The sequence below is a fragment of the Suncus etruscus genome, chromosome 1 (assembly GCF_024139225.1).
Source record: "Suncus etruscus isolate mSunEtr1 chromosome 1, mSunEtr1.pri.cur, whole genome shotgun sequence".
NCBI lineage: Eukaryota > Metazoa > Chordata > Mammalia > Eulipotyphla > Soricidae > Suncus > Suncus etruscus.
In genome coordinates, this window is record NC_064848.1 from 91,607,223 (window position 1) to 91,679,311 (window position 72,089).

At 37.5% G+C, this 72,089-nt stretch overlaps 3 protein-coding genes and 1 pseudogene across 3 annotated transcripts in view; 3 read left to right on the forward strand and 1 right to left on the reverse strand.

The window, feature by feature from the left end:
• The first annotated feature begins 2,771 nt into the window (after positions 1-2,771).
• Positions 2,772-29,691, forward strand: MIOS (meiosis regulator for oocyte development). Its single transcript, XM_049768893.1, has 11 exons — positions 2,772-2,900; positions 10,882-12,223; positions 12,545-12,643; positions 16,620-16,874; positions 17,573-17,742; positions 19,347-19,412; positions 20,950-21,108; positions 22,270-22,422; positions 24,065-24,269; positions 27,441-27,570; positions 29,192-29,691. Exons 2-11 carry the CDS (start codon positions 10,930-10,932, stop codon positions 29,286-29,288), a joined length of 2,628 nt encoding a protein of 875 aa, XP_049624850.1. The 5' UTR covers positions 2,772-2,900; positions 10,882-10,929; the 3' UTR covers positions 29,289-29,691.
• Positions 29,692-52,058: 22,367 nt separating this feature from the next.
• On the reverse strand, positions 52,059-59,126 carry RPA3 (replication protein A3). Its single transcript, XM_049769211.1, has 4 exons — positions 58,917-59,126; positions 56,953-57,027; positions 53,083-53,191; positions 52,059-52,390 (listed from the first exon to the last, which is right to left on the reverse strand). Exons 1-4 carry the CDS (start codon positions 59,010-59,012, stop codon positions 52,308-52,310), a joined length of 363 nt encoding a protein of 120 aa, XP_049625168.1. The 5' UTR covers positions 59,013-59,126; the 3' UTR covers positions 52,059-52,307.
• Positions 59,127-59,249: 123 nt separating this feature from the next.
• Positions 59,250-72,089, forward strand: part of UMAD1 (UBAP1-MVB12-associated (UMA) domain containing 1) — a 265,322-nt gene continuing 252,482 nt past the window's right edge. Inside the window, exon 1 of the mRNA XM_049769198.1 lies at positions 59,250-59,475. The gene's annotated coding sequence lies outside the window, so the exon portion shown is untranslated. The remainder of the gene's footprint in view (positions 59,476-72,089) is intronic.
• LOC125994886 (uncharacterized) lies at positions 64,805-64,931 on the forward strand (annotated as a pseudogene).

The window sequence follows — 72,089 nt, forward strand, 5'->3', positions numbered from 1 at the left end:
GAGATTCCGATTAGATAGTGGGAGGTGATAGAAATATAAATAAAAATAACAATGAGATATTACCTTATATCAGTAAAAATGGCCTAAACCCCAAAGATGAAAACATCCAGTGCTAGTGATGATGCTGTATATATACAACATGGAATATTATATATCTATAAGGAAAGGTAAAAATTGCCTTTTCCTACAACTTCGAAAAAAACTTTTCTAAATCCTGTTTCAACACCAGTCACTAAATCGTGAGAATCAGACACTTCCCTTTCCCTCATTCAGCCAGTCATCAAGCTTTGTTAATTACTACCTTGTAAATATTACCCAGATCACACATTTCTTTCCATCTACACCCTCCATATCTCAAATATTTTTATCTTAGTTTACATTTCTCTTTTATTGTTGTTTTTGGGATTTTTACAAAGCATACCTCCCTTCTTCTTTGCAGAAAAATTGATCAAGTCCCTGTCTTGACTAAGAATCTTCATACTTCATTGGGGCCTTATACCCTGAACACTTGTCAGAGTGACATGACTTAGGCTTCAGAATATGAGACATTGGCCATTTACCCCTGAAGCTTGGAGCCCATCTATGAAATCCGCATGGTTATTCTTTTATTTTTTTTGGGGGGTGGGGTTTTTGGGGTCACACCCGGCAGCGCTCAGAGGTCACTCCTTGCTCTATGCTCAGAAATTGCTCCTGGCAGGCTAAGGGGACCATATGGGACGGTGGGATTCAAACCACCGACCTTCTGCATGCGAGGCAAATGCCTTACCTCCATGCTATCTCTCCTGCCCCCCTTCAGCACGGTTTTCTACACCAGTATCAGGAATCAGACTTTTACCTAATGCTGCCCTGGCATCAACTCACTCCTGAGTGGGTTCATATGACACCCCCAACGACTTGGTAATAGCAACAACCTGCTTTCAGGCAGGGTTCTCTGTATTGCCACCTATTGGTGAGATGAAACCAGAATACACTCTATGTCTCCTTGCCTTTGGCGTAGGATCTGTACAAAAACCAGGATCACTTACTACAAAAACCTGACTGCAACACACATGATTGTGAAGAACTTTTAATGGGACCGCAGAGAAAGACTTTGGGGTTAGACAACTTAGTATGCCCAGACCCTGTATTTGATCTTATGCCAGTATGCTTCATGAGTAAGTTCTCCCTGCTTTTAGGCCAAAGCTTTTTTCTTTCTATTTTTTCCATATTTTGCAACCTATAAAAAAAAAAAAGAAAAGAAAACCCTGTCACACATACCCCTTATTTATTATTGTATTTTTATCTATTTTTTAATAGGGGGTTCCCATCTTTTTCACTTGATCTTAGCCAAAAGGCCGAGAAGCGATCTGGTTCCCATCTTTTTCAAAGAACCTTAGGACACGATGACTTCATTTTACCACATATTCCCGCATTTTTCTATAAAATTAAGAAGGAAATAAAGAAAGGTTGGGGCCAGGGGCCAAGTGGTCTCAGATGCATTAGCAGGGAATTAAACAAGGGCAGAACTAAATATCAAAGCCAAAGTTCAACGGTAATCAAATAAAAGGACCTAAACTTTAACTATCTAAATTACAGGGGCCTGTTATACTGGCAGGTCAGGGGGCAAAGGATGGTGGTCTAGGATGCACTCTGGGTCCATTGGTGGAGGGAGGTTGACACTGGTGGTGGGAAAGGCCCTGACTCATTGTATATCTGAAATTCAACTATGAAGGACTCTAAAGATCACAATTGTTTCAATAAAATAAAATTTAATAATAAAAAAAAGGATCTTAAGAGAGATGGTATAGCAAAGAAGGAACTAGCCAGATAGTTCCCACCCCACCCTTTTTGCATTGCCAAGAGTCATCCTTGAGCACAGCATAGTGTGACCCCCAAACAAACAAATGAACAAAAGAAAAGTATCTTCGTGGACTTCACCACTGTGTCTCCTATCAAACCCCTTCAGATACATCTACTCTTCCCACATTCTCTCCTGATCCATGAACACTACTCCCGCACTGCATGCCTTGCAGGTTGATCAGAACTTGGGTCTTACCTCTGCTCTGTAAGGCCCAGCCGTTTGCTTTCCAGGCCAATACCATCCTCACCCCCTTTTTTTCTGTCTAGTGGTTAGTATTTAAGGAAGTCTTCCCATTTCCTAACAATGAGAGGATACCTTTCTCATGGAACACTAGACTAGCAAAGCATCGCTGTAATGAAGGCCTTCCTGGGCCACGGCTAACTTTTTAGTTCACTCCAGTTTTCCAGTAGTGGAACAAAAAAATTTCCAGTAGTGGAACAGCAACAACAACAAAAAATGAAACATTGGGTCAGAGCAATAATAGCACAGCGAATAAGGCATTAATGTTTGCCTTGCACGCAGACAAGCTCAGTTTGATCATAGGCATGCCTAATGGTCCCTGAGTCTACCAGGACTAACACCTGAGGGCCTCAGAGTGAGGCTCCTAAACCGAAAACCAAACCCCAAAACGTAAACAAAATCATGCTGGCAGACACCGAGGGTCCTGAATACATTTTCAAGAAAACTTTCAAGTGTGCAACGTGCTAGAAACCCCACCCAGGCCTGGGTGCAGCGGGGTCGCACTGGCGGGTCAGAGATCAGGCCAGGCTCAAGAGCGGGCCCACGATGGGCGTGGTCTCCAGGGCAGTTGGCCACGCCCATGGGGCGGGACCACTCTCGCGGTGGGAGGGAAGGCGGGGCCCACGGGACTCCCAGGGACCAGCCCCGGCCCGAGCCGCGTCGGGGGTGGGGGTCCGCCGACTCGGCGCTGGGGTTGTGGAGTGAGTCCGCGCCGTGGCCCCGCGCTCCTTGGCTCGCACCACGCGGCCGCCATCTTGCCCGCGTCCCGGCGCCCGCCGAGCCCGGAAGCGCCCGTGCGGCTTGCACGCTGCCACTCGAGGTCGGTGAGTGAGGCCGGGGCGGCGTCTCCACTCGTGACCGGGCGGCGCCGGCGCGGGTTCGGGACGCCGGGGACGGCCGGAGCCTCGCGGAGAGGCGGGCCTGCGGGGCTCCGGGCGCGGGGTGCGGGGCGGGGAGGCTCGTTCACCGCGCGGCTGCTCGGGCCTCGGCGCTCGTTCGGGGGCGGCCCCGGGGACTCGCCGATTTGCTCCGGGCCCGGCGGGTCTGTGCAGAACCCGGTCCGACCCCCTCCTCTGCCCTCCCCTGGAACGGGGCGGCGCACCCCGGTGTGCAGAGTGAGTGTGACCGAGTCCTGCCCCTGGGATGAGGAGTGCTACGAGGGGACTGAAGGAAAAGGGAAGCAGAGGGAAACAGCGCCCGGGACTGGCTTTGGCTCTTGCCTAATGCAGCCCCGACTGCTCTTTGCAGCGGTGTCTATCTATAGCGATGCGTTTCTTGGATGGTAAATGTGCAACCATTCGGTCTCTCTCCTGGAAGACGGTGCTGGAGGAGGATGGAAGTTTCTTTTGAAGCTGCTACTGTGCTTTGTCGAGGCACTGAAAGTGGAAGACCACCACTAAAAAAGAAAATCCACTTATCTTTTTTTCAGCCCAAGAGTGGGAATAGGGGTAAAAGTCCAATTGGATTTTCTAGGCTTTCCCCCCAAATCGAGATGCTCACTTATCTTAAATTGCACATTGATGCCTCTTGGAAGTGTTTTTTTTTTTTTCTTCCCACATTGGGCTATAAATAAAGTGTCCTAAAAATGTTTGTCATTGTTTTGTTTCTTCTTTTTTGTTCTTTTCCTTTGTTCTGTAATGTGGCTCTTAACTTTAAATATATTGGCACCCTATAGCTCTTTTGGGACAGTTCTGTTGTTATATTTGGGGCCAGAGTCAAGGCAGAAACCTTTTATGGGAAATGAGCACTTGTTCAACTTCAAGGCGAGGATCTCAATGTAAACTTAATTGGTACTTATTCCATCCTTTTGACTTCCAGTTTTTCAGTCCTTTAGCATTAGAAAACATTTACTTTCATTGTTTGGGGGTGGCGTTTGTGGATGGAATAGTTGTGATTTGAAGTCATGCTAACTTCTAAACAGGATGTGAAGAACTCATGAATGTTTCAGTTCTGTGAGAGGAGATGGGTTTTATTTCCAACTTTATCTTAAGGAATTTAGGGACCTTTCAAGTCTAGCCAGTTTTTTATTTTTTTTACTCTACACTGTATCTAGTGATGCATATATATGAATCAGCATCTTTCTGTGTTGGGTGGAAATACATTTTTAGGGATGGACTGGTTTAATCCCCAACTGTATTTCCCTCAGCTGTAGATCCCTCAGCAATGCCAGAAATCATCCTGAACACAGAACCCAAAGTAAGCCTTGAGCATCGCCAGGTATGACTCAACAACAAACAAAAAACTTTTTTTTTTTTTTTTTTTTTGTGGTTTTTGGGTCACACCCGGCAGTGCTCAGGGGTTATTCCTGGCTCCAGGCTCAGAAATTGCTCCTGGCAGGCACGGGGGACCATATGGGACGCCGGGATTCGAACCGATGACCTCCTGCATGAAAGGCAAACGCTTTACCTCCATGCTATCTCTCCGGACCCCAAAAAACTTTTTAAGGATGTAAATTTTGATGTACTCTTAGTTAAAAACACTGAGGAGGGGGGATTCTGTGAAGTTGCAAGATCACATGGCTCATCTTTTAAATGACACCCACCCCTAACTTTAGTGTGATCACTAGCCAATTTATTCCTCTCCCACACATTCTTACCTCAATTTCTCTTGGATCCAGAATCTGTTATTTTTGTTGTTTTCTGTTAGATTGTTTCCTTTTGTTATTCACATGTCACTTGAATTGAACCAGTTAGTAATTGTCTTTCACTTCCTCAATTATTTCTCTTATAGTCACTTCATGTTTCAGCCATGCTATTACTGATTTATTTTTTATTTTATTTGGGAGGGGGGCTTGGTCATACCCAACTCTCAGCGCTCAGGGATTACTCCTGGCTCTGCACTCAGAATCCCGCCTAGCAGGCTCTGTGGATCATATGGGATATGGGAGATACCCATTGTCCCAGGTCAGTCATATGTAAGGTAAATGCCCTACCACTGTCTATAACTCCGGCCCCTCATTTTATATTTTAAAGTAGAGGAATGGTCTATTAAGTAAATTGCTTTGTCTGTTTATCTGTATTTGGACATTTGGATTAATTCCATGTTTTGACCATTGTGAATAATGCTGCTGTGAACTTACGGGTTTATGTAAGGAATAACCTTATATTTATATATTTCTTAGTACATTTCTTTTGTTTTTTTGTTTGTTTGTTTTGTTTTGGGGCCACACCCAATGACACTTGAGTTTTCCTGGCTATGGTCTCAGAAATCGCTCCTGCCTTGGGGGACCATATAGGACTCAGGGAATCTAACCGAGGTCTGTCCTGGGTCAGCTGCCTGCAAGGCAATGCCTTACCACTGTGCTATCACTCTGGCACCAGTATATTTCTTAATATGATGAATATAGTTACATTTCTATTAGGGTTAAATTTTATGCCATGCAACTTGTTGATTCATACAAGTTGTTCACAAGTCCTTGGGCTTGAGTTAAATGTACTATCAATGTCTTGAAATTTTTAATACATTTTAAATAATACATTTTGTTTTCTATTTACTCACCTTTCCAAATTATATTGTTGATCCTTTCTCTATGCAGTAATCTTGATTCAGTTTGGAAATGTTTGACAAGAACCAAATCATCTGGTCTTCACTTTATTCTCTTTTCTTTTAATTTGTTGGTTTTTGGGTCACACCTGACGCAGCGCTCAGGTGTTACTCCTGGCTCTACGCTCAGAAATTGCTCCTGGCAGGCTCTAGGGACCGACCATATGGGATGCTGGGATTCAAACCAACCTCCTGCATGCAAGGCAAATGCCCTACATCCAAGCTATCTCTCTGGCCCTTTCACTTTATTCTTATGTAAAATGAAAGGGTTTTGCTAACCTCTTAATGCCTATAATTTTGTGACCTAGTGGAATTAAATTTTTGTGGATATTAATGTATTTTAAATGCCTAGCATTTGAAGAAATGTGATGATTTTTATTGATAATGATGTGAATAAAATAGTTTTTTAAATTATACTGATTACTTATCTTTTTCTTTTTTTTTTTTTTTTTTTTGTATTTTGAGCCATACCCAGTGGTGCTCAGGGGTTACACCTGGCTCTGGACTCAGAAATTGCTCCTGGCGGGCTTGGAGGACCATATGAGATGATGGGGATCAAAATCCCAGTTCGGCTCTGATGGGCCGCATGCAAGGCAAATACCCTACTATTGTGCTTTCACTCTGGTCCCTCATTACTTTAATATAGATTTTTCATGTGGCACAATTTTTTTTAACCATAGGTCATGTTGTAAATAAAGATTATAAATATAGGTTTGAAATCTAGATTAAAAGGTGTACTTATATTAGTCTTTAATGAAGTAGGAAGATGGTCTAGATTTTAAGATATCTTCAAAGCAGAAATAGATTCTCTGAGGTCATGAGCATGAATACCTACTTGGCAGTATCTTTTCTTTATGTCTTAGCTATTATATTGTATGTGATTTTTTTCTTTACCTCTTTGTTCTTTGTTTGTGTTTTGTTTTTTGGGCCACACCCATTTGATGCTCAGGGGTTACTCCTGGCTAAGCGCTCAGAAATCACCCCTGGCTTGGGGGACCATATGGGACGCCGGGGGATCGAACCACGGTCCTTCCTTGGCTAGCGCTTTCAAGGCAGACAGACACCTCCAGCGCCACCTCACCGGCCCCAACCTCTTTGTTTTTTGAGTTTGTATATTATTTTATCACAGTAATGTAGATTCTCTATTAAACTAGCATATTAGCTTATGCTGCAATAATAAAATGACATACAGTAGGGACCATACTCCAGTGTTTTTTCAGACTTTCTATGTTTGTAGAACAACACAGGTCTGTGAACTGGCAGCTTAAAACTACTATCGTACATAATATAAATCTCTTTTCACAGTTATGTAGATTAATTGTTGAAATCAGGGTAACAGCAATCGGTACCACCAGTACTAGCAGGGTACCAGAAATTGAAATCAGGGTACTCTTGAGTATTTGCAGACAGCTGCTACCTTCTGGTTTGTAAACATCTGTCACCTTCTGTTCCCTGAATAATGGGTAAAGAGTCCTATTATCTCTCTTTTTTTAATAAGTGACTAGTTCAGATGAGGGCTCCATCTTTATGATTTCATTTATCTTCTAAAAAATGCCCTATCTCCATTCCAGGCATGTGGAGCGGTAGGAACTTGAAGCATATAAATTTGCGGAGTATAAAGTTCAAAACATAGCAAACAGGTCCCTTAACGTTTTTCATTCTGTATTGTGTTCCCTGTATTTTTTTGGAAGATATAGTAATCCTCAGACTTTTTAAACAGGGGGCCAGTTCACTGTCCCTCAGACCGTTGGAGGGCCAGACTATAGTAAAAAACAAAAACTATGAACAAATTCATATGCACACTGCATATATCTTATTTTGAAGTGAAGAAACAAAACGGGAACGAATACAATATGTGGTCTGCGGGCCTTAGTTTGAGGACCACTGAGTCTAGAACCTCGCAGATGCCAAGCATCTGTCTATTTACAGAATAAATGAAAGATTGTAGTAATTAGAGCAGGGCTTCTAAAACTTTCTGCTCTGACCTCTTTTTGATGGAGACCACAAATGTAAAGGTAAATTAAAATTTTTTAAATGATCCCTCTATTTGATGTAGCTCCTTCAAGCTTTCAACCTTTTTTGTTCGGGCCCACACTAAACAGTGCTCAGGGATTACTCCTAAGGGGCTCAGGGGACCAGGAGGATGAGGTGCCAGGCAATGAACCCTAGTCTGCTGCATGCAAGGCAAGTACCCTACCAACTGTATTGTCTGTCCATCTTCCTGGGCTCTTTTCCATTTTGGGGACTTTTAATCTTGGCTTTTTTAGGAAGGGTCGTGGGTTTGGAAACACGAGATTGACAAAACTCATGAGAATTGCAAAAGGAAGAATTTAACGCATTCCTCTATTCTATTAATAGAATTAATTATATTAATTCCTAATTATATTCCTCTATTAATATTCCAAATATTAACTTTCTACTAAGTTCTCAGCTCTGTTCTAGGAACTAGGGGTATAAATAAAAGCAAAAATACTTTACCTGTTTTTTTGTAACTAAGATTTAGTAGGGGCTACAGCCCTCTATTTAAAGGGAAGGAATACTATTCGATAAGAGTTATAAAGGGATTAGGAAATAGGTCATCAGTTAGGGTTCATGTGTTCTACTTGTGTTCAGTTTCTGGCAACATATATGGTCTGGTTACAGCCCTGGAGGCACCTGCTCACTACCAGGTGTGGACTCTGAGGACTCCAGAACAACCAGGTTGCCTGGGTATTCTTAGTGCCATAATGCTCAAGCAACATATCACCCTAAGGCAGTGCTTCTAAAATAGTGGGGTGTGCCCCCGAGGGGGGTGGCGCGAGACTCCATAAAGGGGAGTTCATAAAAGGACCTGGCAAATACTGTCAGAACAAGATAAACCCCATGCTTATGTTTCTGTATATCTGTATATCTGGAGCTATGAGTTGCTGTGTCCTGCTTCAAACCCTGCTTCAAAAAGCTATGCATTGCAAAATTGCTCATTGTAGCCATTAATCCAGACATCACCTCTGATTAAAAAGTCAGCTCAAATTATTTTATATATTTTTGTTTGGCAGGTTCAAGTTTTTTTTAAATAAAGATACTATTTACAGTCGCGGGGTGTAAGAGCAATAAATGTTTTCTTCTTTCTAGGGGGGCATGACAGAAAATAATTGAGAAGCACTGCCCTAAGGTCCTTACACTGAACTAGTGACTTGGGTGATAGAGTATTGTAAGTGGGTTCCTGAATTTCCTGAATACTAGAAATCTTTCCCGCCCTACCTCCTCCCAAATTTTATATTTAAGTGACCTTATCTAAAGTGGGTAATGGATAACGATAATGATGTACAGGTTGAACAGTTGTCAAACTGGCTAAGAGGATGAATGCTTGAAACACTTTGTAAAGACATGATGGGATTAATGGTGTATTCTCGGAATTAAAAAGTGAGATGTAGCTAGGATTTATTTTTTTGGGGGGGGGGTCACACCCAACAGTGCTCAGGGGTTACTCCTGGCTCTACGCTCAGAAATCGCTCCTGGTGGGCTCGGGAGACCATATGGGATGCCAGGATTCAAACCACCGTCCTTCTGCCTCTAAGGCAAACACCTTACCGCTGTGCTGTGTCTCCGGCCCCATAGCTAGGATTTTAATTTGTAAGGACGGGAATGATGTGCCATGGTGTTTGAGCAGTAAAAGGTGGAAGAATTTTCGGATTTTTAAAGTTACATTTAAAAAATTGGAAGATTACTAAGAGCAATCAAAAGCCATTATACGGTTTTAAGTAGGGATTGCATAATCTGGTTAAGATTGGGCTTTAAGAAAACTACAGTAATATATAAAGATGAGTTTTATAAGAATTGAAGTGAGAAGATAAATAAAATAATTGCTGATCCAGCACTATAGAACCTGACTTTGTAGACTTTAATTCATGAGAATCAGTTTGCAGAATTATGAGTCTTAAATGAAAGAAGACAATAGTTTAATTGATCGGGATAAAAGGTAAATTGACTGGAAAGAAAATGAATAAATTGAGGATGCTAGTAAGAATATAATTGAAATAATTGATCTTAGAATTTAGAACTGCTAAAGAAAGTTTATAAAGTCAGTGGAAGAATTCTTAGATTTTTTCCCCCCCTGCCATCTAAATTTTATGCTTCTATGAAATTCTAGAATGATATTTTCTAATTAAACTTGAACGAAAAAGTTAATTAAACAAACATCAAAAAGTGAAGCAAACAGTTTATGGGGAGTGGATCCACATATGGTGGTACTCAGGATTTACTTCTGTCTCTGCACTTGGGGATCAGTCCTAGGGGGATTACTAAGGGGACTGTATAGATGCTGGAGATCAAACCAAAGTTGGCAGTGTACAAGGCAAGAATCCTCCCTGCTATTCTGTCCTCTGGTCCCAAAGCATACATGATTGACTTGATTTTATTTACTTTGCACTAAGAGTCTTTGCCAGGCTCTGTATCTGGTACAGGGGCCAAGAATGAACGAACCATAAATTCACTCAACAGCACTGACAACATGGTTATACAGGTACCATTTCTATAGAAGATTTTATTTTTATTAAACTCCGTGAGATACAGAGTCACAAAGTTGTTGATAGTTGATCATACAGTCCAGCACCCAATCCTTCACCAGTATTCATTTCCCACTACCAATAACCTCAGGCATAAAAGTTTTAAGTATCTTCATTCATTTTGAATCTAGAACATTTTTGTCATTGTGGAAACTTCTATTGGATAATACTTATATAAATTATTGCTTGGGATCATGACTCAATTCTTTCAAGTTATATCCCCTTCCAAGGGATATTTATTTGCTTACCACACTGATATTATTGGGGGGAAGGCACACCAGGTGACACTCAGGAGTTACTCCTGGCTATACACTCAGAAATCGCTCCTGGCTTGGGGGGGACCATAGGGGATGCTGGGGGATCGAACCATGGTTTCCCAGGTTAGCGTGTGCAAGGCAAACACCCTACTGTTTGTGCCACCGCTCCAGTACACTGATATTATTTTATATTTTAACTCTCAGGTTAAATTAAAGCGAACTAGAAGTGCAGTTAGGTTAATTGATCATATAAAACAAAGCAAGCAAGTTCTCAGATTTCTACCAGGTCATCTTACTGGAGGAACTTCTTTTTCCTTTGTTCCTAATGAATATTGTTGAATTCTTGGCAATTAGAAGACATGGATATATTGAAAAACAGTGCCCTTATAACGTCCTGATTAATAGTTTATTCTATATGTATTCTTACTGACATTTTAACATTTTTGTTTGTTTTTAGATTTTCAGTGAATGGATCTGATTGGACTTTTCAAGTATATCCATAAACATGAGTGGTACCAAACCTGACATATTGTGGGCACCACACCAGGTTGATAGATTTGTTGTTTGTGACTCAGAACTGAGCCTTTATCATGTGGAATCTACTGTGAATTCAGAACTCAAAGCTGGATCTTTACGTTTATCTGAAGACTCTGCGGCTACGTTACTGTCTATAAATTCAGATACACCTTATATGAAATGTGTTGCCTGGTATCTCAATTATGATCCTGAATGTCTCTTAGCAGTTGGACAAGCAAATGGTCGAGTTGTACTTACAAGTCTTGGTCAAGATCATAATTCAAAGTTCAAAGACTTAATAGGAAAAGAATTTGTTCCAAAACATGCACGACAATGCAATACTCTTGCATGGAATCCATTAGATAATAACTGGCTTGCTGCTGGTCTTGACAAACATAGAGCTGATTTTTCAGTGCTTATTTGGGATATCTGCAGCAAATATACCCCTGATATAGTTCCTATGGAGAAAGTGAGACTTTCAGTAGGTGAAGCTGAAACAACATTATTAGTAACAAAACCACTTTATGAATTAGGACAAAATGATGCTTGTCTCTCTCTTTGTTGGCTTCCACGAGACCAGAAGCTTCTCCTTGCTGGTATGCACCGTAACCTAGCCATATTTGATCTTCGGAATACAAGCCAAAAGATGTTTGTCAATACAAAAGCTGTTCAAGGGGTGACAGTAGACCCGTACTTCCATGATCGTGTTGCTTCCTTCTATGAAGGTCAGGTTGCAATATGGGATCTTAGAAAATTTGAGAAACCGGTTTTGACTTTGACTGAGCAACCAAAGCCTTTAACAAAAGTAGCCTGGTGTCCAACTAGGACTGGACTGCTTGCTACTTTAACAAGGGATAGTAATATCATTAGATTATATGATATGCAGCACACACCTACTCCCCTTGGCGATGAAACTGAACCTACAATAATTGAAAGAAGTGTGCAACCTTGTGACAATTATATTGCTTCCTTTGCTTGGCACCCGACAAGTCAAAATCGAATGATAGTAGTAACTCCTAACCGAACAATGTCTGATTTCACTGTTTTTGAAAGGATATCTCTTGCTTGGAGTCCAATTACATCTCTAATGTGGGCTTGTGGTCGTCATTTGTATGAATGTGCAGAAGAAGAAAATGACAGTTCTTTAGATAAAGATATAGCAACAAAGATGCGCCTTAGAGCTTTATCAAGGTATGGGCTAGATACAGAACAAGTCTGGAGAAACCATATTTTAGCTGGAAATGAAGATCCACAGCTCAAGTCACTCTGGTATACTCTGCACTATATCCTTTGCTTTGTATATTTTGTGAGGCAAATGAAATAGAAATAATGCTTAAGTTTGTTGAAAAGTCAGTCTTGCAAGTAGCTGAATGTTTTATAGGAAAGTCCAAGTTATATAATACTTAAGCTTACTACAACATAAAATTGTTAAACTTGAAATACTGCTTTTGCAGGTTGTGTAGGAGGAAGAAAAGTCTCTTGCCACAATTAGTAAAACTACCTTTAGTTGCAATGTTACCTGTTATTGGATTCAATCATAATAAATTTAGCTTTGAAATAATTTATTATACTTCATGACTTTTATTTCCTATGCATTTAAATACTTATGAAGCAATATACTGAGGATATGGATCAAAAATCACCAGGCAACAAAGGAACATTGGTCTATGCAGGAATTAAATCAATTGTGAAATCATCCTTGGGTAAGAAAATTCTATTTTAATTTTTGCAGTATGTTTATTTATAATTGTTGTTATCTTTTTTTTTTTTTTTTGGTTTTTGGGCCACACCCTGTGACGCTCAGGGATTACTCCTGGCTAAGCGCTCAGAAATCGCCCCTGGCTTGGGGGGACCATATGGGACGCCGGGGGATCGAACCGCGTTCCTTCCTTGGCTAGCGCTTGCAAGGCAGACACCTTACCTCCAGCGCCACCTACCCGGCCCCAATTGTTGTTATCTTGACACTTCACCTTATCATCTCAGAATAGATTGTATAAATATTTTTTCTTGTTTCGGTAGGTATTGAATTGTTAAAAAGTGTACTTTTTAATTATACAAATCATTTTTGAAGGATAATGACTATGTGCATTCTTCAGAATCATAGGATACTTGTTATTTATATTTTACCACAGTTATTTAGCTTTTAAAAATGAAATAAAAAGGGGCCGGAGAGAAAGCACAGCGGCATTTGCCTTGCAAGCAGCCGATCCAGGACCTAAGGTGGTTGGTTTGAATCCCAGCATCCCATATGGCCCCCCGTGCCTGCCAGGAGCTATTTCTGAGCAGATAACCAGGAGTAACCATGAGCACCGCCGGGTGTGGCCCCCCAAAAAAATAAAATAAAATGAAAAGTTTGCACATTGAAGGAGCTCTTCTTTTTATTTTACTGCCACTTTCATTTTGATTTTTAAAGAATTCTAAATATGGTATGGGGCATGAACTTACCTAAAGGGGCCTTACCTGAGATAGCTTTTAATGAGTGAATATGAACAAAAGTAGGATTATAGTTGATACTTTAAGAATAAAATTATATTACAGATGAGGCAAACTTATTTTTCACGACATTTTTAACCTGTTATTTAATGGAATTGAATTTGGATTCTATCTAGGTTTTGATAGTGATCAGATGTTTCTCTGAAAATGTTAGAACCACCAATTAAGGAATAGGGGAAATAAGTTTAGCTTGCTTTTTAAAAAAAATTATTTTTGGATTGGGGCCCACATCCAGCAGTGTTCTTGGGGGTTACTCCTGATTTTGTACCTAAGAATCACTCCTGGCAATACTCAGAAGGGACCATATGGAATGCAGGAAATCTAAGTCATTGCAGTGTGTGCAAGGCAAATACCTTATTTGCTGTACTATCTCTTTGGCCCCTAATTGCTTTTTAAATAGGATAATTTATAACCATAAGTATATACTCATAAGTAATGGAAAATAAGGGATAAATGCTATTATTTAATGGAAGTAAGTTAAGCATTTCAATTTAATGATTATATTATTATAATTTTTCTTACAAAGATTTCCTACATTGAGGAAAGATGCAGTATACTACTTACCTGATCTGTTTCATTTTAATGGTGTTCTCATATCTCCACCAGAAAGGCAACTTTATTACATAATATTACATATACATAATAAAATTAATTAGTTTGATTTAAAACTACTATTTTTATTAATAAAATAAATTATATGCTGTTTTATTTTTATATATGAGCCTGCCCTTATTAGTGAGCCTAAATATACATGTATGATGTATGATTTTATACTCACTGCTGTTTAGAATTAGTTACTATTTATTTATATGACTTATTTTTTAATATTTTTTGCTTTTGTTTATCTTTTTAATTTTTCTCTCACACAGAATATGACTAAAGACAACATCAGATAGTATGTCACTTTTTTCTGAAATTTTGTTTCATTGTCATGGATCGGGACTTTGAATTTAGCTTAACTCAGTCCTATACTTAGAATTTCACAAAACTAAAATGAATATATTGGTCAGACTTTGTTCTTTTCTGAAGCTTAGAGTGTCCTTTCCAGCTCATGTGGTAGTTGACAAAATAGGTTCATTGAGTTGTAGATCTTAGATAGCCTTGCTGACTATTAAAGGTCACTTTTAGCTCATTCTTTGTTGCAACATAGTCACCTCAAAGCTCATCCTACTCATGGAAACTTTATTTTCAGACCAGTAGGATAATTGCTCTCCAGTTTTTCTTAGTCAGACCTACATTGGATAATTTCCCTTTGATTAACTCAGTCAGTTGAGTAACAACCTTAATTATACCAACAAGTGTTTTCACTTGTGCTATATAATGTTGGTTGAAGTCAGCCACAGATATCACCTGTAGAATAGCAGTCTTTAATTTAAAAAATAAATTTTTTTTTTATTTAAAGAAAATGCATCACTTAGTTGACATAACTGATCATAATACATTTGTTTCAAAATAAGAGAAAGCAAAGTTAAAATACTGGTGCCCATTGAGGAGCTATTTAAAAAAAAGTTATTAATGTCTAATTATTTTTAAAATAATAGAGTTACTATAATTACTGGTACAAGGTTTAAAATATTCAGTATTCTTACTGCCAAATTATTTTGGAAGTCTTTTTGTTAAAGTGACAAGATAAGTAACTATATAATGGTAATATTGATGGTGAAACTTATTTGTGCTTTTTATTTGGGGTGGAGGGTTACACCTAGCTATGCTTAGGGCTTACTCCTAGCTCTCCTCTGAAATCACTCCTGGTGGGACTTGGGACTAGGTATGGTGTCAGTGACCCAACTTTTTTTGGCTGTAGAAGGCAGAAACTGTACTCACAGTATAATCACTTTGGCTCCATTTGATGGTAAACTATTTATAACTTTTCAGATATTGGGGCCAGAGAGCTAGCATGGAGGGTAGGGCTTTTGCCTTGCGTGCAGAAGGACAGTGGTTCGAATCCCAGCATCCCATATGGTCCCCTGAACCTGCCAGGAGCAATTTCTGAGCATAGAGCCAGGAGTAACCCCTGAGCACAGCCGGGTGTGACTCAAAAAACAAAAAACAAAAAGCATTTCAGATGTTGAGTTGTAATTAATAGACCCTTTGAGTTTTGTATTTATTTTGTTTTATATGGACCACACATTCTAAGGGAAATTATTTTGCAATTGGAATCAGCAATTTTGATCATAATGTAATGCAAGAAATACTTATTCATTCATACTTACTTATTTAAGTTTGTGGAGTGGGAACTTAAGGCCAGATCTGTAGTACTAAGACCTACTCCTGACTCTGTGCTTGAGTTCTTCCTCTCAGGGTGCTACAGAACCATTCTAGGATTAAAGCAGGTAAATTACATACAAAGCAAGTACCTTAAAATTTATACTCACTCACTCAAGGATATCTAGAGTGCCATTGAAAAAGGAATAAGAATATAATTTCCAAAGAAGCAAAGAAAATGACTGAGATAGTTCTCACTGTCTTTATAGACTATCAGAGTCTTTGATATTTGGGATCTCAACTTTTCTTTCTTTCTTTTTTTTTTTTTTTTTTGATTTTTGGGTCACACCTGGCAGTGCTCAGGGGTTACTCCTGGCTGTCTGCTCAGAAATAGCTCCTGGCAGGCACGGGGGACCATATGGGACACCGGGATTTGAACCAACCACCTTTGGTCCTGGATCGGCTGCTTGCAAGGCAAACTCCGCTATGCTATCTCTCTGGGCCCGGATCTCAACTTTTCATGTATATAACCATACATGCAGCATGGAAAGAGGCTGAGAAATGGAATGGGAAGAACAACTATCTACTGGCTCAAGCATTGAATATACCATAGGAATAAAACAAAGTTCTAGCACTTTTTGAGCTTATGTTCTAATTGGAAAAGCAGAAGGCCTCTATGGGAGCTTAGGTTAGTGCTAAGAGATGTAGAGGGAATAATAGCAAATTGGATAGTGATACCTTATTTAGATTAGTTACAGAAATTTAGTCAGTTAGTTTAGTCCATCAAGTGTTCACTTTTATTACAATAACAAACTACTAAGCAACACAAGTTTTAATGTGGCATATTTTGTACTTATGCAACATAGTTATAGCTGAAAAGTTGAACATTAAATCTTACAGAAATTCCTTGTAAACTTCTTCCAACTATATTTTGTAAAGTAATAAATAATCAACTAATATAAAAAATGTTTTTCTTTCCAGGAATGGTGGAAAGCAGCAGACATAATTGGAGTGGGCTTGATAAGCAAACTGATATTCAGAATTTAAATGAAGAGAGAATCTTAGCTTTACAGCTTTGTGGGTGGATAAAGAAAGGAACAGATGTAGATGTGGGGCCATTTTTGAATTCCCTTGTACAAGAAGGGGAATGGGAAAGAGCTGCTGCTGTTGCACTATTCAACTTGGATATCCGACGAGCAATCCAGATCCTGAATGAAGGGGCATCTTCTGAAAAAGGTAGGACATAGATCCTGGCAGTTTTGGACAGTTTTAAAGAAAGGATTAATTTTCTAAAATTTAACGAATTTTAAGTAATTAAAAATTAGTCAAGTATATATCTAAAATATATTACCCCACCGTCTCTTTTTAAAGTGCCTTGATATGTATGTAAAAGAAAACATAAAACAAAAAACTAAAACAATTTAGCATTATGGGGAGGCACTGCTGGCAGTGCTTGGTGGACTTTGTAGTGCTGGGGTTTGTTGAACCTCAAAGTGTTTCATTTAAAAACCTGCCTGGAATATGAACTTGAAGGTTCAAATATGTGTTAGTTCTACACAGTGTTTTTAATATGGGCAAAAGTTTTGTGAATGAAAACTTGCTTGTCACTCTTGCTTTCTAGTCTGAATCAAAATGTTTTCTTGTGGACTTATTTTCAGGGTATAAAAGTCACCATTCTGATCTATTTATTTACGATGTAAGAGCCTGTAGATGGGAAATATACTCTTTTGTGTTTGTTTTGTTTTGTTTTGGACCACACCTGGCAGTAACTAAGGGTTACTCCTGGCTCTATGCTCAAAAATTACTCCAGACAGACGGGGCTCAAATGCGGGTCAGCTGCATGCAAGGCAAATGCCCAGCTCGCTGTGCTATTGCTTCAGTCTTGGAAATACACTCTTGGCCACTTTGATTAACTGGCTGTTTTTAATATGCAGGTGACCTGAATCTCAATGTGGTAGCAATGGCTTTGTCAGGTTATACAGATGAAAAGAATTCCCTTTGGAGGGAAATGTGCAGCACTCTACGATTACAGTTAAACAACCCATATCTCTGTGTCATGTTTGCATTCTTGACAAGTGAAGCAGGATCTTATGATGGAGTTTTGGTAAGCCAGTTTATGTTTCACAAGATTCTACTCTTATTTTTATATTTTGGGCCTTAACCCAGTGGTGCTCAAGGCCTACTCCTTGCTCTGTGCTCAGAGATCACTCTTGCCAGGCTTGAGAGACCAAATGGTATGCCAGGGGTTGAACCCATGTCAGCTATGTGCCCTATCTACTATTGATCTGGCTCCAAGACTCTACTCTTAAAATAGGAGTTAATTAGTTTTGTTTTTTTGTTGTTGGGCCACACTAGAGATGCTCTGGCGTTATTCCTTTCTCCACATTTAGGAATTATCCCTGGCAGGAGACCAAATGGAATGCCAGCACCCTACCTGCTCCCTATTTACAATATTTGAAGTATTTAGTTTTAAGTAGCTCTCCGCTGTGATTAGCCTCCCAAACTTTCTTTTTAAAAACGTTTTATTGTTGTTATAGCTTACAGACATGGAAGGGATAGGATTTTATCCTTTGATTTTAAGAACTATTACAAACAAATAAAAAAAAGCTCAGGAAAAAAAAAGCTCAGTAACGAAAGTGCCCATCTTGCAGGCATGAAGTCAAGTTCAGTATCCTCACCGTTACCTAGCAAAATCAAATCCAGTTTGGAAATTAAATTATGAGATCACATGACTGGTAGTAAACTCTTTTACTTTTAATTATTTTTTGGTTGCTATTCTTTCTCTTTGAGCTTTACCACTTAGATTGCAAAAAAATTTCTTCACATGTTAAGGCAAAAAAAGTATAACTTTCTAGCTTGAAATTTATTTTTAGTATTATGACATTATTATTAGTTTACTATTGTAGCATTTCTTTAATAATTTGAACGTTAATCTAGAAATGTATTGAAATATGTATGTACATTTTTATAAATGTTAGTATTATATTATTATATGATTGATATATCAATTATAACATATAATACTATATGTTAGTATTTTATCTATTAGTTTATATATTTTGCCCTTTTTAACCACTTCAAAATAATACCTAAGAGTTTTACTTTGTGGGGGTGGGGGTTAAGCAGATAATTTTAAATATTGCATCTTGATTAAATAAAGTAACTTTTAGAAAGTGATAGAAAATGGTGAAGAATGGAGGTGAATTAATCATATTTTACTTATTTGATGGAAAGAAACAAGAAACTAGAATTTAAAAAAAAAACACAGAAATAAGGTTCTTGGAAGGCACAAGTTTACAACACTGAAAAAAAAGAAAAGAGGTAGTCAATGGTTTTATCATTATATACACAGCTTACTAATGCATTTGAAAATAAAATTATTTGGTATATAAAACGCGGTCTGTAGAAAATGTGAAAGTTATAACATTGCTGCTATTTGTATGGACCTGGAGATTATATACTCAGTAAACATGAGAACAGGTCTATAGAACTAAATATAACACAGTAGTGGCCTGTGGGGATGGGGGACATTGAGATATAATGGAGGGAAACAGAACACAGGTGGAGAGTATGATGTTAGAATGTTGTACTTGTGAACCATCATTTAGTGTTGTATATACTGCTACCTCAAATAAAATGTTAAAATCAAAAAAAGAAAAAAAAGAAAGTTATAACATTTACAAGTAACCCCTTTTATCTCTTTTTCAGTATGAAAATAAAGTTGCAGTACGTGATAGAGTGGCATTTGCTTGTAAATTCCTTAGTGATAGTCAAGTAAGAACTAATTTAATTATTCAAAGTGATTAAATGTTCTATGAATTAATAAACTAATCGATGAATATTTGTGGAATTACAAATTCTTCTATATGTTTAAAGTGGTATTTAGTAAAATCAAGTTGTAAACATGTTTGTGTAGAAAGCAAAGGAAATTTTTCTTTAAGCTTCTTGGGTGTTCTCAAAGTAATTTATTACTGTCAGATTTGTAGGTGAAAAAAAAAACACATTTGTTTTTATACTTTGGGAAGCTCACATTGATTAATTGGTTCCAAGGAATAATGACCAACATAAGATGTTTCGGAATGGAATAGGGACCTGAGTTCCAAGGAAAAAATAGGCTACCTCACATAAAGAAGAAGAATAAATATGACAAAGAACAGATGTTCTGAATTAGATCTTTGCTCTGTTTAGGTAATTTTTTTAGACAGAAAGAGTTATAATATCCCTCTATTCTGTTTATTACCCCAATCTTTATTTTGCTGAATTGTTAAGAGGGTGATAAAAGTTTTTTGTGAGTTTGCCAGGCTTTTATTTATTTATTTTATTTATTAGCTCAAAGTAATACACATGCAGAGGTGGCACATTTTGAAGAGACTTATTTGAAACTACTTTATTTTCGCAATTAGTAGATGCTTATTTAAGAATGCTAGTTTTACATGCCTTATATGACAATGTAGATAGAACTTAAATTGACATCTTACCACATGGTTCCTTTCATAGGTGGAATAGAAACTATGAAGGAACTAGCAAAATACAACAAAAATAATGTAGACTGAAAATACTGTGGTTGCCAGAGGAAAAGGGAGAGAGGGAATAAGAAGAAAAAATGGAAGGGTTCATTTTGATATAAAGATTGGAACTTTGGTTGTGAGTGTTTATGAGTGTATTCAAAAGTGTGAAATTGTACTTCCAAAATTTTGTATTAATATAAGCCAATGCTTAGTCCAAATATTTTGATTTAATATCATTACTTAATATTTTAGTTTATTTCTATTTGTAGGAGTGAAGCTGGTCATTAGATATTTAAACATATCTCTTAGGTATGTTGTAAAAGAATATCCATAGTTTCTGATATGCATATACTGTATAGTGAGAATACTTATATTATTATGCATTTTATATATATGCCTATGCATATATGGTTATACATATGCTATATGTATAGTGAGAAATGCATATAAATAATTAATAAAGTGCTAAGTACTATAATAATGAGAAAGTGCCAGAGGAAATTAAAAACACTTAATGAGAGTTGGGTAACCTGAAATTAGGAGAGAGACTTTATAAGAGAAGAGTATTTTGGTAACCTTGAATTTCCCTTTAGATTCTGTGTTTGTATTGCATCATACTATAATCACGGGAACTTTGTAAAAAAAGAGCATAGTTCTCTTTAAATTGGAAATTTGCAACCATCTATAATTTATGTTTTAAATTTTTTTCTTAGAAAATTAATAAAATAGTTTAAAATACAGAATTTTTGAAGTACAGAATATATAGTGGAACTGATATTTAAAAAAATTATTCAATCTTTCAGTTAAATAGATACATTGAAAAGTTGACCAATGAAATGAAAGAGGCTGGAAATTTGGAAGGAATACTACTTACAGGCCTTACTAAGGATGGAGTAGATTTAATGGAGAGTTACGTCGATAGAACTGGAGATGTTCAAACAGCAAGTTATTGCATGTTACAGGTTAGTATTATGTGGCAATAGTTAATGGGGGCTGAAATGCTTAACTACCATCTCTGTATTTTTTCCCCCCTTCTAATGGATATGCTTTGAAGGTTTTAACCTATTCACTTGATCTACAGAGAAAGTTTGCTCTAACTGTTTCATTTGGTTATCTAGGTTTTCCTTTTTCATAGGGATATATTATTCCCGAATTTATGTATATTTCAAATAAAGCAAAGGAATAGCTTTTCAATTTCTCCAATTGTTTTTATTTTCTTATTAAGCTATCATAGTTTACAGTAGTATTAAAGATAGTATTTTATAGTCGCAGAGCTACTAGAACACTATACTAATATTTTAAACTGAAGTGGCATAATATGGGGAGATCTATTATAAAAACTTGTCATAACTAAGTTTGTACTTGCTTGTGTAAGAATACTGGTTTTCTTTTTTTCTTTTTTTTTATTGAGACCATTATAAATTACAAGTCTTTCACAGTTGTATTTCAGGCATATAGTGACAGTGAATTAGGGTCATTTCCACAACCAGTGTTGAACTCCTTCCACCATAGATCCCAGCATGCATTCCATATCGCCATTCTTAGCCCCCTAGTCTACTAGTATAAATTGTCTATTTTGTGTTTAGCCTGTTATAGTTTGGGTCTCTTGATTCTATTGTCGTTGACTTTGGCTTGGGTATTTAAATCTGGGTCCCATCCACTTTTTATTTTCCTTTTCGCCATTTGTAGAAGGATAGAAATATGAGGCCGAGCAAACTGATTCAAGTTCTAAGGTTCTATGAAAAGGGCAGGAGCCCCTAGCTAGAAGATATAAAACTGAATTGTTTCCATTATATTTAATTAAGATTAAATTTTCATTAATTTTTGTTTTTAATTTGTTGTGGGGATAGGCTTTTAGGTCCTGTGGTTTAAACTTACTAAGAAATAATAGAATAAGACTTGCTGACCTACTTTAATAATTGCATGTTGTACATAGTTATGTCATTAGTAGAGACCAACTTAAATTAATTAAGCTTCCACAAATCATGTTATCTTTATCTTCATTTGGAACTAGCTTTTGGCTAAAAGAAAATCCATTTCTGAGATTTATATTCACATTACTTTGAGTCTTCTTGTTTAACCAGCAAAATTTGAAATTAAAATAATTCATATTTTCTTTCTAGGGCTCTCCTTTAGATGTTCTTAAAGATGAAAGGGTTCAGTACTGGATTGAGAATTACCGAAATTTATTAGATGCCTGGAGGTTTTGGCACAAACGTGCTGAATTTGATATTCATAGGAGTAAGTTGGATCCTAGTTCTAAGCCATTAGCACAGGTAAGTATATTGTAATAGAGAGAATAAAATTGTAACATACACTTACTAGTCCAGCCAAAAGCAAAGTGTTTATAGTATATTATATAGGATGGGTCTAGAACTCAACTTAAATTTTTATTAGTTCATTCTCTTATATGGAGTGTATATCAGTATCTTATCCCAGACTACACTTTATCCATGCTTGTATTTTGGATCTGCTTTCTTACAATCCTCTCAATGGTTTGAGCTTTAGTTTGAGACAGAGAACACTATAGCAGACTTAGAGAACCCTGGGCAACCCTAAGTCAATCCTAGAGCTATTTGTGGTTGGTTTGCACTATATTCGAGCCCTTTTAATATTTGAATAGTATTTTATAATCTTGTGATTAGTCTTTAAATTCCATTTATGAAGTACATGTTTCTGCACTATTTCAATGTAATTAGATAGGGTTTTTTCTTTAATATATTTCTATGTCTTAATTACACATGGAATAGTTTTTTTATCTCACCATAAGCTAAAAGCACGTGAGATCAATTATTACAAGAAGCACATGATATGAGCTCACTGTATCTACCAACATTAATTACTGGATACATTGTTATTGTGAGCACTGGATGGTGCTGTTTTCTTACTTTAGACAGTTGATTACTAATATTTAAATATAATCCATACTTATAGTTGAATAAACCGAGTTACTTGTTACTTATTGTAATAAGTAGAGATACTTGTTACTTATCTATGTCGTGAGTTTTTTAAGAGCATAGGTGTTTAATATAAAAATAAAATGAACAGGTGTTGGGGCTAGAGATACACTACAGTGAATGGAGTGCTTGCTTATACATGGTTGACCCAGGTTTGATCCCTGCCATCCATAAGGTCAGCCCAACCCACCAGGAGTGATTCCTGAGTGCAGAGCCAGGAGTAACACCTGAGCACTGTTGAATGTGTCCCCTTACTCCCCAAAAATAACCAAATTGGAGAAATAGTACAGGTGGGCAGGGTGCTTGCTTTGCATATGGTTGATCTGGCTGTAATCTTTGGCACCCCACCTGATCTCTCACGCATCACCTGGAATGATCCTGAGCTTTGAGTCACAAGTGGGCCTTGAGCACCACCAAGTGTGGATCCTGAGAAAGTACAATGAATAGCTTCTATTTGTTTTTATCCTTAAGTTTTAACGGTTTATCATGAGAGGAACTTTAATGCCACACACATAGTTTTTGTGTATGATATTGGGGATTGAATGTAACATCTCTATTTACTGAACCACATCCCCTTAACTCCTTTTATATAAGGAAATATGTCATAATATTTGTTTAAATCAACTAGGAGACTAATACCTCAGTATGGATTCTCAGATATGTGTTAATTTTAAAATGTTTACAAGTTTTTCTATGCATATCATTGGTAATAGGAAGAATACATTAATCAAAAGTAGCACAGAAAAAAAAGTAGCACAGAGATAATATTCATTGTAACTGCCAAGTAGTAGCAATATTTATTAAATGAAAATTACTTGAAGATACTTAAAAAACGGATTTTATTATAATATGAAATAAAAATAAAAATTATATAGTCTTTAAGATAACATTGAATGTTTTTATTATTCCATTATGCCATTCATTATGGTTTATATTTATTTCTCCTTTCATTGTTTTATAGGTATTTGTGAGTTGCAATTTCTGTGGCAAATCTATCTCCTATAGCTGTTCAACTGTGCCTCATCAGGGCAGAGGTTTTAGTCAGTATGGTGTCAGTGGCTCACCAACAAAATCTAAAGTCACCAGTTGTCCTGGCTGTCGAAAACCCCTTCCTCGATGTGCACTTTGCCTCATTAATATGGGAACACCTGTCTCTAGCTGTCCTGGTATGGCAAAATTCTGTACTATACACCCCTTTCTTACATCCCTTTCTTCTCCACATGTGGCAATGTCCAAAGCTTTCCTCTTGCTCTGTACTAAGGGATCATCCCTGGTGGGTCCCATGGGACCATGTGTGGTGCTGTGGATTAAACCCAGGTCAAACTCATGTAGGGAAAGTGCTCTATCAGATTTATTGTATTGCACCATCTAATACACTTTTCTGAACTGAAATTATTCTATTCAGGGTTAACTGCATGAAGGCAGTATTAATTTCCTAGCTCCACAGAAATATTTAAATTTATTGATTTAGGGGGGAAATGGGGAGAGGAGATAGTACAGGAGGTCAGATCCTCACCTATGAGGGCCTGCTCCAGTTCTAGCCATACCACCTTATATAATCCTTTTGTGTACTGCCAATAGTCATTTTCTGAGAACAGCCAGTTACCCCAAAACTTTGGTCATCTAAGAAAAAGAATGAAAAATCTGATCAAATAATAGAATGAGTATTTTTTTTTTTAGAATGAGTATTTTTAACATAATTCTATGAAGCTGTGTATAAAAAGGTACATGTAGGGGCCGGAGAGATAGCAGAGGATAGGGAATTTGCATTGTAAGCAGCTGATCCAGGATAGAGGTGGTTCGAATTGCGGCATCCCATATGGTCCCCCATGTCTGCCAAGAATGATTTCTGAGTGCATTGCCAGGAGTAACCCTGAGCGCCAATGGGTGTGACCCAAAAAACCAGAAAAAGAAAAAAAGGTGTATGTGTATATAAATGTTTATATAGAAAAACATTAAAATCTTCAGTTTTTTGTAAACTATGAATACGGATTTACAATGTTGTACACAATGACAGTTCAAATTAGTGAATCCCTGCCCTGATTAAGATAATATGATCTGGGGCCAGCGCTGTGGCGCTAGAGGTAAGGTGCCTACCTTGCCAGTGCTAGCCTAGGACGGACCGCAGTTCGATCCCCCTGCATCCCCTATGGTCCCCCAAGCCAGGAGCGACTTCTGAGCACATAGCCAGGAGTAACCCCTGAGCGTCAACAGGTGTGGCCCAAAACCCCCCTCCCCCCAAAAAAAAGATAATATGATCTAGGGCTCCAGGATAGCACAGCAGTAGGGCTTTTGCCTTGCATGCAGCTGATCCAGGAAGGACCTTGGTTTTATCCCCCACCCACCCCTGTCCCATATGGCCCCCAGCCAGGAGCGATTTCTGAGTGCATAGCCAGGAGTAACCCTTGAGCATTACAGGGTGTGGCCCCCAAGAAAAGATAACATTATCTAAACCAGTGCTTTTTTTTTTTTTTTGGTTTTTGGTTTTTGGTTTTTGGGCCACACCCGGCGGTGCTCAGGGGCTACTCCTGGCTGTCTGCTCAGAAATAGCTCCTGGCAGGCACGGGGAACCACATGGGACACCGGGATTTGAACCAACCACCTTAGGTCCTGGATCGGCTGCAAACGCTGCTATCTCTCCGGGCCCTAAACCAGTGCTTTTTTAATTACTTCTAATACTTCTACCCAGTCCTACTTCTTTTCTTCACATAGATAGCTACAATCTCAAATTACTCAATTTTTTTTAATTAGTTTTGTCTGTTTTAAATTCTATAAAGTTGAATGATTGTCCTTGTCTTTCCTTTTTTCAACATTGAGGCTTATTTAACTTATGTTGATCTTAGCTATAGTTTATTCACTTGCCATTACTTTTGTAATATCACATCCTCAACTCACAATAGTATATTTTTTCTACTGATGGACACTTAATTGTTTCAAAATTACACTATATAAATACTGCTGCCATGGACTTTATCACCATGTTTCTTTTTAAGTTTTTTGGACTTTTTTTTTTTTTTTTTTGTATTTTTGGGCTACAGAAACAACCAGTGGCGCTCAGGGGTTACTCCTGGCTTGGGGACCATATGAGATGCTGAGGATCGAACCTGTCAGCTGCATGCAAGGCCACTGCCCTACCTACTATGCTATTGTTCTGGGCCTATATAGTCCCTTTTAGTATGCATAAAAGTTTCTCTACCTAGTAGTAGAATTTCTAAGTCATATTGTATTAATATTTTAAGATTCTTTATTTAAAAAATGCTTAGGGTTTATTCCCATTTTGCTCAGTGCTCACTTCTGGTGGTGCTCAGTGACCATATGACATGTGTTATGGATCCATAGTTAAGACTTATGCAAGGCAAGCACGAAATTAACCTTTGTTTGTCTTTTGCCCTGTTACCTATGATCATTCTTGGTATGGATGAAACCAAGAGGAAACACACCCTGCTGTATTCAAGGCATACTCCTGGATATGTGGTCAGAGATCCCTGGGCGGGGAAGTGCAAATGGGAATATTCATGGGAATATTCAGATACATCATGTCAAGTACGAAGCTTAAGATTTTTGTTTGTTTGGGGAAGATTTGCCTGTAATTACTCAAATCATATCTTTGTCTGGTTTTAGGAACAATTACAATTGCAATATTAAGTACATTGCTAAATTTTCACTATTAGTTTTTCTTTGAAAGTGTTCTATTGATAAAAATGACATGTTCTTAATGGAGTATACACATTGCATATGGAGTCGTGTATTCAATTCTTGGTGCTGCATGGTCTCTTGAACACTGCCAGGACTAACATCATAGCCAGAAAGAGCCCTAGAACATGTCTTTTTAGTTACCTTTGCCAGCATACCACCCTCCCCTTAAAAAAAATAAAGACAAATTCCCTATTCCTTTAGTGTTAGGTAGAACTCACACAATAAAATAAACCTGGTTATCTTTTTCTTAGATTGTTAGATATTAAACTGTTGATTATCTCAAATTGATTCTTAGTGGATTTGATATTCTTTTCTTTTTAATAGACTATTTAAAAATGGAGAGGACAGGGAGATAGCTGAAACAGCTGACTAGTGTTTTTGCAGTGCATGGCAGTTAGTGCATGCACCCAGGCACTATGGCGAAGTGACCTTGAACAACAAGCTGGGAATAGTCCAAAAACATTGATTGAGGAGGGATTAGGAAATCTATTTTTAGTAAATATTTCATCTAAAATAATTCTGAGCATTAAAGTGACTATTTCAATAATATATGTGATTTGTGTTTTGACAGAAATTTCTTTCAAGAGATTAATTAAAATATTATGATACAGCTAATGAAGATTATTTTCCTTAACCCATAGGAGGATCCAAATCAGATGAAAAAGTAGACTTGAGCAAGGACAAAAAATTGGCTCAATTTAACAACTGGTTTACGTGGTGTCACAATTGCAGGCATGGTGGGCATGCTGGACATATGCTTAGTTGGTTCAGGTAATCATTACATTCCTTCTTAATTTGCTTAGAGTTAGAGAAGAGAGAGTAATGGCCTTTTAAATAGTTCATTTATTTTAGGCAAAACATTAATCTTTTTCTGCCACTTGAGATTACCAAAAATGTCAGCATTTCTGTCATTACATAGCTTGTGCAGTCTTCAGTTACAAAGTGATTCCTTACTTATGTAAGGAATTGTAAATATATTAGATTAGTTAAATTGTTAATTTATTATTTACACTACTTATATAAGAAATAGTAAATTACTTAAATTATTACTTGTATAAGAAATAGTTAATGCTCTGGATTAGTTAGATATTTGTTAAATGACATTATTTATTTATTTATTTTTTTTACCAGGGAACTAGATTTTTATTTTTTTTTTTTTATTTAAACACCTTGATTACATACATGATTGTGTTTGGGTTTTAGTCATAAAAGGAACACCACCCATCACCAGTGCAACATTCCCATCACCCAAGTCCCAAATCTCCCTCCTCCCCACCCAACCCCCGCCTGTACCCTAAACAGGCTCTACATTTCCCTCATACATTCTCAATATTAGGACAGTTCAAAATGTAGTTATTTCTCTAACTAAACTCATCACTCTTTGTGGTGAGCTTCCTGAGGTGAGCTGGAACTTCCAGCTCTTTTCTCTTTTGTGTCTGAAAATTATTATTACAAGGGTGTCTTTCATTTTTCTTAAAACCCATAGATGAGTGAGACCATTCTGCGTTTTTCTCTCTCTCTCTGACTTATTTCACTCAGCATAATAGATTCCGTGTACATCCATGTATAGGAAAATTTCATGACTTCATCTCTCCTGACAGCTGCATAATATTCCATTGTGTATATGTACCACAGTTTCTTTAGCCATTCGTCTGTTGAAGGGCATCTTGGTTGTTTCCAGAGTCTTGCTATGGTAAATAGAGCTGCAATGAATATAGGTGTAAGGAAGGGGTAAATGACATTATTTAAGATGTTTTTTGTTTTGTTTTCTACTGACTAGCCTGTTATACATAGTTGGCATTTAAACAATGCAAGGCTGAGATGCCAACCCTTGTAAATTAAAAAAAAAAAAAAAAACTTTATTTTCTCCTGAATGTAGTTACATCTGTCTCTTAGTATCTGGAGGAAATTGGTTTCAGGGCCAACACTTCCTTTTGTTCTCATGTGTGTCATAATCCCTGTATATTCAAATCTCTCATAATCTGCCCTTTATATATTTGGGTCTTCATAGCCACTTCTGGTTGTATTCTTGAAAACAAAACTGAAGGATAGAAAAAAAATCCATGTGAAAGTGGACCTTTGCAGCTCTAAACCATTTTTTGTTATTTGTTGTTATTTATTTAGAAAGTAAAGGTATATATTTTTCAATTCCTTATTCCCTGGATTTAGTTTGGCTTTTTGTCTTGGTTTGAATAAGTTGTTATTGTTGTTTTAACTATTTTGGTAAACTTTTATCTGAATTATAAAGATTGGTACAAAGATAAATGATCAAGTGTGTGTGAGATTTAAATTTTTGGTAAACTTTTATCTGAATTATAAAGATTGGTACAAAGATAAATGATCAAGTGTGTGTGAGATTTAAATTTTTAATTATTATTTGGCTTACTTTTAGGGATCATGCCGAGTGCCCAGTGTCTGCATGTACATGTAAATGTATGCAATTGGATACTACAGGGAATCTGGTGCCTGCAGAGACTGTCCAGCCATAAAATGTTACCATTGAGAGAGAATCCTCCAGGCTTGCTGCCCTTCATAGCTCAAAACACATACCTCAAAAAAAGCCACTCAAGACTTGCAGTGGGAAAAATAAATTATTCTACCAAATCAGTAATTTGATGTTTGAGTGATTTTGATGTGTTTTCTAGAGATAAAGGTTGCTGAAAGTAACATCTGATTGTGGGCCTGAAGTCTGTTCGGTAGATTGAAAAAATTCATTTGGAAGAACTTTGTACATTTCTGTTGAAATTATGGTCACGGTGCAATCATAGTTTCTGGAAAAAAGCAAATACAGATCTTGAATGTGTATCTTCAAGCTGAAGTATTGTTCAGTAAACTGTATACTTTCTAAAATAGAATAAAATGCCTACTTTAGAAATCTGGGCAGTAGAATTGGAAAAACCTCTATTTCATGGTGAAAATAAATATTGTTAATGTATGGTTGATTTATATTTTAAAGGAGCCTATTTTTCTTTTTCTTTTCTTTTTCTTTTTTTTTTTTTTTGAGACAAGAAATCTTAGGTAGGGGCTGGAGTGATAGCACAGTGGGTAGGGCATGCACATGGCCAACCCTGTTTTGATCCCACCATCCCATATCCTGAACACCACCAAATGTAGAAAAAAAAAGTTTTGTTTGGGCATATCATTATTGTTTTCTAGAAGAGCAAGTATTAAGAATGTACCTTACAGTGTCTTCTCTCCTGAGGAGAAAAACGTATACTATTTCCGAGAAATGGAACATATAAATTTTTTAATTTCACGTTTTTATTTTTGTTGTGATTTGCTTTCAAAGATTTTATCTCTGGGTCCAGAGCAATATAGTACAGCAGGTAGGGCACTTCTCTTGCATGCATTGTTTATTGTCCTCTAAGCTCAGTTAGGATTAATCCCTGAGTACTGGGCTAGGAGTACACCCTGAGCGCCATCAGTCGTGGCCACAAAATAAAGATTTTTTTTTTTTTTTTGCTATTTGTATGCTCAGCACTTTGAGAGCAATTTTCTGTGCAAGATTATATGTAGCCAACTATTCAGTATAATTTATATCAGTACTTTCTACTGTCAAGATCTTTGTGAAAATTCCTTGTTTTGTTTCCAGGTAGATTTAGAAATATTTAGGAAAACAGGATTACATTGGAGACAGTGTTATTTTATACTTCTATAATTATTTCGTGCCATTTTAGGTACTTGATTCAAAAATTTACTTTGTGCTGCTAGATAATTGAAAAAGAAATACAAAATAAAGGCCAGAGTGATAATAATGGGTAGGGAGATTACCTTGCATGCAGCTTACCCAGGTTTGACTCCCCAGCACCCCCAAATGGTCCTTTGAGCACTAACGAGTGATTCCAGAGCAAGAGCCAGAAATAAGCACTGAGCTTAATTCTCCAGGTAGAACCCAAAACAAATATAGAAACTATTATACATCTTTATTATTGAGCCTATGGAAAAGACTTAATTGAATTATATAACAAGTTGTATTCATTAAGCCTAAGATTAAATTATATAGATTTTTTTTAAAAAATATTAAAGAATTTTAAGAGCTTTAGTGTTACCAATTTTACTGGATAAAACTAAATAACTTCATTTGAGATGTAACCTCAGCACAGAACAGTAGATGGTTAAGTTTGTTTTTATTTTGAGATCTGTATAGAGGCCTTTTTTGTAGGTAAATATTGCATATATGATGTCCCAAATGCCTACATGACAATCTTTTTAATTGTTTTTTTTTTCCACTAAATTGTTATTAAGGGAACTCTTCAAGTTTTTATATGAGTTTTGATTTCATTTTACTAAAAATAATCTTACATTTAATATGGTTTCAGTTGAAGTTTCCTTTTAAACTTACCTTAATTATGAAAAGTTAGCTTTGAGTAATATTAAATGATTAAAATACTTTTGTTTCTCCTTAGTTAAAGTGAGCTAAAATGTTTGAGCTTATATTTATAGTCAGGTTATATCTACAATACTTAATTTTTAGCAATACATTATATAACAAATATAAAGTCTGTCATGTAAATAACATAGTTTTAATCAGAATGGGTATTTTTAACTGTTTATGCTTATGAGTCAGTTTCCTTGTATTTTCTGTGAAGTCCAGATATTCATATAAGATGTCTACTGTGCTTATCTTGCATTTCAGTCTGTGGACCATGAAAACAGATAAAAACAACTTTTTTTTTAATTAGTAAGTCACTGATACTTGGCTTTATAAACTGAAGATACTTAAATGTTTTAAATAGTACTTAATAAAAGTTATTATTATTTTCTAATTAAATATATCTTAGTTGATGTCTATTTAATCTAGAAATTGTAGATAACTCCTCTGCAGATGACTCCATTAAAATCATAGCACTTATTTTAATGTTAGATTTGATGAACATAATTATAAGTAAATGGGATGGACTGTCTAGATAATTTGTAACACTTACCTTTTGGTAACATTGCTTACCTAATTTGACTAGCAAATGGTATTTCTACATTTTGGGTTCACCAGTGGTGCTTGGGTAGTGTTCCTTGCTTCAGTTCCAGTTCCTGGGGATACTTATTTTGGTGATCAGGGGACCATATAGCACAAGGGCTCTATCCTGGGTCTCATACAAAGTCTGTCTTTAGCCCATTGAGCTATATTTGTAGCTCAGTTTTTTGTATTAATATTCAAAAGTGGGGGCTGGAGCGGTGGCGCAAGCGGTAGGGCATATGCCTTGCGCGTGCTAACCTGGACGGACCGTGGTCCGATCCCCCAGCATCCTATATAGTTCCCAAGCCAGGAGCGATTTCTGAGTGCATAGCCAGGACTAACCCCTGAATGTTATTGGGTGTGGCCCCCAAAACTTCAATATTTAAAAGTGCTATATGATTTATGAAATATGCCTCTTTCCTTTAGGGATCTGAGAAACTAAAAATGTATATCATTCTCCTCTCTCTCTCTCTCTCTCTCTCCCACACACACACACCCAGCCACATGATCAGGGATTACTTCTGACTCTGTACTCAGTAATTAGTTGTAGCGGTTCTTAGGTTATCAGAGATCACACCTTGGTCAGCTCCAGGAATTATTAATAGTAGTTGACAGGGTACCAGGGATCAAACCGTGGTCTGCTCTGTGCAAGGAAAGCACCTTACCTACAGTACTATCTCTTTAGCTCCCAAAATATGTACTATTTTTGATAAAAAAAAAATATTCTGGGGCTGGAGAGAGAGCGTAGTGGTAGGGTATTTGCCTTGCATGCAGCCAATGCAGGATGGACAGTGGTTCAAATACTGACATCTCATATGGTCCCCTGAGCCTGCCAAGAGGGACTTCTGAGCACAGAGCTAGAAGTAACCCTTGAGCGCTGCCAGATGTGACCCCCAAAAAACAAACAAAAAATATTTTGACCTCCAGCTAACACCAAGGTCAAATCCAAATGGATTAAAGACCTTGATATCAGATCCGAAACCATAAGGTTTATAGAACAACACGTAGGTAACACCAGGACATTGAAATTAAAGGCTTCTTCAAGGAAGAAACAGCACTCTCCAAGTTGAACAGAGATATACAAATGGGACTATATTATGCGGAGAAGCTTCTGCACCTCAATGAAAATAATGCCTAGGATACAAAAGCCACACAGAATGGGAGAAGCTATTCACCCAATACCCATCAGATAAGGGGCTAATATCTGAGGTATACAATGTACTGACAGAACTTAACAAGAAATAAACATCTAACCCCATCACAAAATGGGGAGAAGAAATGAACAGACACTTTGTCAAAGAAGAAATACAAATGGCCTAAAGTCACATGAAAAAATGTTCCACATCACTAATCATCAGGGAGATGCAAATCAAAATCACAATGGGGAATCTTCTCACACCACAGAGACTAGTACACTCACAAAGAACAATCAGTGCTGGCAGGGATGTGGGGAGAAAGGAACTCTCATTCACTGCTGGTGGGAATGCTGTCTAGTCCAGCCTTTATGGAAAACAATATGGAGTTTCCTTTAAAAACTGAAAATTGAGGGGCTGGAGAGCTAGCATGGAGGTAAGGCGTTTGCCTTTCATGCCGAAGGTCATCGGTTTGAATCCCGGCGTCCCATATGGTCCCCCGTGCCTGCCAGGAGCAATTTCTGAGCATGGAGCCAAGAGTAACCCCTGAGCACTGCTGGGTGTGACCCAAAAACCACAAAAAATAAAAAAATTGAAAATTGAGCTCCCATATGATCCAGCTATACCACTCCTAGGATTATACCCTAGGAACACAAAAATACAATACAAAAATCCCTTCCTTACACTTATATTCATTGCAGCACTATTTATCATAGCAAGATTCTGGAAACAACCAAGTTGCCCTTCAACAGATGAATGGCTAAAGAAACTATGGTACATATATACAATGGAATATTAAGCAGCCCTCAGGAGAGATGAAGTCATGAATTTTTACTATACATGGAGTACATGGAATCTATTATGCTGAGTGAAATTAGTCAGAGGGAGAGACACACAGAATAGTCACTCATCTATGGGTTTTATGAAAAATTCAAGACATTGAAAAAATTCCCAGATTGAATGCCAGAAGGACCGGTTCAAGATCTTCACCACAAAGTGAAGTGGTGAGTGCAGTTAGAGATAACTACGCTGAGAACTATCATAACAATGTCAGTGAGTGATGGATGTAGTAAGCCTGCCTCGAATACAAGCGAATGGGGGAGGAAAGAGCTGGGAGCATTGGTGATGGGAAGATTGTATGGTTAAGGGGTGTGTTCTTGTTATGACTGAAACCCAACCAGAATTATGTTTGTAATCACAGTATTTAAATAAATTAATAAAATAAAAAAGCTCAAAAATAGTATTTGTGGGGGAAAATAGCTCAAATTCAGTATTTTTCCTATTTCTTTTACTTCTCTTTTTATTCTATTCCCAATGTGCAAAATGCTACTCTTTTCTACCCAATTATTCCAATACGCAAGACATTGAGTAGTATATGTTTTCTTCTGCATAGACATCTGAGAGTGCAGATGAGTTATCATAGAATAAAATTTCAAGCATATGTGATGGAACCATAGGGAGGAAAAAAAGTATAACTAACTTTAAAAGAAGCTTTAAAAATAGCTCAATAGTTATGCATGAAGTCTGAAAATTGACATTTCTTATTTTGGTAGCATTCACCTACAGCCTCTGAACTGAACACATTCATCTCTGGGTTAAATGATTAAGTAACTGCCTATCATTTTCATTGTTTTTGTACCAAGTAGTGGGAGCTTCAGTTGATCACACTGATGCCAACAACATGATTACTAAAATTGATTTCTAATGCTAGCAGGTTTTGTGTAGGCCAGCCAAATAGAATTTACATAAAATCAAGTTAGGGCATTAAAAACCATACAGCTAATCCCTTCTCTGGAACTCCTGACAAATGGTAAGACTTTAGATTAGTTTTACTAATCAGTGCCGGAAACCTTACACCTAGGAAGTAACATGAAGGGCATGAAGTGGAATTGCTCTTTTGTCAAATAGAAAAATCTTGAAAGAGTTCTGGGCCTTTTCAGTTTTGTATGAAATATATATCTTTTCTTGCAAGCAGTAGTGACTGTTGACATTAAATTATTATCTTTAGAGAAAAATTGAAAGGGTAGATTGCTGAAAGTCAGAATTAAACCAAGGGAGAGGGAAGTTAAAGGATTGAGATTGAATAATTAGGTGAAATAGAAGAAATGAAACTTTTCTTATATTTCAGCAAGCAGATGGGAGAATGAGAGGTAAGAATTTAATCAGATGACTCTGGGATGTAGGGTACATTTTTAAAACAGATGGCAGAGAATGTAGGCATAGAACTAAAAAGGTGACAGATTGTCATTTTGGTGATGTGTCATACCAAATCAAAATAAGTCTAATTAAATAACTTTTAAATAACTTTAATTTGTCATCTCACTTCTCTTGGTACTCTTCTCTGAGAGTTCTCAATATAGAACCCTAAACTTATTTTTGCCTTCCAGAATGGCATTGTTTTATACATTCTTCATATATTTTTATTATTCTCTGTTTCTGTTTTCCTTTGGATTTTACATGATAAACAGTTCTGAATCAAGATATTATATTGGTTATTGGATGGAAGTGAATGTACATTTTCTCTACAATTGAAGAGTATACAAGGACATGGAACAATCATAGGTTTTTGCCTATCTATCTGTTTCTGCACTCTGTATGACTGAAATGCAGATTCTAGTTGTGACTATTTTTAGTGGATCATTGTGTATATTGATCTGTTCATCTGTGGAGGTTTTATTTAGTTGGAAAAGTCTTTTATTTTTTCCTCTTGTTTTTGTTTGGGGCCACCTCAGACTATGCTCAGGTCTTACATCTGGCTCTGCATCAGGGATCACTCCTTGCAGTTTTCGGAGCATCAAACTGAGCCAGCTGTGCATAACAAGTACTTAAATCCTGTACTATCTCTATCTTACCCTAAAAAGTCTATATTGAATGAGGACTTAGTAGTAGAGTGTTGTATTACATAATTAAGGATGGAGCTGGATGGGGCTGGATGGTGATGGATTTCTTTCTGCCACTCCAGGCCACGTGGCTTTGCATCCCCATTTAGCCAGCGGTTCCAGGTTCCAGGCCCAGGTAATCGGCGTAATCAGACTCACAAGCAGGCAGGCCTCAGGAAGCATCAGCTTTATTCAAGCCCTAGCCACCACGCGTGCGGCCTACTTATAACCTTTCAAGCATTCAGCCATTCTAGGCTTGCCCTGCATCTTATCCTCTTTTCAGTCATCTTCCCTTTGGGCTCCATGCGGCCCAAAGAGCCAAAGGGCCAAGGTCCAAACGCCAGGGAGCCCAGCCGGGCAAAGAGAGGAACGGCCAAAGGGTCGAATCCCCTGGCTCAGAGGTTTATCTATTCTTTCCAAGACCCCTCCCAGGAACCTCCCAGGAATGGGCCGGGTCTTGCAGGTAGGGTTACACCTACTATCCGGTTCCCAAGACCCCTCCCAGAAATGGGTGGGTCTTGGGTACACTACAGTAGAGAAGTTTTAGTTTTCTTTCTTTTTTTAAACCTAAAATTGATTGCTATAACCGAGGCTTGTATTTTGAGAAATGGGCAGCAAATGGCAATAGTAAAAGGTAATACTGAATTGATATATGCTTATAGTAAGATGGAAAATGTGGTGATATAAAAATAGATAGGAATAAGATTTCTAGTAATGAACCAAAATATTACTTTAAAATGTCCAGTGACAAATGACTGTTTTCAGTTTCTGGGAGATGAACATGTTAGGTCAAGATGCACTTGCTCTGGTGGTAAATGATTATTACTGTTCACTCAGGGTGCTCATCAGTTACCTGTTTTCCCTTTGAGCCACTTTTTGCATAGTGTTTGAGGTAGCAACTACCAACTGGTCAACTTTTTCCTGTTGGTCACTTTTAGCTTAACATTTTGGAAAATACTCAAAATATTTAAAAATACAGGTTGTTAAATTTGAACAATAAAGCTACAGAATCATTCAGTAATGCTCTCATAGTAAAGCTAAAATTAGTATCAAGTCTCTTGAACTTTAGTGCTATTCTGTTCTTATGATCTGGAGCAGATAATTTTTCTTTATAATCTAAAGATTCAAAGATTTAAAAAAATTACTGATATAAATATGATTCGGGTTCATAGTTTTTTAAAAGCAAAATCTAAACATGCCAAGTATAAAGTTGAAGTAAATGTGTCTTGTAGGCATTTGTTCCATTGTCCCCATGGTCTTTAAAATTCTCACTTTACAGGAGAAACTGGGGCCCGGAGAGATAGCACAGCGGTGTTTGCCTTGCAAGCAGCCGATCCAGGACCTGGTTGGTTCGAATCCCGGTGTCCCATATGGTCCCCCGTGCCTGCCAGGAGCTATTTCTGAGCAGACAGCCAGGAGTAACTCCAGAGCACCGCCAGGTGTGGCCCAAAAACCAAAAACCAAAAAAACAAACAAGCAAACAAAACAAAACAAAAAAACAGGAGAAACTACCTTCAAGTTTGTAAATACAGAAATGTTTATACCAGGGCTGGAGAGGTAATACAGTGGTTAAGATCCTTGACTTAAATGCAAATCTAGCCTGGTTCTATTCTTCACACCACCCAGGAGTGATTTCTGAGCCAGGAGTAAACTCTGAGCACTATTGGGCATATCCCCCCACCACCACGCACACACAAATATTTTATTCATACACACCATGTCTGTCAGCCTCTGCTTCTGTGTTTGTGTTTAAGATCATATTATAGATTCAGGTCACTTTTTTCACCTAAAATTATATCTCTTCTATTGTTGCCCATATATACCCACTTATATTTGAGTGGGAAGTAGGGCCAGTAATTAAGCAGTGCCTCAGAGACGGGGCAGACATTCTACCAGTGAGCCATCTCTGTGCCCTCTACCCAGTTTGTTTTTACTGAATGGTCTTGTGATTATGTGGATAATATGTAGCCTCCTTTGGTACAAATTGAGGGAACTTCCCATCTTTGTTGTTTATATAAACAGTGCTGCAATGACACTTTTTTTCTTTTGTGTGCGGGGGTGGGACCATACTGTGCTTGGATGGAACTCGCACCTTCCTCATGTAAAAGCATGCACTTCAGCCTAATATACGTACTCTATGCCCCAGAAATGTGTTTTCATATTAAGTGTATGGGTTTTATTTTCAATTTTGTTTTGTTTGCTTGTTTTTGTGATAATAATTTTTGTTTCCAGGTTTAAGTAGCTTCTCTGCACAAGTCAAAATTTATGAGACATCACAGTTAGTTAGGAGACCTTGACAGTTCTGAGATTGTTTTTATCATATTATCGCTTAGCATAGTGTACCCTATCATCTTGTCGACCCACATATTATGATGGGTCCTTGAAATTCATTTTTTTCAGTGGTATCAACTAGAAGTAGAAATCTTGTTTATATATATATATATACAGAGAGAGAGAGAGAGTAGAATGTCCATGTCTCTATTTTAAGGATACCTTCATACTTAGTTAAGTCCTCTGAAAAAAAAAATAAGAAAGATTTTTTTTTTGTTTTCGGGCCACACCTGCTTGATGCTCAGGGATTACTCCTGGCTAAGGGCTCAGAAATTGTCCCTGGCCTGGAGGGACCATATGGGACACCGGGATTCGAACCGCGGCCCTTCCTTGGCTAGCGCTTGCAAGGCAGACACCTTACCTCTAGCGCCACCTCACCGGCCCCAAGAAAGATTTCTTAATTTAGGGGCTGGGAGTTAGTACAAAGACAAAGGCTTATCTTATGTAATCCTGATTTGATTTATGGCAGCTTATTTGGTTCTCCAGTACTACCAATGGTAAGCCCTGAGCACAGAGCCAGGAATAAGCTCTGAATACCTCTTAGAGTGACCTGACCCCACCAACTTCAATTTTTATGTATGTATGTATGTATGTATGTATGTATGTATGTATGTATGTATGTATATATATGTATGTATGCATTTAATTTTGGGGGCCACACCCAAGAGCGCTCAGGGGTTACTCCTGGCTCTGCACTCAGAAATTACTCCTGAAAGGCTGGGTGGGGGGGTATATAGGATGCGGGGAGTAAACCTAGGTCATCCACATGCAAGGCAAGTTTGCTATTTGTTTTTCTATCATTCTGACTTCTAAATTAATTTATTAAATAGAGAATGTATTCACTTTCATGTTTATTTTGTTCTATTTTGTTCCACACCAACGCAGTTTACTTTTAAACTATTTCTTCAGTCCTTAAATTATTTCTTTTTCTCTTCTCCACTACTAATAGAGTGTTCTTCACTCTACTTCTATCTTCATGGGGTTTTGAATGTATTGAAGAGACATATAAACAAGATAACAAGCATATAGAGACATAAAGCAAGGGATTTAGTAACCTGAAGTACTCTTTTTTGTTTGGGGGACAAAGCATAATCAAAACTAAGTGTACTCAGGGCTTACTCCTGATTCTGAGTTCAGGAATCACTTCTGGCAGTGCTTGGGATCATATGGGAAGATGGGGAGGGAATCTAATTTGACTGCATGCAAGGCAAGCCCCTGCCCACTGTATTATCACTCTGGCACAAGTCTGGAGTACTCTTTCTATTTATTTATTTATTTATTTATTTATTTTTAATTTTTGGGCCACACCCACTGACGTACAGGGGTCACTCCTGACTATGCGCTCAGAAATCGCTCCTGGTTAGGGGGACCATATGGAACTCCAGGAGATTGAACCTCGGTCCATCCTAGGTTAGCACGTGCAAGGCAAATGCCTTACTGCTTGCACCACAGCTCTGGTTCCAAGTCTGGAATACTCTAGAGGTCTTTCATTGTAGTAATTTGTGATTGAGTTCACTTCTATGAGGAGAGCAAATCACAATGCTAACTGGAAAGCTTTAATCATGAAACTTCAATATCAGAGGGAAGTTTAAAAAGATTGAGAACTCCACTCTCCAAAAAAATTAAATAATAAAAAACTCACAAAATGTCTGGAGAAGAAAGTGGTTCCTTGACTTACTTAATTGGACACTATTGCAATAATCATCCTGCAATTCAGTAAACTGTGATATTTTACTAGAGCTTACTTATATGAACAGGTATCTTGGAGAGATTAAAATTTCCAAGTTCTGAGAGCCAGGACCATAGTACAATGAGTAGGGCACTTTCCTTGGCTGCAGCCGATCTGAGTTTGATCCATGGCATATGGTCCCCTGAGCACCTCCATGAGTGATTCCTGAATATAAAGCCAGGAGCAATCCTTGAGCACTACTGGGTGTGATTCCAAACATAAAATTTAGTATGTTCTGGCCACTTCTTACTAAGATAAAATCTAAGTGAAACTTTTGTCTATCTACTGAATATAGCTAAATGGAAATTACCCATTTTCAGTGTGCATTATATGCATATATACACATATATTTGTACACTATAATTATATGCAATAGTAAATGTAGTACACTTTATAATTGCATAAATGCAACATATTTGTCAATATATTGCTTGTAAAATTGTGATATGTCCTAGATTAAATGAATAAAACATACATACCTGTATTGTTATAAATATGGACATGAAAAATTAATTTCTTAGCAACAAGTTTCCATTGTCCATAGACACTTAAATATTTGTATCTCAAGTTTCTTTTCAGTGTTTTAGATGTTTTCTCTTATTTTTATGAAATCATGTTTCTGTTTAAGTATACAATACTTAGTCTATAATCAAATTAAAGGTTTGTAATCTTCCTTATGCAACCTTCAGGCTATATGAGTGAGGTAATTCACTCTTCCCTTCCATGATGAGGAATTGTTTTCCTGTGCTACCACATAATTTGCTTTGTAACAATTACTGCTATTTGTAACCAGACCCTGTGTCACAAAACACAGGCTGTTTCTAAATTTCACTGGCTTAATGAAGTTAACTCATAAAAATTTAAAAGTTCAAATGCATTTATCTTAATCATTTCTGAATTCTACTTTAGATAAATACTTCAAAGTGTTCTGTTATTGCAAATGACTGTATTTATGCATTATTTTATTTTCTCCAGTTCCTATAATTTACTAGCCTCATTTCCAATATGACAAGTTATCAGCTATTTCTATAGAGACTTATTTTTTTGATTATAAAAAACAATTGTTATATATTTCAGATTGTGTAAGTCATGCCTAGAGGCATAATGTGCCTTATGATCTTTTCCAGACTTTAAAAAATCATATGTATATATGTCTTACTGATTGTTACATAGGAAATTTATAAGTTTCTTGTAAATTCTTGTAAATTGCTTTTTCTTAAGGAACTAGAAGAGTCAGTCTTACATTGCAGATTAAACAGGAATGTATTTCTTTTCTTATCTAAATGTTCTTAGGTATAGATTTTGAGTTCATATTTACTGATAATATTCCCTGCATTGCTTAAAGTCTCCTTAAATTTATAACTTAAGTAGGTGGTTAAAAGATAGGCAAAGGAGAAAAAAGTAATATAGCAAATACATATTCATTTTTATGTATTACTTTAAACATTTTCATAGGTGGGGCACTGGAATGATATGCTTTGCATGCGACCTACCTGCATTCAATTCCCAACATCCATATGATCTCTCAAGCATCACCAGGAATGAACCTTGAGCACAGAGCCAGGAATAACCCCTGACTACCAATGGTTGTGGCTTCAAAACAAAGCAAAGCAATATTTTTCTTAGAAAAAGATAAAGTAGGTAAGATTAGGCACCCAGTGACAGTTCAGTGGGTTGGGCACTTCTCTTTCAACCTGGAGTTTGATTACCAGCACCCTATATAGTCCCCATGCCCACCAGAAGTGACCCCTGACCCAGAGCCAAGAGTAAACCCTGAGCACCAACAGGTATGCTCACAAAGAAACAAACAAAAAAAAAACCAAAACAAAAAAAATGCAAATGTATAACAATTTATTAGTGTCTTTTTTAATAGACAAGTTTCCTATTACAAATAACTGGGGCTGGAGAGATAGCACAGCAGTGTTTGCCTTGCAAGCAGCCAATCCAGGACCAAAGGCGATTGGTTCAAACCCCGGTGTCCCATATGGTCCCCCGTGCCTACCAGGAGCTATTTCTGAGCAGACAGCCAGGAGCCCCTGAGAACCACCAGGTGTGGCCCAAAACAAACAAACAAACAAACAAAAACAAAACAAAACAAATAACTAAGCAATTATTTGTCCCAATTTATCTCCACTGATATATTTGGTAAATTCACTTTGTGACATCTGTTTGGAAAACAGCCTTGCAATATCTTAAATTATAATTTTAAATAAGTGGGTATAAATAAAAAGCATATCTCACCTAAGTGATCTGTTTTTCATTTTTTTTGTTTTGTTTGGGGCCACACTTGGCAGCAAGAAAAGTTTCTCATAGCTCTGCTCAGAAATCACTCATATCAGGCTCGGGTGATCAATGGGATGCCAAGGATTGAACCAGGGCAAACTCTCTACTCACTGTGCTATTACTCCAGCCCACCCTAAGTGATTTTCATTACTTAATCATAATGTTGATAATGAAGGAATTTGCCCAGTGATTCTTTTTAAGTCACCAGTTTATAAAAGCAAAAGAAGTCTACAAATTCTTCACATTTGGAGGCAATAACTTTTAATACCTAGCTTCTCCCTTGATCTCTGTAATACTTACATCTGGGAAATATTTAATCATTTCTGAGATTTCAAAATAAAGCAACTCCAAGTCCACTGTCTGCCTCTCATAAAATGTTGCATTCATGACCAACTGGTGCATAGTATTGCTGAGCCATATGTAAGAAATAATTTACTAAATGGGACCCTGATCACTTCTTAAAAAATTACATGCTTCTCTTAAAAAAGAAATATCATCACACCCATTTTTTTTTAATTTTTGGGCCACACCTGGTGATGGTCAGGGATTACTCCAGCTATGATGTCAGAAATAGCTTCTGGTTTGGGGGAATGTATGGAATGCCAGGGATTCACATCTAATTTCAGAGCCTTGTGGTTAGCAAAGGTAGCCTGCAAAATTTCTATCCTCTTGATTTTATGGAGGTATATTTTATGTGCCAGCACGTGGGCTATCTTGGAGAATGACCAATGTGCACTGGAAAATAATGCTTATCCAGGTTTCTAGGGATGGAGTGTCCTATATATATCTACTAGGCCTCTTTCTTCCATTTCCCTTTTCATGTCTAGTATATTTTTGTTGGGTTTTAGTCTGGTTGACCTCTCAAGTGTTGACTGGGCCATGTTGAGGTCTCCCACAATTATTGTGTTATTATTGATGTCCTCTTTCAAATTTGTCAATAATTGTATTATATTTTTTACTGGTCTCTCATTGGGTGTGTATATGTTTAATAGTGCAATTTCTTCCTGTTGCACATATCCCTTTATTAGTATGAAGTGTCCATCTTTGTCCCTTACAACTTTTCTGAGTCTAAAGTTTGTATCGCCTGATATTAATATGGCCATACCAGCTTTTTTAAGGGTGTTGTTTGCTTGGATGATTTTCCTCCAGCCTTTGATTTTGAGTCTATGTTTGTTCTGACTATTCAGATGTGTTTCTTTTAGGCAGCAGAAGGTTGATTTCATCTTTTAGATCCATTTAGCCACTCTGAGTCTCTTAATTGGTTCATTTAGTTCATTGACATTGAGGAAAATGATTGTCATGGGATTTAATTTCATCTTTATGTATAAGTTTGGTGTGTCTGTTAGCCAGTCTTGTCTTAAAGTAGAGCTTTCAGCTTTTTTCTTTAGGCTGGTTTTGCATCTATAAAGTTTCTAAGCTGTTGCTTATCCGTGAAACTATGTATCCTTCCTTCAAACCTGAACATGAGTCGGGCTGGGTGCAGTATTCTAGGTGAAGCATCCATTTCATTCAGTCTTGTCACAATCTCCCACAACTGTCTTCTGGCCTTGAGAGTTTCTTGTGATATTTCTGCTGTAAATCTTAAGGATGTTCCTTTGAATGTAATTTTCCTTTTTGATATTGCTGCTTTCAGTATTTATTTATTTATTTTTGGTTTTTGGTTTTTGGGCCTCACCCGGCGTTGCTCAGGGGTTACTCCTGGCTGTCTGCTCAGAAATAGCTCCTGGCAGGCACGGGGGACCATATGGGACACGGGATTCGAACCAACCACCTTTGGTCCTGGATCAGCTGCTTGCAAGGCAAACGCCGCTGTGCTATCTCTCCGGGCCCTGCTTTCAGTATTCTATATCTATGGGATTTGTCATTGTGACTAGGATGTGTCTTGGGATGCTTTTTTTTTTTTTTTTTTTTTTTTTTTTTTTTTTTTTTTTTTGAGTCTCTTTTGGCTGGTACTCTTTGGGAATGCAGGATTTGATTGCATGCAGTCTTTAGCTCTGGGAGTTTCTCTGTTGATGTCTTTGACTGTTGATTCTTCCTGGGGATCTCCTTCCTGGGCCTCTGGGACTCCAATGATTCTTATATTGTTTCTGTTGAGTTTATCAAAGACTTCTATTTTCATCTGTTCACATTCCTTGAGTACTTTTTCCATTGTCAGATCGTTTGCCTTAAGGTTCTTTTCCGATCTCTTCTGCTGTGTGGAGTTGTTCTGCATTTCATCTTCCAGTTCATTGATTCTGTCCTTGGCTTCTATTGCCATGTTGGAGAGGCTTTCCATTGAGTTTTTTCAGATCTGTTATTTCAGTTTGGAGTTTTCTGATTTCTATCTTTGTGTTCTGTTCAGCTAGAGCTATGTTTACAGATACCAAGTTCTGTTTCAAAGACTTGGTTGTTAAGTGAATTGGTCATTAAGTGAGGAACTGCATATACTGCATACAGTAGTACAGTATATGCATATGACTTGACAATACAGTATTCTGAATAAGTAAAATAATGAGAAAGATGAAATTGAAAACTTCCACTTGTTTTAATTTGCATAGGTTGTTAATTTACACACAGTACTGTAATGTATTACAGAACATAAAGTTAGTAAAGTAGGTACATTAAAGCACCAAAAACCACAGTACTGTAGTGTAGAGTGTACAAGATGGAAAAGGATATTTAAAATAAAATAACGATAAAGAGATGGTCATAATGCGAGTAGTCCTAAACAGGTAGGTCATTAAGGGAGGAGTATCTGTACTTTGATTTCCATGAGGATCCTCCATATGTCCTCTCTCTCTCTCTCTCTCTCTCTCTCTCTCTCTCTCTTGGTTTTGGTTTTTGGGCCACACCCAATGGTGTGGGGTTACTCCTGGCTGGCTGCTCAGAAATAGCTCCTGGCAGATATGGGGACCATATGGGATACTGGGATTTGAACCAACCACCTTAGGTCCTGGACAGGCTGCTTGCAAGGCAAACGCTGCTGTGCTATCTCTCTGGCCCCCATGATCCTCCATATTTCTATTCTGAACTCCTTATCTGAGAGATTAATCATATGCTTGGTATTTTTGGATGATAACAGCTATCAGCTTCATTCTCTGTGCATGGTGTTTGCCTGCGAGGTTTCCCCATTGTCACGCTTGTAATGTGATTTTTTTCTGTGGGTTTTGGTGGGGCTCATTAGTTAGAAAGAGCACACGGCCACGAAGCAAAGGGGAATGGCCATACTCTTCAGGAGCCTCTAGGAGACTGGGCCCTTCCTGACCCTCCTAGGAGAGCTTCAGGAGACAGAAGAGAAACACGCAAAGCCAACAGGTCCCCTCAGTCTCTCCCAGTTGCTAATCTCACTGCAAGGGCAGACTCCATCCACATTCATAGACAAAGGAGTCATCTCTCTGCAGGGTGCCTCTGGTAGCTGGTTTTCACTCACTCAGTCTTTCTTGGCCTTTTGGCTTGGGCATCTGTAGGAGACAGTTTTTGCTGGGCCCTTCCTGGCCCTCTTAAGAGAGCTTCAGGAGATAAAAGAGGAGAAACAGGCAAAGCCAACATGTCCCCTTAGTCTCTCCCAGTTGCTAATCTCACAGCAGGGGCAGGCCCCTCCCACATTCACTGACAAAGGAGTCACCACCCTGAAGGGCACCTCTGATAGCCTCACTCACTCACTCACTCACTCACTCACTCACTCACTCACTCACTCACTCAGTCTTTCTTGGCCTTTCAGCCTGGATGCCTCTAGGAGACAGTTTTTGCTGGGCCCTTCCTGGCCCTCTCAGGAGAATTTCAGGAGACAGAAGAGAAGAGAAACACACAAAGCCAACAGATCCTCTTAAGCCAGATATCTTATTGCTCCATGACATCACTCCAGCCCCCAAAACCAAATATTTTGATAAAACTTTTACAAACTTCTCAAAAGATAAAGAAAAATTGCAAACTGAGTTAAATACACTTTCTGATTTTATATATTTTTATATATTTATTTGACATGATTGAACTTTAAGTGATCATTTTGTTAATAAGGGTTAATTTGTAAAAATTTTAAGAGCTGAATTTTATTTCCTAAGTAAGGTATAAATAAGATTAAATGGTCTATTTTTTAATTAGTAAGTATTCAGTAGCAGAATTTCTCTTATCTTTTAAAAATCAGATTATTGGGGCCAAAGCAGTAAGGCGCTTGCTTGCCTTGCATGCAGCTGACCCAGAATGGACCCCAGTTTGAGTACCGGCATTCTATATGGTTCCCCGAGCCAGGAGTGATTTCTGAGTGCATAGCCAGGAGTAACCTCTGAGAGTCACAGGGTGTGGCCCAAAAACCAAAAAATAAATAAAAATGAGATTATTAAATCAAAATAATTACCATAACAGCATTTTTTGTGAGAGGTTCTTGCAGCAAAAAAAAAAATTTGACTTATTTTCCTGGATCTATCTTAGATCTTGTAAAAAATGAATACTCTTTTATTTTTATTTGTTTTTTGGTTTCTGGGTCACACTCAGAGACACTCAGAGGTTTCTCCTGGCTCTGCACTCAGAAGTCGCTCCTGGTAGGCTCCGAGGACCATATAGTTTGCCAGGACTCGAACCGGGGTCAATCCTGTGTTGGCCGCATGCAATATAAATGTGTTACTTTTGTGCTATCACTATGGCCCCATGAATACTCTTTTGAATACTAATGTTATCCATAGCATTGCCCCAAAACTATTACACCACTCATATAGTTTTCCTTCTTCTAACATATGGCAATAATCTAATTTTAAGAACTCTCTGGAATTTTTCTAATTTTGCACATTCAGTAATGCATAATATTGGCCACAGACATTGTTCCTTAGCATTGCTCCAAAACTATTATGCTGATCATATAATTTTCTTTCTTCCAACATATGGCACCTAATTTAGAGAACTATATAGGCCACATTGTTTTTATATGCTCAATTATAGACATAATCATGTTGGAATATTTTTCATATATAAAAAATTTCTATGTCAGTGTGAAGTAAAAATAATAGGAAGGGGCCAGTGATAATAAAGCACTTGCTTTGCATGCAGCAGACCTGAGTTCAATCCCTGGTATCCCATTTGACTGCTAAGCCCACCAGGAATGATTTCTGAACACAAAGCCAGGAATAAGCATTGAGCACTGCCAGGTGCTGTCCCAAAAAGAAAAAAAAACAAACCAGATACAACCCCCCCCAAACAATGGAAAAATATAGTGCACTGTTCTACTTAAGATAGTCTATAATATTTAAAGAAGAATATTCTATAATATTTAAAGAAAAACCAAGCATGATAATACCTGATAATCTTTACAATCAAGATAAATCTCTTAGGGCCAGCGAGATAGCATGGAGTTAAGGCGTTTGTCTTTCATGCAGAAGGATGGTGGTCCGAATCCCAGCATCCCATATGGTCCCCCATTCCTACCAGGGGCAATTTCTGAGCATTAGAGCCAGGAGTAACCCCTGAGTGCTGCCGAGTGTGACCCCCCCCCCCAAAAAAAAGGATAAATCTCTTACACTATAAATTGTTCACGGTTTACACCTCTAGTTTTAATTAGCCATCTTAAAACCTCATGCTGAAGGTCAACTAGGGTCAGAAAGAACATAAATGGCTTACCTCAAACCAAAATCAGAATTACAATATAAGTTAAAACATATGCTTTTTCAGTACTCTAAATTTGGCATCATCTTTTAGAAAAGATAACCCATGGTAATGTAATTATTTATTTTATTATAGCAATAGGTCAGAGTCAAATGAGACTAAAATAAGGGAGGAAACCCAATAGCAATTAAATCTAATGGAAACCACAGAATTTAGTCTTTAATACCGTACTTAATCATGGTGGATTTCTTTGAAACATGAGATTAGTAAAATTATTAACTCGGTCTGAGTTAACTCTTTGGAGATTATGTCGAACTGCTAGAATTGAGATTTTGAGAGTAGAAACATTGTTATGTATGTCTAATAATAAGCTCAGGACCTGACACAATGTTTTTTGAGTGACTTAAAGCATATTAAGTTAATTTCTAAAAAGAAAATTCCAAAATTCTCTAAAATTAATATTAATACTATTTTCCATTCATTTTTGTTATTTTTTTGGGCCACACCTGGTGGTGCTTGGGGATCAAATGGATGCTGGGATCAAACCTGGTTTGATTGCATGTAAGCCATGTGCCTTACCTGCTGTAGATTCTCTCTGGTCCTTGCTAGTTTATCAAAACATGCATTTAACTCACCTTATGAAGAGATGCTTTGTGGAGCTGTTTTATCATCAGATTAATATAAATATGTTCATTTGAAGGACATTTACTAAATTACTACTAAGAGCAATCACTATAGTTCATTTCTTAATTAGATTCTGTAGTTCTTTTTTATAATATAGTATTTAGAAAACAATTTTTTAATAAATTTAAGGCATTTAAAATTCTATAGTCTATTGTTTCCCCCTCTCTTTGGCCTCCCAGGAACACCTACAGCTTAATTTACTGCCTAATTATATTTCCATTAAATGGTTGTTATAATCTCGGTGTGTTTACATTTTGATTTTTGTAACCTAATTCTTTTTAGAAACAACTGTTTTATCCTGTTCTTCAATTATTCTTTAAGCTTTCAAGATTATTGACTACTCCTTGAAATTTCTTGCTTTTTGTGACATTCTTATAGTCATTAAATATTTATTGAGTGCTATTCATTGTCAGCCACCATCTGGATTTTTCTCCTGACTTCAGTCCCATCTTTGCTCTTACTCTATAAATGTGTGCCCCCCCCCCCCATATTCTATCATTGGTTTTGGTTTCTTCCAATGTTGTGTTATCCTGATTTAGGAACACTTATTAAGAATGTTTATAAAATCTGCAGTCAGAATGATTTCAGAATTCTTGGATATACAGTAATCTTAGAATAGTTCCACATATTTGGGAGAATGCTGAAGGGGAAGTAACCTTTTATCAACTCTATTTTTTCTTCAGTGAGGCAACTGAGTGTTTATAGTAAATAGTATAAATAGCAAAAATAATCTTAGAATACTTGATCAAGGTTCCCCCCCCCCCATATATAGGGCAAAGCTTTTGACTCTTTAATTCTGAAATTGCAAATAAGGGATAGTAGACTTTTTTTGTTTGTTTGTTTTGTTTTTGGGCCACACCCGTTTGATGCTCAGGGGTTACTCCTGGCTATGTGCTCAGAAATCGCTCCTGGCTTGGGGGGGCACCATATGGGACGCCCAGGGATCGAACTGCGGTCTGTCCTACACTAGGGCTTGCAAGGCAGACATCTTACCTCTAGCGCCACCTTCCCAGCCCCAGGGATAGTAGACTTCTTAACATTTTTGTTTTGGGGCCACACTCTGTTGTGTTCAAGATTCACTCTTGGTGGTGCTCCAGGGATAATATTAGTGGCAGAGATTAAACCTGGGTTAACAATGTACAAAACAAATACCATATCCTATGTACATTTGCTCTGGCTCTAAATTCTACTTTTAATATTTTATACAGATTGTCTTTCTAACCTGTCTGGTCTCATTTTTCTATGCCTATAGAACAGTATGTTTTGATCCTGTGACAGTTTATTTGTAAAGTTCTGGAAAACTATGTAAAAAGTCATTGCAATGCCTATGGAAAACCACCAAGATATTTACCTTTTTATCTTTGTAGAGCTTTAAGATGATATAATTAGAGGGAAAATTAGCATTATATAAAAAGATATAAAATTAAGTAGCACTCAGAGATATGTGTGCCAGATTAAACCCAGGATCTCACATATCTACTGCTTGAGCCACATTCTAACCCCAAATGTTCTATTTTTTAAAAACTGACTTTGTGGCTACCCAAAGAAAAAGAAAACTATTCATCCAGTGCCCATCAAATAAGGGGTTAATATCTAAGATACAAGGCACTGATCAAATTTAGCAAGGAAAAGTCTAACTCCATCCAAAATTGAGAGAAGAAATGAATGAACATTTCCTCAAAGAAGAAACACAGATGGCCAAAACACACATGAAAAAAATGCTCTTATCACTAATCATCACAGAAATGCAAATCAAGACAATGAGATATCATCTCATACCAGAGACTAGAACCCATCACAAATAAGAACCATGCTGGTGAAGAAGTGGGGAGAAAGGGACTCTCATTCACTGTTGGTGGGAATGCCGACTGGTCCAGCCTTTTGGGAAAATAATATGGATATTCCTCAAAAAAACTAAAAATTAAGTTTTCCTATGATCTAGCAATACCACTCCTAGGGATATTCCCTAAGAATACAAAATCACCACGCAGAAAAGCCCTCTTATTCCTGTTTGTCACAGCACTATTTACAAAAGCCAGAATCTGCAAGCAATCCAAGAGCCCAAGAACAGATGAGTGCTAAGAAAATAGTGGTACATCTACACAATGGAATACTATGCAGCTTTTAAGAAAACTGAAGTCATGAAATTTTTTTTTTTGGTTTTTGGGTCACACCCAGCAGCACTCGGGGGTTACTCCTGGCTCTATGCTCAGAACTCGCTCCTGGCATGCTCAGGGGACCATATGGGATGCTGGGATTTGAACCACCGACCTTCTGCATGAAAGGCAAACAAATGCCTTACCTCCATGCTATCTCTCCGGCCACAGGAAATTTCTTATACATGAATGGATATGGAGAGTATTATGCTGAGTGAAATAAGGAGAGGGATATAGAATAATCTCACTCATTTGTAGAATATAAGAAAATAAAATATAGTATGGTAAAAAAAACCAGAGACAAGAGATGAGGATCAGGAGGACCAGTCCATGGTAGGAAGCTTGCCACAAAATGCACTGAATGCAGATAGAGTCCAGTATGACAATGATAGTTGGAACTATTCATGCTGGACAAGAACTGTGTGTGTGTGTGTGTGTGTGTGTGTGTGTGAGAGAGAGAGAGAGAGAGAGAGAGAGAGAGAGAGAGAGAGAGAGAGAGAGAGAGAGAGAGAGACAGAGACAGAGAGAGAGACAGAGACAGAGAGACAGAGAGAGAGAAAATGCCTGCCTAGAGGTAAGTTGGGGGTGGGAAGGTGGGAAGGAAACTGGGGACATTGGTGGGAAATGTGCACTGAAGAAGGGTCATGTGATTCTATAAATGAAACTCAATGGTGAACAATTTTGTATAAGTAAAACCCATTTTGTGTTTGGGCCATACCACTTCTGGGGACGCTTGGGATACATTACATCATACCATGGATCAAATGAGCCTGCTACGTACCTGGAAAGAATGTTAATATCTGAACTATCTCTCTAGTCCCAAATATTCAACATGTTTTGGACACAATAATGTTTGGAATTATACCTGGCTCTGCACTCAGAGATCACCCTTGGTGATGCTTGGAGACTATATTGGGATTGAACCTGGGTTGGTATTAAGTGTAAGCATCTTGCCCATTGTATTATCTCTCTCTCCCCAAATGTTCAAATTTTATACTGTAAAAAAGGTACAATGTTAATTTTCTATTTCTATAAATTTGGAATATGCTTTAGTCCTCTATGCACCCATATTGTTTACATGCCCTTTCCCCACCCCAACCATTATTAGTTGTTTTCCTGGAGAATCCCAACTCATGTAGTATTAACTACAGAGGACTTAAGAGTTCTATATTTTCGGGAGAAGGGTCACACACTCAGCAAAGCTAAGGATTTACTCCTAGCTCTGCACTCAGGAATTACTCCTAGCAGTGCTCAGAAGCCATAGGGGATGCTGAAGACTGACTCAGAGTCAGCTGACTGTCAAGCAAACATCCTACCTGTGCTATCTATCTCATAATTTTTATTTATTTTTTATTCATAAACCTCACTTTATTTTTGTAGTGTCAAGTGATAAACATGATATCGAGTATGAGGTAGCAAGTAAATTTGTATGGTGAATTCATTAAATTTCATTTTGTAAGCCTAAATTCTGACCTTAGATAATTCAATTCTAAATTGGTGTAAAAGAACAAGAATGAAAAAAAAACTACCAACAGTAGGTATCATTTTAACTTTTATTATCAAAGTCATTAAACTCTGAAATTTGTTTTTACATCTAATTTGACAATATGCTAGAGAAGTATAAGTTTTTTATCAGGACTTAAGAAATATCTGTGTAGGCCATTTAAAAAAATTGCATATGAGATGAACTCCCAAATAAAGTTAAGTAAATAAAATTAAAGAGTGCTCTCTCTATGCAGATCACATAGGTCTTCTTTAATAGTTTTAATGGTAAAAGTTTCATTGCAATCAATCAGACTGTCCAGATCCCAAAGGAAAATACTGAGGGAACTCATGGGTAATTTTCACTGCTTCATTATAAAGTCCAAGATCTGAAAGAAACATATTGATAAACGATTTATATTAGAAAGTTTCATTATCAATTACTACCTCAAAGATATGTGCCTATATTATTTTTTTGCCTTTTAGAGATCAACTTATATTTACGATCCTTTTTTTTTTTTGGTTTTTGGGCCACACTCGGTAACGCTCAGGGGTTACTCCTGGCTATGCGCTCAGAAGTTGCTCCTGGCTTGGGGGACCATACGGGACGCCGGGGGATCAAACCGCGGCCTGTCTAAGGCTAGCGCAGGCAAGGCAGGCACCTTACCTCTAGTGCCACTGCCCGGCCTCATGATCCATTTTTTACAGCTTAAATATTGAAGCATGTTTACTGAGATGTTGCTTCAAAACAAAAATATGGCATTAATGTACAGGCACACTTTATGCCTGGTGTTTTAATTGTTGTATACTATTTCATTCCTCTACCAATATATTAAATGAAACATGAAATTATCTTGTGTGCTCTATTTCAAAGTTTCATTATATTTTTATCCCTCTTTACCAAATTTCATGCATATACAAATATCACCTAGAAACAACCCAAAAATATCCTTTCGCATAAGAAGTGTAATAGAATTGGAAATATGGCAGAATGGAGAAAAAGAGAATGACAGGCATCTAGCTAAGATCAGAATCAGCTTTCTAATAACATAAAATAAACAAAAATATTAACATTATTTACCAAAAGGATGGTTATCTTCTTTAAATTGGAAATAAGATGCACACATAATGGTTGCCTTGGCTGTCACTCTTCCAATTACTTCCACAATTCCAGAGATTTCTTCATCAAGCTAATAGAGAACAAAATATCAAAGTACTATTATATTTTTAGTTGATAATTAGCCTGGAAAATTATTATGAGGTTAACCAGTCTTTTCAGCTCACATAACAAAACAACTTAAACTTCACTAATGAAAACTGATTATATGGTTTTTTTTTTACCCCCCATCTGGCTACCCTCCAAAAACTGATTACATGTTTAAAAGCATTTGAGTACTACTGCACATAGACTAAGTCCTATTTCAATGTTTATATTGAAGATAAAATCAATTAAAGATACTGATTGTACTCTTCAAGAAGCAATGTGTTGAGGATATTGAAAAGTACCTTCTGCTGATAGTTCATGAAACATTCTAATTACATTAACCAAATAACACATGGATTTGTGTTTATTTATTTGTGTTACTTAAGGTAAGACCAAGTTCTTTTTTTTTTCTTCTTTTTCGAAGAAGGAAGGAAGGAAGAAAAAGAAAGAAAGAAAAAGAAAGAAAGAAAGAAAGAAAGAAAGAAAGAAAGAAAGAAAGAAAGAAAGAAAGAAAGAAAGAAAGAAAGAAAGAAAGAAAGAAAGAAAGAAAGAAAGAAAGAAAGAAAGAAAGAAAGAAAAGAGGGAGGAAGGGAGGAAGAAGACCAAGTTCTTAATGACATAAACTGTAAAAAAGAGTCACAGCTCAAATATGTGTAAACCAAAAATAGTGAGAAAGGAAAAAGTGACATAATCATAAGACTCCTCTTTATACTTTTATACTTTTCTGGTCTTGTTTTATTGGGGCCTCGTGTGGTGGTGTTCAAAGAGACCATAAGGGATACATGCAAGGCAAAGTGCTCCACAATACTATACTATCTTTCCTGAACCTCTGGAATTTTTAGGGACATGAAACTATGCCTAACATTTATGTGAAAGAATAAGCCCAGAAATAGTAAAAACCTTTTTTTAAATTAATAGAACTACCAGAATTCTGGTACTTCATAAAGAATGAGGTTTATCATGCAGATTTAAATTGAAGGGTGTGTTAAATAGTACAAAGACTTTTTAAAAGTTCTTGTTTATAGGGGCTGGAGCAGTGGCACAGAGGTAGGGCATTTGCCTTGCACGTGGCTGACCTAGGACGGACCATGATTTGATCCCCGCCCCTTGGCATTTCATACAGTCCCTCAAGCCAGGAGCTATTTCTGGGGAGATAGCCAGGAGTAACCCCTGAGTGTCAATGGGCGTGGCCCAAAAATTAAAAAAAATTTCTTGTTTAGAAATATGATTTTCTTATTTTTAAAAACATTTATTTGTTACAAAAGTTAAATGCTAAAGCTAAACACATAAATTCAGATCGAGCTATATAAAAATACATACATACCCTTCTTAGCAAAATTATTAAAGTTTAAAATGAATGCTTTTAAGAAATAAAGTACTGTTGGGTTAGAGCTGTGGCACAAGTGGTAGGTCATTTGCCTTGCACGCAATAACTAGGACTGACCGTGGTTCGATCCCTGTCCCATATGGTCCCCAAGCCAGGAGCAATTATTTTTTGTTTATTTGTTTTGTTTTCTTGGGCTACACCTGGTGATGCTCAGGGGTTACTCCTGGCTATGCACTCAGAAATTACTCCTGACTCGGGGGACCATATGGGACACCAGGGGATCAAATCGCAGTCTGACCTAGGCTAGCGCAGGCAAGGCAGGTGCCTTACTGCTGCTCCGTGCCACCGCTCCGGCCCCTGGAGTGATTTCTAAGCACATAGTCAGGAGTAATCCCTGAGCATCACTGGGTGTGGCCCCAAAAAGAAAAAAAAGAGAAAAACAAACAAGAAATAAAGTAATGTTGAGGACAAAATTATTTGTCCACTGAACTATATATTGGTGTAGTGCAGTTTAAAAATTACATTTCAAAAAACTTCACTGACTTAGTGGTCAAATTTGTAGTTTTTTTTTTTCCTTCAGTTTTTTTGCTACCACTCAGCATAAATGAAGTCACCATACAGGTTTCAACAGGGTGCACTTCAGTTAGGTTATTGAAACTTCTATATTACAAATCTAGTCTCTTAGAATATATATGTTGTCATCAGTATATAGGGGATTATGTAAGGTGAAAACTTGGCCTGGAAAGAAAAATTCTACCATACATTATTTTTGCTAACTAAATATGACTGGTAAATATATTGAAGCAGAAGTCGGCATAAATCATACATCCATCTAAAAATACTGTTTCCATTAAAAAAGACACTCAAAAAGAACATTCATTTTTCTATGATAGTTTATAAGTACTTTTAAAATTTTGTGTCATTTTTAATTGCATAAATCAAAGCTAGAGTTTAGGTTTAGAAACTAATTGGGTAATTGATCTATTTCTAAGGAGCTAGAACATGCATGTCCTTGAGTGTGATGACATCTGTTCATCACAAAACCTACATATTCCACACCAATGGAGCACCAGATTCCAAATTCAACATCAACTCAAGACAATCTAGAGTAACCAGAAAAAGACTATTTAAATGATATTAGCATTTTCAATAAAATATTTACATAGCTGTAGGATTTTTCAACTTCCTAGATTAAAAATTAATTGAGTTAGAATTTTTAAATTCACTTGGGGATAAGAATATATTTTGATCCCTAGCGTCCCAAGCCAGGAGTGATTTCTGAGCGCTTAGCCAGGAGTAACCCCTGAGCAATACCGGGTGTGGCCCAAAAAACAAACAAACATACAAACAAAAAAAGACTATCATTGGGGGCAGGAGAGCTAGCATGGGGTAAGGCAATTGCCTTTGATGCAGAAGGTCATTGGTTCAAATCCCAGCATCCCATAAGGTCCCCCAAGACTGCCAGGAGCGATTTTTGAGCATGGAGCCAGGAGTAACCCCTGAGCACTGCCGGGTGTGACCCAAAACCAAAACCAAAAAAAAAAAAAATTAATCATTGTCAGTCTTCTATGTGAGGTCATTCTAGAAATGTGATTTGGAAGCTGGCAGTAACTCAAGGGATCAAAATATGAATTTTTTTTTTCCTTTTTGGGGCCATATCTAGCAATGCTTGGGAGTTATTCCTGGCTTTACACTAAGGGATCACTCCTGGAGGTGCTCAGGGGACCAAATGATGCTGTCCCTACCTACTATACTATATATATATATATATACCTATATAGTCAATAAAATGTTAACATAAAGTGATTTTCTTCAACAGAATCCAATACAAATCAAAGTTCTCAGAAGATCTATATGGGATATATTTCCTGTTTTGCTTTTATACCCAAAGTTAGATTATATTAGAAATATAATTTAAGGGGCCACAGAGATCACACAATGGTAGGGCATTTGCTTTGCATGCAGCCGACCCAGGATGGATTTGGTTCGATTCCTGGCATTCCATATGGTTCCCTGAGCTTGCCAGGAGCAATTTCTGAGCACAGAGCCAGGAGTAACCTCTGAGCATTACCGGGTGTGACCCAAGAACCAATCAATTAATAAAATAAAAGTGCTTTAAAAAAAGAAATATAAATTAAGAATAGAGTGGATATACAAACTGAAGGCTCAAGAGATAGTGTCAGGAATAAGGTCCTTGCCTCAAATAAGCTCACTCCAGTTCAATTCCTAGCACCAGATGTGATTATCTGAGCACCATCAGGTATGGCTCAAATAGCCCCCTATCCCCAATAAATAAAATTTGAAGGGAAGTTTTATAAAATGGTCTTTTATACATCAACTCTAAGAGTCAGGAACATCAGCAGTAAAGTAAAAAAAAAAAAAGAAGAAGAAGAATACATAGAATTTATCCTTAAACATACAGGCTCCATCAACTCAATGGTTCCATTTTTTCCTTCTCCATCCGAAAGGACAAACATTTTCCCAGTGGGATGAATCTGAAAAAGAAAACAAAAAATAAATCGAAAAATCTCATTAAATTAATATTAACAATTTCTCCAGACATGAATAGGGTGACCCAAGTTTACATAGATGAGCACTATGACAATGTTCTTGAAGAGATTAGTCGGTCCATATATTACCAGATCAGGTGATATGAGGTCCAGTTACATTTGAATTTTAATAAACTATAATATTTCAACATATATACAATGTATGTATGTACATATTTCAACATATATAAAATTTATGTATATACATACATACATATACAAAAATGTCTATATGTATACACAAATGTTTTATCTTTCAGTTGCTAAATCTGGCAGTCCTATACTAACAAAAATTAAAGGGGGTCCACTTTTTACTAAAAGTGAAATATTCTGGCATCTTTTAGATAATACACATTCCACTGGTATGTTTTAAAAATTAGGCTTGATAAGTTAAAGCTGGAACTAATTAGATGTGAGACACTTCTGTGAGGAGCAATCAAATCTGGCAGGAAAACAACATGAAAGCAATCAGTTCTGGTTAGAATGGCAGCTTTGTTAGATACTGCCAGAAAATTTTATTTTACCCATTTTCTTTTTGAGGTCAAAACCAGAGTGTTGGGCAGATACTTTTAGCTCAGAACTCAGGGTTGCTTCCAGCACTGCCTTATGCTTCTTTGGGCCATGGAGGCTGAGCTCTTTTCCTGGGTTCTGACCTGCAAAGTAATCCAGCTCCCTGAATTATCTCCTTTGGTCCAGCAGGACTAAAGAACATTTTATTTAGTTTTTAATAATATCTTTATTTAAACACCTTGATTACAACATAATAGTGATTAGGTTTCAGTCATGTAAAGAACACACCCTTCACCAGTGCAACATTCCCATCGCCAATGTCCCAAATCTCCCTCTACCCCACCCCACCCCCACCTGTACTCTAGACAGACTTTCCAGTTCCCTCATTCATTGACATGGTTATGATAGTTCTCAGTGTAGTTATTTCTTAAGAGCATTTTAATTGTCTACCACATCTACCTAGTTTTCCTTCACAATTCATAAAATCCATTTCACGAATAGATTCTGCTGCTGAAACGAGCTACTAACAAAGCCTTTTAATAATTTTATTTTACTTTGCGGCTTCCTCGGTTTCCTGATTCAGTTTGTGTACGTTTCTCTGTGGTTATGAGTTTCTCATCTAACAAACACTAAGAGACGATTGTTCTACGCTAGTCAAAGAAATGTTTTATGGGGATGTGACTTTTAAGAGAAAATGCGGTTTGAGGAGAGAAATCTGCAGAGAAGTAAACAAAAAAAATTAAAAAGTAAACAAGAAAATTAAGACTGAAGAAATCAAGTCTGGCTAAACAAACAAGCCAAAGAAAACAAGGTTGGTACAGGTTCGATCAGTGTTAGAGCGCAGGTTTTGCCAGCATAAGGTCCTGGTTCGGTTTCGGTAACATAAGATAATGAAAAATAAAATAGATGGTAAATAGGGGCAGTCCTATCTTTTAAGTTTATAAATGCAAACATTAATAACAGGAGACAGAACAGCTGGAATTGAGAAAGGAGAGCATTCAAAATCACCTCGATTCTGCAAAAAAAAAGTGATGCAATATATATGCATATATATTATATAATTATAATATATAATATATAGTACTATATAATCATATATGTTCTATCTATCTATCTATCTATCTATCTATCTATCTATCTATCTATCTATCTATCTATCTATCTATCTATCTATCTATAGCGAGCTCAGAGGAGGATTTCTCCTGCCTTTTAGCTTGGTCAACCACCCACTCTGCAACAGCAACCCTGGGAGTGGGGGCTCGCGGGGTTCACCCCCACACCACTCTATGCTACGAATCAGAGACAAGGCCGACCAGCGCGTTCACCTTTTCTAGCCTCCCCACGAAGCAGACCGGCCGGTCGATGAACTGAGCGAGCATGCTGGCGTTGATGCGCGACCTGGGTAACTCCATGACATCCATCGTGAGAGCGGCGCAGTAGCAGCCGTGGCGGGAAATAGACGGCCCAAGACGTCCGCGCCGACCTCCGCGGAGCCAATCGGGTAAAGATTGAGACTTTCCGCTCCACCAATCAGACGCGAGGGAACCTAGCGCGTGTTCCGGAAGAAGGCTCGAGGAAGGAGGCTGTCCCCGGAAGTGGGCGGCGGTTGCCTAGAGACCACCGGCAGCGTCCCGGAAGTGTCCTGAGGATCGGTGCGATCGGTGACGGGGCTCTCGTCGTGGGCGGGGCTAGAACCTCCCGGGATTGCGCTCCGGCCTCCCCGCCAACACTTGACCCCGGAAGCTGGCCGTCGGGCTAGGGACTGCGGCGCTCGCCACTAGGACCGCCTTCACGTTAGCGCTGCCACCGGTTCTCGCTGACGGAAGCTGAAGGGAGGCGGCTCGGCCTCAGGTGCTCGGTCGACGCCGGCAGCTCACCGCCTTGGTTAGCGCTTTTCAAAAAAGCCTTTGGGAATTGCGGGATTTGAGGCCACACCCGGTGACGCTCAGCGTTCCTCCTGGCGTGGGGGACCATATGGGACGCCGGGGGATCGAACCGCGGTCCGTCCTAGTTTAGCGCTTGCAAGGCAGGCGCCTTACCTCTAGCGCCACCGCGCCGGCCCCAGTTGCGGGATTTTGGTTGAAAGATATTCTCAGCAAGATTTTTTATTTTTATTTTTTAGCAGCACTCTCTTGGAGTCGGGAAGCGGGGTTGCCACTGCTTTTCAGGCTCTATTTAATTATTGTTATTGTTTTGGTTCTAGAGGATAGGTCATGTTCTCCCCAGGCTGCGTCACTCTCCAAGCTTAAGTTTGTCCGCTGGTTTTTCTTGCCACGTCGCTTCCAGCTGGAGGGCTTAGTCCTGATAGTCTGGCGACACTGCGGGGTTGCGTGGTTTCTGCTCCACCCTAAGGGTGGACGAATTGGAAAAATGGGGGAGTGGTTTCGGGGGTGGGGTGGTAATCCATAGGTATAGCAGGAGATGAAGTTGTCTAGTTGTTCTGAGCTGGTGTACTCCTTCCATAAAGTGAAAGGGTTAAGTTCCTGGGAGATCCCAGCTGTCTTGTCTGTCTGTCTGTCTGTCTGTCTGTCTGTCTGTCTGTCTGTCTGTCTCTCCCCCCCCCCCCATTGTGCTAGGGAGAAAGTGTGGAAACTGTGGAAATGTAAATTATCTTCATTGTTTTTTGTATGGGGGCACACCAGCATCGGACCTTGCAAGCAAGGCAAGCGCTCCATCAGCTCCCTATACTATATAGCACTGGCCTCTGGAGAAATCTATGATCTGACCATGATTTTTCTTGGCTATTGGCTGGATTTGGCGCCTGCTAAGGATATTTCAGAATGACTGTTACGGAAAATCCAAAAATAAAACAAAAATTATTTCTTTTAATTGTGATCTTAGGATTTTACAGAAAATTATCTGTTAAATTTGCTTAAAACCTCCCAGTTGCCAGCTGCCAAATTTTGGAACCTGGTCTTATTCTAGTCATGTAGTAAGCAAAGAAAATTGTTTTGAGACTTCCAGTTGCAACTTAAGTTGTAATCTGATGTATTGTAATTAAGTGATAAACACTTTCTATATATGTTAATTTTACTGTTGCTAAGACATATACAAAGGACTTCATTAACAGTCACTGGTACATGCTAATTGGTTTATAACAGAAATGGTGTTTGTTTTGCTTTAAGTCCTTAAAGTTTACACTTCTGCACCAAAACTTTAATGTCATTTGGTACTTTGGTGCTTTGGGGAACAAGTTGATGTGCATATACTGCATGTAATATATGGCACACATGAATATCTTTATAATTACATTTTCCATCAAAGAAACCCTCAGAGAATCAAGAAACCAATAGCACTGTTTTATTTTTAAAAGGCCACTTTTATGCAACTGTTGTACTTAAACAAAGGGAAATGAGTACAATGATAATCTCTCTCTTTCTCCTCCTCCTCCTCCCCCCTCTCCTCTCTTCCCCCACTCTGTATTTTTTTACTCTTTTCTTTCCCCTCCTTTCCTCTCCCCTTCTCTTCTCCCTTCCTCTCCCCTCCTATTTCTTCCCCTCTTTTACTCTGCTTCCCTCATCCAAGTACCTTATATATGGAGATATGTGTTCTAATGTTACACTACATCCCTGGCCCTATCTTGATTTTGTTTCTTTATTAATGTCTTTATTTATACAATTTGATTAAAAACATGATTGTAGTTGGGTTTCAGTCATATAAAGAACACCCCCCTTCACCAATGTGACATTCCCATCACCAATGCCCCAAATTTTTCACATCCCTACCCACCCACCTCCCCGCCAGTATTTGAGACAGGCTTTCTACTTCCCTCATTCATTCACATTGTTATGTTAGCTGTCAGGGTAGTTATTTCTCTAACTGCACCCACCACTCTGTGGTGAGATTCATATTGTCAGCTGGACCTTCCAGCCCTCATCTTTATTGTCTCTCAGAATCATTACAAAAATGTCTTATTTTTCTTAAAACCCATAGATGAGTGAGACTATTCTGCATCTATCTCCCTCTCACTTACTTCATTCAGCATAATAGATTCCATGTACATCCATGAATAGGAAAATTTCATGACTTCATCTCTCCTGATGGCTGCATAATACTCCATTGTGTATATGTACCACGGTTCTTTTTTTGTTTTGTTTTGTTTTGTTTTTGGGTCACACCCGGCAGCGCTCAGGGGTTACTCCTGGCTCTATGATCATAAATCACTCCTGGCAGGTTCGGGCAACCATGTGGGATGCCGGGATTTGAATCAATGACCTTCTGCATGAAAGGTAAATGCCTTACCTCCATGGTATCTCTCTGGCTAGTTTCTCTTTTTTTAATTAATATATTTATTTAAAAACCTTGATTAAAAATACGATTGTAGTTGGGTCTCAGTCATTTAAAGAACACCCCGCTTCAATAGTGCAACGTTCCCAACACAATGTCCCAATTTTTCCTCCTGTCCACCCCACCCCACCTGCACTCCAGACAGGCTTTCTACTTCCCTCATTCATTCACATTGTGAATAGTTCTCAATGTAGTTATTTCTCTAACTGCATTCATCACTCTTTTTGGTGAGCTTCATGTTGTGAGCTGGAACTTCCAGCCCTCCTCTCTTTTGTTTCTGGGAATTATTGTAAAAATTTCTTTTATTTTTCTTAAAACCCATAGATGAGGCAGACTATTTTGCGTCTATCTCTCTCCCTCTGACTTATTTTGCTCAGCATAATAGATTCCATGTACATCTATGTATGGGAAAATTTCCTGACTTCATCTCGCCTGACGGCTGCATAATATTTCATTGTGTATATGTACCACAGTTTCTTTAGCCATTCATCTGTTGAAGGGCATCTTGGTTGTTTTCAGAGTCTTGCTATTGTAAATAGTGCTGCAATGAATATAGGTGTGAGGAAGGGATTTTTGTATTGTATTTTTGTGTTCCTCGGGTATGTTCCTAGGAGTGGTATAGCTGGATCGTATGGGAGCTCAATTTCCAGTTTTTGGAGGAATCTCCATATCACTATTCATAAAGGTTGGATTAGATGGCATTCCCACTAGCAGTGAATAAGAGTTCCTTTCTCTCCACATCCCCGTCAGCACTGCCTGTTCCCATTCTTTGTGATGTGCGTCAGTCTCTGTGGTGTGAGATGGTACCTCATGGTTGTTTTGATTTGCATCTCCCTGATGATTAGTGATGTGGAGCATTTTAGCATGTGCCTTCTGGCCATTTGTATTTCTTCTTTGACAAAGTGTCTGCTCATTTGTTCTCCCCATTTTTTGATGGGATTGGATTTTTTTTTTGTAAAGTTCTGTCAATGTCTTGTATATTTTGGATGTTAGCTCCTTATCTCATGGGTATTGGGTGAATAGTTTCTCCCACTCAGTGGGGGGCTCTTGTATCCTGGGCACTATTTCCTTTGAGGTGCAGAAGCTTTTCAGCTTAATATAGTCCTATCTGTTTATCTCTGTTTCCACTTGTTTTGAGAGTACAGTTTCCTCCTTAAAGATGCCTTTAGTCTCAATATCATGGAGTGTTTTACCTACGTGTTGTTCTATATACCTTATGATTTTAGGTCTGATATTAAGGTCTTTAATCCATTTGTATTTTACCTTCATACACGGTGTTAGCTGGGGGTCTGAGTTTGCTTTTTTGCAAGTGGCTAACCAGTTGTGCCAATACCACTTGTTGAAGAGGCTTTCCTTGCTCCATTTACTATTTCTTGCTCCTTTATCAAAAACTAGGTGATTGTATGTCTGGGTAACATTCTCTGAATACTCAAGCCTATTCCACTTCTGAACATCTGTCTTTATTCCTATACCATGCTGTTTTGATAACTATTGCTTTGTAATACAGTTTAAAGTAGGGGAAAGTAATGCCTCCATGCTCTTTTCCCAAGGATTTCTTTAGCTATTTGAGGGTGTTTATTGTTCCAAATGAATTTTAGAAGTGTTTGATCCACTTCTTTGAAGAATGTTATGGATATCTTTAGAGGGATCACATTAAATCTGTACAATGCTTTGGGGAGTATTGCCATTCTAATGATGTTAATCCTGCTAATCCATGAGCAGGGTATGTGTTTCCATTTCCGCACATCCTCTCTTATTTCTTGGAGCAGGATTTTATAGTTTTCTTTGTATAGGTCCTTCACATCTTTAGTCAAGTTGACTCCGAGATATTTGAGTTTATGTGGCTCTAATGTGAATGGAGTTGTTTTCTTAATATTTATTGCTTCTCTATTATTGTTGATGTATAAAAAGGCTATTGATTTTTGTGTGTTAATTTTATAGCCTGCTGCATTGCTATACGAATTTATTGTTTCTAGAAGCTTTTTTTTAGAGTCTTTAGGGTTTTCTAAGTAGAGTATCATGTTATCTGCAAACTGTGAGAGCCTGACTTCTTCCTTTCCTCTCTGGATTTCTTTCGTATCTTTTTCTTGCCTAATCGCATACCACAGTTTCTTTAGCCATTCATATGTTGAAGGGCATCTTGGTTGTTTTCAAAGTCTGGCTATGTAAATAGTGCTGCAATGAATATTGGTGTTAGGAATGGATTTTTGAATTGTATTTTTGTGTTCCTATTGTATATCCCTAGAAGTGGTATCGCTGGATCATATGAGAGCTTCAATGTCCATGTTTTCAAGGAATCTCCATATTGTTTTCTATAAAGGCTGGACTAGACAGCATTCCCATCAGCAGTGAATGAGAGTTCCTTTCTCTTCACATCTCCGCCAGCACTGATTGAACTTCTTGTTCTTTTTGATGGGTTTCAGTCTCTATGACCTGAGATTGTACCTCATAGTCTTTTGATTTGCATCTCCCTGATTATTAGTGATATGGAGCATTTTTTCATGTGTCTTTTGGCTATTTGTATTTTTCTTTGAGTAAGTTTCTGTTCATTTTTTCTCCCCATTTTTTGATAGGATTAGATTTTTTTTCTTTTTTTTTTTTTTTTTTTGGTTTTTTTTTTTTTTTTTTTTTTTTTTTGTTTTTTGGTTACACCAGGCAGTGCTCAGGGGTTATTCCTGGCTCCAGGCTCAGAAATTGCTCCTGGCAGGCACGGGGGACCATATGGGACGCCGGGATTCGAACCGATGACCTCCTGCATGAAAGGCAAACGCTTTACCTCCATGCTATCTCTCCGGCCCCTAGATTTTTTTTCTTATAAAGTTCTGTCAGTGCCTTGTACATTTTCGATATTCCTGCCAATCCATAAGCAGGGTATGTGTTTTCATTTTCACATGTCTTTTCTTATTTCTTAAAGCAAGGTTTTATAATTGCTTCTTGGCCTTTTGGCTAAGATCAAGTGTAGTATCTGTTCTTATCAGTTCTTTGTTATTTGTTTTTGAGCCACACTGGTTGATGCTCAGGGGTTACTCTTGGCTATATGATCAGAAATCGCTCCTGGTTCGGGACGATATGGGACGCAGGGGATATAGAACCCAGTTCTATCCTGGGTCAGCCACATGCAAGGGAAATGCCCTACTACTGTGCTATCTCTTAGGTCCTCTGTCTTGATTTTTTAAAAGAGTATAAATTAAGCATTATTGCTTTTTTGTAATTGCTGTTAGCTTGGAATTAATAGGAATTAATTAAAATTAATATTTTCTTGGAATTACATATTTGCATGAAATTACTCAATGTTTTGGAATGATTCTACCTTTGGAAATACATATTTTTAGAAAGATTTTTGTGATGATCTATGGTATTAAAGGATTAACATATTAAAAATTTGGTTCAGTGTATCAGAAGATAAAAATATATACCTTATTCTAGTTTGTAAAATATATTTTAATTGTTTTATTTTATAGCATACTAATTGAACAGCCAGCTAACTTCCCTCAGAACTACTTTGATGATATTATTTCATTTGTTTCCTTTAAATTATGGTTTTATTGTAGGTGCTTTACCTGTTTGATTCTTAGTTTATCTTGTATTTTAAGAAATTACTGTATAAAATGCTATAATGTAGATTCCTGTTTTATATTAAACCCTTTGAACTGGATAGTTTTTTATTTTCATTAATATTTGGATATTTTCAACTGTGATCTCTTAATATATTTCTTTTTTCCCACTCTTTCTAACTTTTTCTGGACTCTGATTATTTTCAATAAGGCTTATACTCAAAACTTAAATTCCCCCCTAAAAATCGTATATTTGTACAACAAGTAAAATGTACTTTTATAAAAAATATTTTGTAAAATCTCTAATTGAGTGCTTACCAATTACTTTTGTAGTCTACATAGGGAAAGCTTTTTCATGGAAGAACTCAAATGCAAAAAAATTACGGGCCCGGAGAGATAGCTCAGCGGCGTTTGCCTTGCAAGCAGCCGATCCAGGACCAAAGGTGGTTGGTTCGAATCCCGGTGTCCCATATGGTCCCCCGTGCCTGCCAGGAGCTATTTCTGAGCAGACAGCCAGGAGTAAGCCCTGAGCACCGCCGGGTGTGGCCCAAAAACCAAAAAAAAAAAAAAAAAAAAAAAAAAAAAAATTATAGTAAAGAATTTCTCTACATGAATAAAATATTTTGACAAAAATTGTCCTACATGAAGAATAAGACCATCTGGAATCTTTTCTGTGCACATTTACTTCTATAATGTCTCTTTATGGAAACACCTGTTAACCTTGCAATTAGAAATGTGATTTTTTTTTATCTTTTATCTTTTGATAATATATTAGTTGAATTGTATTAAAAAATCTGGTTTCAGAAGGTAAATATAGAAAGAACTTAAGACAATTCTGGATAAGTACGCTATTCATAATATTTAAAAGATAATTTATCCTGATTAGTAAAATTGTCATAATTAAATGCATCAGCTCTGACATTAAAATTTTATTCTCCATGTGGAAATTACTTCTCTTCTTGTAAAAGAAATACAAAAGAATTTGATACAAAAGAATTATTTAAGTGTTATACTCTTAAGATGTTTTTTGTAGTTTAGTGATTTTGACTCACTTGTAAATTATGGATAATTTCTTCATTTTCCAGTATACTAATTTCATATGCTGTTTTTTTGCACTTTTTAATATTTTAATATTAATATTTTAGCACATTTTTATTGTTAGATGTTCTTTTTGGTTCTTTTTATAAATATCAAAAATAGTCTTTTGTTATACTTTCAGGATTTTTATTTCTTAATATGTTGAGGGTCAGAGAGATAGGACAGTGCTTGCTTTGCATGCAACTGACCTCTGTCTTAGGTGCTGCATATGGTCCTCTGAGTACTGCCAAGAAGTAATCCCTGAAAACAAAGACAGGAATAAGTCCTGAGAAGTGCCAGATGTGGCCCTCAAATACATATATATTAAGTTTCTCCCTCCCTCCTTTTCTCCCTCCTTCCCTCCCTCTCCTTCTCTGTATCTCCCTCCCTCTTTATTTCTCTCCTTCCCTTCCCCCTCTCTCTGTTTCCCTTCCTCTCTGTCTCCTTTCCTCTCCCTCTCTTTTTGTCCTATCCTTTCCTTCCCTCTTCCCCCCATCCCCTTCTCTCTCTCTCTCTCTGTCTCTTTCTGTCTCTCTCTCTGTCTCTCTCTGTCTCTGTCTGTCTCTCTGTCTCTGTCTCTGTCTCTGTCTCTCTCTCTCTCTTTCTCTCTCTCTCTCTCATCATTCCTTTTGGTGCGTGGTGGACCCATATGAGGTATTCAGAATATAACCCAGGTCAGCTTTGTAAGCTCTAGCCTCCTAAAATAAGCCTATTTTTAGCCTACTTTAAATTTTTTTTATATATAGTTTTTATTTTGACCAAAGTGGCTTACATATCTTTCACAGTAATATTTTAGGTACATATTAATATTGGATCAGGGGAATTCCCATCACCAAATTTGTCCTCCCTCCAATCCCGTTCCCATCCTGCATCCCACATCCCCCACCCTCACCTCCCCCCCTCCCCGGGGCTGCTAGAATAAGTGTTCCCCTCTGTGTCTAACTTACTAGTTAGTTATCATACAACTGTTTGGTCTTGGTACCCTCCATTATTTCCCCCTCTATTTGTGAGGCAGAACTAGATAATTCAAGTTATGTGGATTTGTTTGAAGAAAAGAAAAGCCAAAAAAAGAGGGGGGGGAGGGTAAAAATCAAATAAGTCGAAGATGGGCGGAGTCCTTTTAGAAGCTCTCAACCTCAGTTTTAGAGAGGAAAGAGAAAAAGGAATTTAAACACCACAATAATACAAAAGGAATTATCTAATAAAAAATTCAGTGAGCACTACAGCAATAAAGACAAGCACCACATAATAGACAGTCCTGAAATAAAAAACATAACAAAGCACAAAAAGGAAAAAAAAGAAAAAAAAATTGGAGACAACAACTTCAATATCTACACCAAAACAAAGAAGTCAAAAAAAAATAGATAAATAAAAAATAAAATAAAAAATAAAAAGATTATTATGTACTTTTTTTTCCCCTGTATAGGCACAGTAAACATTGGGGACATTAGAAAGGGAATTCCCTTGGCTTAAGAGATATAGGGTTTCTCCACCTTTGACGTATACTGTCATGGGAATAACTATAGACTCCTTGCAAGTTCATTTACTCTCCCCTCGGTGCCTTTGTGGTGTATGGAAAACTTCTGCTTCATCATGGGTGAGAAAATCAGACCTCTGTATCTAGAGACCTCAGTATCTGCACAGGTCAAGGAATGGAGCTTATGATGAAGTCTTCCTTTGTGGTTCTAGAAGTTCTGTTCCTTCACTGTTGTTATAATTCGTCTTCTGTAGTTGGTGGTCTTGGTCATTGTGCTTATCCTAAGGTGGAGCTGGAATAGAATCTTTCGTTATGTTTCCAGAAGACCCATTCAGTTGCAATTGTCTCAGTCAGACCTCTGGAATTATACTTTTAAATTTAAATTTTTTTTTTTTTTAGTTTTTTTTTGGGGCCACACCCGGTGGTGCCCAGGGGCTACTCCTGGCTGTCTGCTTAGAAATACCTCCTGGAGGGTACGGGGGACCATATGGGACAACGGGATTCGAACCAACCACCTTTGGTCCTGGATCAGCTGCTTGCAAGGCAAACACTTTTGTGCTATCTCTCCGGGCCCAAAATTTAATATTTTTTGTAGTTAATTTTTGCTTCATTTTGGGACTGTATTCATCTGTGCTGGTGGTGCACAGAGGACTATATATGCTGCAGTGTCACTGCATAAAAAACAAGCACCTTAACCTCTGTACTCTCTCTTGCCCTTAGATTAGTTTTTATAGTTTAAAAAAACTATAAAAGGTGTGATAGGTGTGATATAATCTTACCTATATAATAATTAAGAAATTAAATGAATATCTATTGGAACTTTTTATTAATTTCTTTTTAATTTGTGAGTTTACTCTGGACAAATTTTGTATTTTTTCCAAAATGTTTTGATTCTGGGCTTTGTTCTTACACCCAGTGGGACATGGATAATTAAAACTCAGGCATTTAGCCTGTAGAAACATCAGTGGCTAACAACAACAACAAAAAAAGTTAGCTTTATTATGTATGGATTTGTAGTCTCTTTTCTTTCTTGACTTACTATAGAATTTGCTTTCTTATTGACTTATTCATACCTTAAAATGAAGATTCATATTTAATACAGCACCACAAATGCTCTTTTTGAGGGCTAGTTTGGGAATTCTGTCACATTGTTAAGGATAACAGTGTTGGTGAAGTTATAGAAAGTGAATATTGAGGAGTGGCAGTAATTAATGGGAAAACTAAAGATCAGAACTTGGAGCATTATGTTTTAATAGTCATGCCATATAATTTAGCTTAACAGTGATGCTGGAGAAGAATTTTGGACAGGGAATGAAATATTTTTTATATTTTAGGTTAAGCATTTTGGATTCAGAATTGTTTGGAATATCATAATTAAGGTGCTTTCAATGCAAGTAATATGATTACTGTAAACCATCATAGGGTCTTTGTCTTTTTAAATTTTGTTTTGTTTTCTGTATCACACCTGGTGGTGCTCAGGGTTCACCTGGGGATGCTAACTCTTGGGGACCATCTGTATATCTGTATTGAAGGAGATTGAACTGGTCTCAGCTGTGCATAAGGCAAGCACCTTATACCTGTACTCTTTGTCCAGCCTTCTCCCTGACCTATTGATTGTGGTAATACATACAAATTATAAAACTTTCCATCTTAATCTTTATTAGTTTACAGGCATTAGGTACTTTCATATGATGCTACTAATCATATCTAGAAGTTATTTTTTTTAATATTCAAACTGTGCCTATTAAACAGTGACTCCCGCCTTTTATCTCCTGTTCTCAGCTCCTAGTAACCATTGTTTTGTTCTTGCTATGATATTGACTACTAGCCTGTATAAGTGGAATATTTGTTATTTGATTCTGGATTATTTCACTTATCTTATATTCATGGTCTTTCTATATTGAAGCATATATCAGAATTTTATTTCCTTTTTTAAGGCTGAATACTACACTGTGTGTATATATATGTATATATATATATATGTATATGTATATGTCACACTTGTTGCCGAATTCTTCTATTGATGAGCATTTGAATTGTTTCCACCATCTAGCCAAAACCTTTAATTCCAAAGGAAACTTACAAGAAGCATTTTGAGTTAGTTTGATTAGCCTCAGGTTTACTGTCATCACAAGAGACTAAAGCCATAAATTCTGGAGACTAGAGCTATGAATTCAAACTCTGTTCTCTTTTATTCTCGAGACTTTATTTCTTTGTAGCCAAAGATTGGCAGGTTTATTCTATGCTTCATGACTAGGTCTTGGTAAATTCCATTTTATTTCTGGTGCTGTTCACTAAATGTACTTCTTTGTTTTAAAATTTTTTAAATGTCTTTATTTAGTGCCATGATTACAAACATGTTTGTCATTGGGTTTCAGTCATAAAAAGAATAACCTCCTTCACCAGTGCAACATTGCAACATTCCCACCATCATATTTCCCCATTTCCCTCCTCCTCCTCGACCTCCTGCCTGTATTCCAGACAGGCATTCTACTTCTGTCACTTATTAACATTGTCATGATATTAGTTAGTGTAGTTATTTCTCTAACTGCACTCACTACTCTTTGTGGTGACCTTCAGATTGTGAGCCAGTTCTGCTAGCCCTCAACTCTTGTCTCTGGACATTATTATAATAATGTCATTTATTTTTCTTAAAACCCATAGATGAGTAAGACTATTCTTTGTCTCTCTCCCTCTGACTTATTTCACTCAGCATAATAGTTTCCATGTCCCTCCATATATATCAAAAATTTTATGACTTTATCTCTCCTGATGGCTGCATATATTCCATTCTGAACATATATCATAGTTTCTTTAGCCAATCATCTGTTGAAGGGCATATTGGTTGCTTCTAGATTTTGGTATTGTAAATAGTGCTGCAATGAATATAGATTTGCAGAAGGCATTTTTGTATTGTGTTTTTGTGTGCCTAGGGTATATCCCTAGGAGTGGTATAGCTGGATCATATGGGAGCTCAATTTCCAGTTTTTTAAAGACTCCCCATATTGTATTCCATTAGGACTAGACTAGACGACATTCCCATCAGCAGTGAATGAGAGTTCCTTTTTCCCCATATCCCTGACAGCTCTGATCTTTTTCTTTCTGATGTTTGTCAGTCTTTGTGGCCTGAGATGGTATCTCATTGTTGTTTTGATTTGCATCTCCCTGATGATTAGTGATGTGGAGCATTTTTTCATGTGCCTTTTGGCTATTTGTATTTCTTCTTTTTTTTTTTTTTTTTTTTTTTTGGTTTTTGGGTCACACCCGGCGGTGCTCAGGGGTTACTCCTGGCTGTCTGCTCAGAAATAGCTCCTGGCAGGCACGGGGGACCATATGGGACACTGGGATTCGAACCAACCACCTTTGGTCCTGGATCGGCTGCTTGCAAGGCAAACACCGCTGTGCTATCTCTCCCGGCCCATGTATTTCTTCTTTGAGAAAGTGTCTGTTCATTTCTTCTCCCCATTTTTTGATGGGGTTAGATTTTTTTTTTCTTGCTAAGTTCTGTCAGTACCTTGTATATTTTCAATTTTAGGCCCTTATCTGATAGGTTTTGGGTGAATAGTTTCTCCCATTCTGTGGGTGGCTTTTGTATCCTCGTCACTATTTCCTTTGTGGTACAGAAGCTTCTCAGCTTAATAGAAGCCAATGTCAAATATTATTCTCAATGGAGATAATTTAAAAGACTTTCATCTAAAATCTGGTACAAGACAAGACTGACCTCTCTCACTACTCTTATTTAACATAGTGCTGAGTTCTTGCTATAGCGATTAGGCAAGAAAAAGATATCAAGGGCATCCAGATAGGAAAGGAAGAAGTAAAGCTTTCACTATTTGCAGATGATATACTATATTTATAAAACCCTGAAGACCCTACCAGAAAGCTTTTATAAACAACATAATCATATAGCAATGTGGCAGGCTACAAAATTAGCATTCAAAAATCAATGGTCTTCTTATACATCAGTAATGGTAGAGAAGAAATAGACATTAATAAAACAACCCTGGGGCCAGAGCGATGGCTCAGTGGTAGGGTGTTTGCCTTGCAGCCAATCCTGGATGGATCTGGGTTTTATCCCTGATGTCCCATATGGCGCCCTGAAC

Excerpts from the sequence above, each read along its gene's own strand:
- MIOS (XM_049768893.1), top strand. The coding sequence starts at position 10,930 with ATGAGTGGTACCAAACCTGACATATTGTGGGCACCACACCAGGTTGAT. Across the intron at positions 12,224-12,544 it reads ACTCTGGTATACTCTGCACT|TTATGAAGCAATATACTGAG; the intron begins ATATCCTTTGCT and ends GCATTTAAATAC. Across the intron at positions 19,413-20,949 it reads AATTCCTTAGTGATAGTCAA|TTAAATAGATACATTGAAAA; the intron begins GTAAGAACTAAT and ends TCAATCTTTCAG.
- RPA3 (XM_049769211.1), bottom strand. The coding sequence starts at position 59,012 with ATGGATGTCATGGAGTTACCCAGGTCGCGCATCAACGCCAGCATGCTC. Across the intron at positions 57,028-58,916 it reads TCGTGGGGAGGCTAGAAAAG|ATTCATCCCACTGGGAAAAT; the intron begins GTGAACGCGCTG and ends TTTCTTTTTCAG. Across the intron at positions 53,192-56,952 it reads CCATTGAGTTGATGGAGCCT|CTTGATGAAGAAATCTCTGG; the intron begins GTATGTTTAAGG and ends GTTCTCTATTAG.